The 72,089-nt window shown below is 40.3% G+C and overlaps 2 protein-coding genes and 1 pseudogene across 2 annotated transcripts; all 3 read left to right on the top strand.

Moving 5' to 3' along the window:
* Window positions 1-13,631: 13,631 nt before the first annotated feature.
* Window positions 13,632-22,312, top strand: LOC147373664 (putative inactive serine protease 58; the record flags this gene model as incomplete). The annotated part of the gene is made up of 4 exons (XM_086398057.1): window positions 13,632-13,777; window positions 20,449-20,699; window positions 21,502-21,638; window positions 22,037-22,312. Coding segments are annotated over 4 exons (681 nt in total), but the record flags the coding sequence as incomplete, so codon positions are not given.
* A 19,767-nt stretch (window positions 22,313-42,079) lies between these two features.
* On the top strand, window positions 42,080-47,417 carry LOC147373663 (olfactory receptor 9A1-like; annotated as a pseudogene).
* Window positions 47,418-62,192: 14,775 nt separating this feature from the next.
* LOC147373662 (olfactory receptor 9A4) lies at window positions 62,193-63,374 on the top strand. Its single transcript, XM_086395161.1, has one exon. It carries the CDS (start codon window positions 62,193-62,195, stop codon window positions 63,189-63,191), a length of 999 nt encoding a protein of 332 aa, XP_086251287.1. The 3' UTR covers window positions 63,192-63,374.
* Window positions 63,375-72,089: the final 8,715 nt, after the last annotated feature.

The raw sequence follows: 72,089 nt of genomic DNA, 5'->3' as shown, positions 1-72,089 counted from the left end.
TCACTTCATCAAGAGGTTCTTTAGTTCTTCTTCACTTTCTGCCATAAGTGTCATGTCGTCTGCATATCTGAGGTTATTGATATTTCTCCCAGCAATCTTGATTCTAGCTTATACTTCTTCCAGCCTAGTGTTTCTCATGATGTACTCTGCATATAAGTTAAATAAGCAGGGTGACAATATGGAGCCTTGATGTACTCCTTTTCCTATTTGGAACCAATCTGTTTGTTGTTCCATGTCCAGTTCTAACTGTTGCTTCCTGACCTGCATATAGGTTTCTCAAGAGGCGGGTCAGGTGGTCTGGTATGCCCATCTCTTTCAGAATTTTCCACAGTTTATTGTGATCCACATAGTCAAAGGCTTTGGCATAGTCAATAAAGCAGAAATAGATGTTTTTCTGGAACTCTCTTGCTTTTTTGATGATCCAGCAGATGTTGGCAATTTGGTCTCAGGTTCCTCTGGCTTTTCTAAAAGCAGCTTGAACATCTGGAAGTTCATGGTTCACGTATTGCTGAAGCCTGGCTTGGAGAGTTTTGAGCATTACTTTACTAGCGTGTGAGACGAGCACAATTGTGTGGTAGTGGTGGGGGTGGGATTAGTTAAATAGAGGTTAAACATTTAAGAAAGAGAGAGACTTTACTGTCAGGTTGTTTTTCCTAGTTCTTTTGGAAAGATTCTGGGCCAGGAAGGGAGTTTGTCTGGGGATGTGAGGACTGAGAGCAGAAAAGCAGATTTTCTGGAGAAGCTGGCACGGGGGTCTGCTGCCTGTTGATGAGCCTCACATTGGTATCTGTAGCCAAGAGCTCTGGTCCTGCATACACAACTGCTTCCTGGAAACCACTGTTTGCACCTCCTCTCGGCTCCTGAAATGTAGCCTGTCAAGCTAAACTTCTTATTCCGCTAGCCTTTCAAATTCAGTCTTCTGCCAGTTTTCCTCCTTTTGGGAGACAGCTCTGCCTTTCAGTTTGATTTTTTTTTCTCTTTTTCTGACCACTCGATCCCAAAGTTCATCCTGCTCTCCCAAATCTCTTCAATCCATCCGTGCCTTTCCATTCTCACTGCTGCCACCCTACTCCATGCCATAATCTTGACTCACTTGAACTAATGCGTGTGCCTGCCTACTATCGCTCCACTTAACATTGTTGTACTCAGACATCTTTCCTAAAATGTAGGTGAGAGCATTAGTTTCTTCCTTAAAACTCTTGAGTAGTTCCCTACTGACCGTAGAATGACCCCTAACATGGTTTAGGGAGATCCCTTGACATCACCTCATTTCATCTCTTCTCATCCCCTCTCTGCTACCCCCTCCTGCCTGCCCACCCCACACACTTATTTGTAGGCCTACAAAACTAGTTTCAAGTGTGAATTTTCTTGTTTCAATAAATAACTTTTTTTTATGATACATTAGCTCTTGAATGTTTCCTTTAGTTTGCCAATTTCATTTTTTTCCCAAAAAGATATTGATATCTGATATGGACATTGTTCTTAAAGTTTTTTTGTGAAAGATAACTTTAGAATCCTATGAGTATGTATGTATATGTACAATATTCAACATTTCCTCATGTTTGTAAATTTCTTATCATTAAGTTCTTTATTAGAGTTATTATAGATTCCATACATATATATACATGGAGATATACCTGTCCATGGCCTCATTGCACAGAATATCTAAGGTTTAAAGGGACTCTAAATCTATTATTGTTTCATTCTGTCATCTAATAGATTTTCTATTTAAGTAATATCCTTGTTGTATTTGGGCTTCCCTCATAGCTCAGTTGGTAAAGAATCCACCTACAATGCAGGAGACCCCGGTTCAATTCCTGGGTCAGGAATATCCTCTGGAGAAGGGATAGGCTACCCAATCCAGTATTCTTGGGCTTTCCTTGTGGCTCAGCTGGTAAAGAATCTGCCTGCAATGTGGGAGACCTGGGTTCGATCCCTGGGTTGGGAAGATCCCCTGGAGAAGGGAAAGGCTACCCACTCCAGTATTCTGGCCTGGAGAGTTCCATGGACTGTATAGTCCATGGGGTTGCAAAGAGTTCGACACGACTGAGCGACTTTCACTCACACTTCTTGTATTTGCTGCCAAAAAAAATCCATTTAAACAAAGCAGCCACAGAGAAAGGAGAGAGTGAGTGAACAAGAGTATGCTGTCCCAGAGGGCAGTGTAGTAGGAACAGATTTGGAGATCTGACAGGGGCCTCTAGTACTGGTGTTGGTTGAGAACTTTTCTTCAAATGGTATGTGTGAATACAACATGCACAAGTGAAGCAGTTCTGAGGGGGGGCGGGCTGAGTGTGACATGGATAAAGGAGAAGGGAGTCTGTGTCACAGAGAAGGGTGGAGTCATAGCTCTGCTTCATCAGAGTAGCCCAGAAAGCAGAGGGTCAATGGGACATGTAGAGGGAGGGGTGCTAGTTAAACACTGTGGGGGAGGAACTGGTGAAAAGAACTGAGAAGCTAGGGAAAGAACTTGGGATGAATTTTAATACCACAGAAGTTTCACTCGGTTCTCACTTCCTTAGATAAGGGATAAGGCTCAGACCCCTGAAGCTCATCTTCCCATAGGGCAGATATCAATTAGACTGCGAGGATTTCCATGCCAATTGACTGAGAGAGTTGGCAGGTGTGACTAATGAATCCTTTTTTATACTAAGGATCAAGACTGGAAGAAGCAGCCTCTAAATGACGGGCTTATAGAGTCCCCATCCCAGTTCTCTCATTTGCACTTCATCCTGCTGTCAGAATTCCTAAGTGGGTTATAAGTTCTGTTCCTGCTTTGTGACTATTTCCACTAGAACCTTATCCTCAGGACAAGATTCAGGCATCAACATGAAGTGTATCCTATTAACCTTGCTGATGATAACTGGTGAGTGACTAAGGGTATCTCTGTCTTGTCTGATTGGGCCTCAACTAGGAGATAAGGCTATAGAGCTCCGTTGGGAGGGAGAGCTGATGGACCAGAAACAGGAAAGTTTGGGAAATATGTCATCTACCAGTCATTTTCTGTGCAGGCTATGCAGAAGGTTTTTAGTTTGATGTACCATCACTTGTTGATTTTTGCTTTTGTTGCTTGTATTGTTACTGTCGTATCAAAAGCATTCTTTTCTTCCCTATGTTTCCTTCTAGGAACTTTATGGTATCCCATTTACAATAGCATCAAAAACATAAAATACCTAGGAATAAATTTAACAAAGGAAGTGAAAGATCTGTACAATGAAAACCATAAGACTTTGCAGAAAGAAATTAAAGAAGACATAAACAAAATTGAGATATCTCATGTTCATGGCAGAGAAGGCAATGGCACCCCACTCCAGTACTCTTGCCTGGAAAATCCCATGGATGGAGGAGCCTGGTGGGCTGCAGTCCATGGGGTTGCTACGAGTAGGACATGACTGAGCAACTTCACTTTCACTTTTCACTTTCATGCATTGGAGAAGAAAATGGCAACCCACTCCAGTGTTCTTGCCTGGACAATCCCAGGGACAGAGGAACCTGGTGGGCTGCCATCTATGGGGTCACACAGAGTCGGACATGACTGAAGCGACTTAGCAGCAGCAGCAGCATGTTCATGGATTGAAAGAATTAATGTTGTTAAAATTTCCATACTACCCCAAACCATCTATAGATTCAATGAAACCTCCATCAAAATTCCAATGACATTTTTCACAGAAATAAAAGAGCAGTCCTAAAATTTATATGGAATCACAAAAGACCTCAAATAGCCAAAGTAATCCTGAGAACAAAGCCAGAAGCATCACACTTCAAACTATACCACAAAACTATAGTAATTAGAACATTGTGGTATTGGCAAAAAAATAGAAACATAGAGCAATGAAATAGAATAGAGAGCCTAGAAATAAATGCTTATATATTCAATCAATTGATATTTGACAAAGAAGACAAGAACACTTTATGAAGAAGTGATGGTTTCTTCAATAAATAGTGTTGGGAAAACTGAATAACCACATGCAGAAAACTGAAATGGAAAACCTGTCTTACACCACTCACAAAAATTAACTCAAAATGAATTAAATACTTAAACAAAAGACCCGAATCTTTGAGATTCCTAGAAGAAAACATAGGAAAGAGCTCCTAATTGATTTTCAAATGTTGAACCAGTCCTGCATACATAGCAGAAATCCCACATGGTCTTAGAGCATGTATGTTTTTTATACATTGTTGAATTAGATTTGACTAATGTTTTGTTGAGGATTTTTGATCATGAGAAGGTCTTTTTTTTTTTTTTTGTAGTTTTCTTGTAATGACTTTGTTTTTGGTATCAAGATAATGCTGGCCTCATAGAATAATTTAGGAAATATTCCCTCCGCTTCTATCTTCTGAAAAAGATTGCAGAGAATTGGTGTAATTTCTTACTTCAATGTTTGGTAGAATTCATGAGTCAACTCATCTGGGCCTAATGCTTTCTCTTTTGGAAGGTTATTGTTTAATCGATATCTTTAATAGATATATCTGTCCTTTTCTCCTTTGCTTTTCGCTTCTCTTCTTTTCACAGCTATTTGTAAGGCCTCCCCAGACAGCCATTTTGCTTTTTTGCATTTCTTTTCCATGGGGATGGTCTTGATCCCTGTCTCCTGTACAATGTGGCGAACCTCAGTCCATAGTTCATCAGGCACTCTATCAGATTTAGTCCCTTAAAGCTATTTCTCACTTCCACTGTATAATTGCAAGGGATTTGATTTAGGTCATACCTGAATGGTCTAGTGGTTTTCCCTACTTTCTTCAATTTAAGTCTGAATTTGGCAATAAAGAGTTCATGATCTGAGCCACAGTCAGCTGCCGGTCTTGTTTTTGTGACTGTATAGAGCTTCTCCATCTTTGGCTGCAAAGAATATAATCAATCTGATTTCGGTGTTGACCATCTGGTGATGTCCATGTGTAGAGTTTTCTCTTGTGTTTTTGGAAGAGGGTGTTTGCTATGACAGGTGTGTTCTCTTGGCAAAATTCTATTAGTCTTTGCCCTGCTTCATTTCATATTCCAAGGCCAAATTTGCCTGTTACTCCAGGTGTTTCTTGACTTCCTACTTTTGCATTCCAGTCCACTATAATGTAAAGGACAATAGCAAGAAGAGATAAGAAAGCCTTCCTCAGCAATCAATGAAAAGATATAGAAGAAAACAACAGAATGGGAAGGACTAGAGATCTCTTCAAGAAATTAGAAATACCAAGGGAACATTTCATGCAAAGATGGGCTTGATAAAGGATGAAATGGTATGGACCTAACAGAAGCAGAAGATATTAAGAAGAGGTGGCAAGAATACACAGAAGAACCAAACAAAAAGATCTTCATGACCCAGAAAATCATGACGGTGTGATCACTCACCTAGAGCCAGACATCCTGGAATGTGAAGTCAAGTGGGCCTTAGAAAGCATCACTATGAACAAAGCTAGTGGAGATGATGGAATTCCAGTTGAGCTCTTTCAAATCCTGAAAGATGATGCTGTGAAAGTGCTGCACTCAATATGCCAGCAAATTTGGAAAACTCAGCAGTGCCCACAGGACTGGAAAAGGTCAGTTTTCATTCCAATCCCAAAGAAAGGCAACGCCAAAGAAAGCTCAAACTACTGTACAATTGCACTCATCTCACACGCTAGTAAAGTAATGCTCAAAATTCTCCAAGCCAGGCTTCAGCAATATGTGAACTGTGAACTTCCTGATGTCCAAGCTGGTTTTAGAAAAGGCAGAGGAACCAGAGATCAAATTGCCAACATCCACTGGATCATGGAAAAAGCAAGAGAGTTCCAGAAAAACATCTATTTCTGCTTTATTGACTATGCCAAAGCCTTTGACTATATGGATCACAATAAACTGTGGAAAATTCTGAAAGAGATGAGAATACCAGACCACCTGACCTGCCTCTTGAGAAATCTATATGCAGGTCAGGAAGGAACAGTTAGAACTGGACATGGAACAACAGATTGGTTCCAAATAGGAAAAGGAGTATGTCAAGGCTGTAATTGTCACCCTTATTTAACTTCTATGCAGAGTACATCATGAGAGACGCTGGACTGGAAGAAGCACAAGCTAGAATCAAGATTGCCAGGAGAAATATCAGTAACCTCAGATATGCAGATGACACCACCCTTATGGCAGAAAGTGAAGAGGAACTAAAAAGCCTCTTGATGAAAGTGAAAGAGGAGAGTGAAAAAGTTTGCTTAAAGCTCAACATTCAGAAAACGAAGATCAAGGCATCCGGTCCCATCACTTTATGACAAATAGATGGGGAAACAGTGGAAACAGTGTCAGACTTTATTTTTTTGGGCTCCAAAATCACTGTAGATGGTGACTACAGCCATGAAATTAAACGACGCTTACTCCTTGGAAGGAAAGTTACGGCCAACCTAGATAGCATATTGAAAAGCAGAGACATTACTTTGCCAACAAAGGTCCATCTAGTCAAGGCTATGGTTTTTCCAGTGGTCATGTATGCATGTGAGAGTTGGACTGTGAAGAAGGCTGAGCACCGAAGAAGTGATGCTTTTGAACTGTGGTGTTGGAGAAGATTCTTGAGACTCCCTTGGACTGCAAAGAGATCCAACCAGTCCATTCTGAAGGAGATCAGTCCTGGGTGTTCTTTGGAAGGAATGATGCTAAAACTGAAACTCCAGTACTTTGGCCACCTCATGTGAAGAGTTGACTCATTGGAAAAGACTCTAATGCTGGGAGGGATTGGGGGCAGGAGGAGAAGGGGACGACGGAGCATGAGATGGCTGGATGGCATCACCGACTTGATGGACGTGGGTTTGAGTAAACTCCGGGAGTTGGTGATGGACAGGGAGGCCTGGCGTGCTGCAATTCATGGGGTCGCGGGGAGTCAGACAGGACTGAGCGACTGAACTGAACTGAATAGATATAGACATATTTAGATTGTCTATTTCTTCTTGTGTTTTGGCAGAGTATATCTTAGACAGAATTCATCTAGGTTTTCATGTTTGTAGGCAAAGAGTTGTTTATAGTATTCCTTAATAGTCCTTTTGGACTTCCAGGTGGTACAGTGGTAAAGAATCCACATGATGATGCTGGAGACATGGGAGATGTGGGTTTGATCCCTGGGTCAAGAATCTCCCCTAGAGTAGGAAATGGCAACCCACTCCTGTATTCTCGCTTAGAAAATTCGGTGGACAGAGAAGTGTGGTAGCTACAGTTCATGGGGTTGCAAAGACTCAGACATGACCCAGCATTCTCGCTAACAAGAGATGATCTGGATTCAGGATAGATTGTGGGAGTTAAATAAGAATTAGAGTTATGTGCTGGAATTAGAACATTGCCTATGCAAGTGTTTTGCCACTTTTTGACCATAAGAACTCCTCTTAGTCTTATTAATAAAACATGATGTATTAACATCATATATCTTGAGAGTCCCTTGGACTGCAAGGAGATCAAACCAGTCAATCCCAAAGGAAATCAACCCTGAATATTCATTGGAAGGACCAATGCTGAAGCTGAAGCTCCAATATTTTGGCCACCTGATGCAAAGAGCTGACTCAGTGGAAAAGACCCTGATGCTGGAAAGACTACAGGATAAGATGGTTAGATATTATTACTGACACAACAAACATGAATCTGTGCAAACTCCAGGAGGCAGTGAAGGACAGGGAAACCTGGTGTGCTTCAGTCTATGGGGTTGCAGAGTCAGACACGACTTAGTGACTGAACAACAACATTAACATCATAAAAAGATTCAAAGTATTTTAAGACTAAAAGGTGTTCTTATGCTAAAAAAAGTTGCGAAGCAGGTGGCACTAGTGGTAAAGAATCCACCTGCCAATGCAGGAGATGCAAGAGACGCCGGTCTGATCTCTGGGTTGGGAAGATGCCCTGGAGTAGGAAATGGCAACGCACTGCAGTATTCTTGCCTGGAGAATCCCATGGACAGAGGAGCCTGGTGGGCAACAGTCCATGGGGTTGCAGAGAGTCAGATATTACTGAAACAACTAAGCATGGATTCATGCATGCATGGCAGAAACCAATTAGTATTCAACAGATTTAAAAAATGCATGCATGTATATATTTGGACAGAAGTATACATGTCTGTATACATAATATTAGCCTTTAGTGATGATGCTTGTTTCATATATGAATCCATAAAATCCTTGCATTAATTTCAGAGCCTTCCTGTGGCCCCTTGCATGCAAAGTGAGTTTTACTCTAATCTGTCATTAATTCATTTATATAATACCTATGTATTGAGTTTATACTGTGTGCTGGGCATTATGCTGAATGCTTGGGGATATTGCATAAATCATTGTTCTTTTACTACTTATTAGATGAAAACCCATAGACCAGTAATATAAATTGATATAGCAAGAGAAACCCCAGTTGGAACATAGATTTTTTAAAAAAAGAAATAGTTTTATATTTTCCTGTTTCCTTTCCTGAACTGGAAAAAGCAATATTTGACCTAACTTGTTGAACCCACTAACCAGATGCCACCAAGAACACCACCAAGAGTTTTTTTAAGTGAGGTTTTTTTAACTTTATGCAGTAGGGACAACACACTCCAGAGAACCTCATGTGTCCCAGTACAGGGAACTTGGGAGGAGCATCTTAAATGGTTTGATGGATAATTTGGAAGATGGAGTTAGAGAAATGGAGTCAGTTCAGAATTCGGTGTTGTCAAGAAGGAACATTCTGACTCTAATTAGGGTATCCTAACCCTAGTTGACTAGACTATCCATCTAATCAAGGCTATGGTTTTTCCAGTGGTCACGTATGGACATGAGAGTTGGACTGTGAAGAAAGCTGAGCACCAAAGAATTGATGCTTTTGAACTGTGGTATTGGAGAAGACTCTTGAGAGTCCCTTGGACTGCAAGGAGATCCAACCAGTCCATTCTGAAGGAGATCAGCCCTGGGATTTCTTTGGAAGGAATGATGCTGAAGCTGAAACTCCAGTACTTTGGCCACCTCATGCGAAGAGTTGACTCATTGGAAAAGATTCTGATGCTGGGAGGGATTGGGGGCAGGAGGAGAAGGGGATGACAGAGGATGAGATGGCTGGATGGCATCACTGACTTGATGGCTGTGAGTTTGAGTGAACTCCGGGAGTTGGTGATGGACAGGGAGGCCTGGCGTGCTGCGATTCATGGGGTCGCAAAGAGTCGGACATGACTGAGTGACTGAACTGAACTGAACTGAACCCTAATTGGGTACTTCAAATGTTTTAATTAGTAGGTAAGAGGATTAAATTAGGGTTGGAGCTGTCACTGATAAAGAAGTAGCAATAATGCAAAAAAAGGGTGATATCAGTCAGTATCCAATGTTTAGTTGTTTGGTAGGTAATGGAGAGGCTTTGTCTGTATCTTTTTCTGAGTATTAGTTTGCAATTTATCAGTATAAAAATATTCTTGAAACTGCCATAGTGTAAAATAACACTTATTGAACACACATTATATGCATTATTTGCCAAACATTCTTTCAAGTGATTTACATACATTAATGCATTCAATTTTCACAGCAATCTTAGGAGAGAAGTTCGTTTGTGATTTCAGTGTACAAATAAGGAGATTAAGGTACAGAGATCTACCTAATTTGTACAAGTTCCTACTACTGGTAAGGATAGAGCTAGAATTTGAATCCAGATAATCTGTTTCCAGAGAATAAGTACTGACCTATATTTACATGCCCATCTGTTTAGAATATCTCTCCCTATATTTTCATGCCAGAATTAAAGTTTTAATTTTGGTTAACTAATGAACTTATTGCTGTTGGAGTCACACTGACTGGTCTCTGAGCATCCCTGCAGTGTGCTGGTAGGAAAAGTCAGGGAGCTGCAGGACAGGCTGCGTGACTGTGACTGTGGATTCAACCAAGAAGGCTTAAGCCTTTGGGAGATTGGAAATGAGCTAAGTCATCCTGGGAAACTGCAGACAGGGCGAAGAAAAGCGGGAGATCGTGTGGAGGAGAAGGATGTACATGGGATTTGGAATCAGGTAGACTGAAATTGGGATGCTTGAACAAACCATCATTTACTAGTTGTATGACCTTAAGTATATTTCCTAAGGTTAAGTTCTTACTTTGTAAAATAATATAAAATGTACCCACTTTATCTTGTTTCCTGTGAAAATTAAAAAAAAATTTTAAGTACTTAAAGTGCTTAGTGCGGCTGCATAGGTGGTTCAGTGGTAAATAATCCACTTGCCAGTATAAGAGACCTGGGTTCAATCCCTGGTTTGGGAAGATACCCTGGAGGAGGAAGTGGTAACCCATTCTAGTATTCTTACAGAGAGGCCTTGTGGGCTACAGTCCATGGGATCTCAAAAGAGTCAGACACAACTGAGTGACGAAACAACAATAACAAACTGCTTAGTACAGTGTTTGTACAGTGTGCGATTCTAGTACCATGAAGTGAAAAGTGAAAAACTGGAGTAGGTTGCCATTTCCTTCGCCAGGAGTACTTCCTGAACCAGGAATTGAACCCATGTCCCTAACACTGACAGGTAGATTCTTTACCACTAAACCACCTGGGAAATCCCACTAAGTACTTTGAGTTCAGTTCAGTCACTCAGTGGTGTCCGACTCTTTGCGACCCCATGAACCACAGCACGCCAGGCCTCTCTGTCCATCACCAACTCCTGGAGTCCACCTAAACCCATGTCTATTGAGTCAGTGATGCCATCCAACCATCTCATCCTCTGTTGTCCCCTTCTCCTCCTGTCCTCAATCTTTCCCAGCATCAGGGTCTTTTCAAATGAGTCAGCTCTTCGCATCAGGTGGCCAAAGTATTGGAGTTTCAGCTTCAATATCAGTCCTACCAATGAACACCCAGGACTGATCTGATCTCCTATAGGATGGACTGGTTGGATCTCCTGCAGTCCAAGGGACTCTCAAGAGTCTTCTCCAATACCACAGTTCAAAAGCATCCATTTTTCGGTGCTCAGCTTTCTTTATAGTCCAAGTCTTACATCCATACATGTCCACTGGAAAAACCATAGCCTTGACTAGACGGACCTTTGTTGACAAAGTAATGTCTCTGCTTTTTAATATGCTATCTAGGTTGGTCATAACTTGCTTTCCAAGGAGTAAGTGTCTTTTATTTTCATGGATGCAGTCATCATCTGCAGTGGTTTTGGAGCCCAAAGAAATAAAGTCTGACACTGTTTCCACTATTTCCCCATCTATTTCCCATGAAGTGATGGGACCGGATGCCATGATCTTAGTTTTCTGCATGTTGAGCTTTAAGCCAACTTTTTCACTCTCCTCTTTCACTTTCATCAAGAGGCTCTTTAGTTCTTCACTTTCTGCCATAAGGGTGGTGTCATCTGCATATCTGAGGTTATTGATATTTCTCCCTGCAATCTTGATTCCAGCTTGTGCTTCTTCCAGCCCAGCATTTCTCATGATGTACTCTGCATATAAGTTAAATAAGCAGGGTGACAATATGGAGCCTTGACATACTCCTTTTCCTATTTGGAACCAGTCTGTTGTTCCATGTCCAGTTCTAACTGTTGTTTCTTGACCTACATACATGTTTCTCAAGAGGCAGGTCAGCTGGTCTGGTATTCCCATCTCTTTCAGAATTTTCCACAGTTTATTGTGATCCACACAGTCAAAGGCTTTGGCATAGTCAATAAAGCAGAAATAGATGTTTTTCTGGAACTCTCTTGCTTTTTCGATGATCCAGTGGATGTTGGCAATTTGATCTCTGGTTCCTCTGCCTTTTCTAAAACCAGCTTGGACATCTGGAAGTTCACAGTTCATGTATTGCTGAAGCCTGGCTTGGAGAATTTTGAGTATTATTTTACTAGCATGTGAGATGAGTGCAATTGTACAGTAGTTTGAGCTTTCTTTGGCGTTGCCTTTCTTTGGGATTGGAATGAAAACTGACCTTTTCCAGTCCTGTGGGCACTGCTGAGTTTTCCAAATTTGCTGTCATATTGAGTGCAGCACTTTACAGCATCATCTTTCAGGATTTGAAATAGCTCAACTGGAGTTCCATCACCTCCACTAGCTTTGTTCGTAGTGATGCTTCCTAAGGCCCAATTGACTTCACATTCCAGGATGTCTGGCTCTAGGTGTGTGATCATACTATCATGAGTATCTGGGTCGTGAAGATCTTTTTGGTACAGTTCTGTGTATTCTTGCCACCTCTTCTTAATATCTTCTGCTTCTGTTAGGTCCATACCATTTCTGTCCTTTATTGAGCCCATCTTTGCATGAAATGTTCCTTTGGTATCTCTAATTTTCTTGAAGAGATCTCTAGTCTTTCCCATTCTGTTGTTTTCTTCTATTTCTTTGCATTGATCGCTGAGGAAGGCTTTCTTACCTCTCCTTGCTATTCTTTGGAACTCTGCATTCAAATGGGTATATCTCTCCTTTTCTTCTTTGCTTTTGGCTTCTCTTCATTTCACAGCTATTTGTAAGGCCTCCCCAGACAGCCATTTTGCTTTTATATATTTCTTTTCCTTGGGGATGGTCTTGATTCCTATCTCCTGTACAATGTCATGAACCTCTGTCCCTAGTTCTTCAGGCACTCTGTCCATCAGATCTAGTCCCTTAAATCTATTTCTCACTTCCAGTATATAGTCATAAGGGATTTGATTTAGGTCATACCTGAATGGTCTAGTGGTTTTCTCCACTTTCTTCAATTGAAGTCTGAATTTGGCAATAAGGAGTTCATGATCTGAGCCACAGTCAGCTCCTGGTCTTGTTTTTGCTGACTGTATAGAACTTCTTCATCTTTCGTTGCAAAGAATATAATCAATCTGATTTTGGTGTCAACCATCTGGTGATGTCCATGTGTAGTGTCTTCTCGTGTTGTTGGAAGAGGGTGTTTGCTATGACTAGTAGGTTCTCTTGGCAGAACTCTATTAAGTCTTTGCCCTGCTTCATTCTGTACTCCAAGGCCAAATTTGCCTGTTACTCCAGGTGTTTCTTGACTTCCTACTTTTGCATTCCAGACCCCTATAATGAACAGGACATCTTTTTTGGGTATTAGTTCTAGAAGGTCTTGTAGGTCTTCATAGAACTGTTCAACTTCACCTTCTTCAGCATTACTGGTCAGGGCATACATAGACTTGGATTACGTGATATTAAATGGTTTGCCTTGGAAACGAACAGATCATTCTGTCGTTTTTGAGATTGCATTTTAGATACTTTAAAAATACATTTTTTAAAATTTTCACAGGAAATAAAAAGGTGAAGTGGATGCAGTTTATATTATTTTACAAAGTAAGAACTTAACCTCAGGAAATTTACTTAAAGTCATATAACTAGTAAATGATGGTTGTTTCAAGGATTCTGACTTCAGTCTATCTGAGTCCAATACCCGTATATGTCCTTCTCCTCTGCATTATCTCCCTGCTTCTCTTTAGAAGGAAATGGCAGCTCACTCCAGTGTTCTTGCCTGGGAAATCCCAGGGACAGAGGAGCCTGGTGGGCTACAGTCCATGGGGTCACAAAAGAGTCAGACATCACTGAGCGACTAAGCAGCAATAACAAAGTGCTTGGTACAGTCTTTGTACAGTATGGGACTCAGTACCATAGGGTAGGCTAAGTGATCAATGTGGTAAATATTGATACTATCTGACACTGGTGTCTTAAAATCTCCATAACCATGCCAGTTCCCTTTAACCAGCTGTGTTATATCCCAGTGATTCTTCTCTTTGTGTGTTTCAGGTGTTATTTCAGTTTTTGTTGAAGATACTGCAGACCTAAACAATCTTTTCTATTTATTATATCTGAAATCCAGTTACAAGTCCTGTATGGGGACTCTGATTGCTCCTCAGTGGGTGATAACGGCAGCACACTGCTTCTTACCGTAAGTGGTGGGGAATGTTCTACTCTATTAAGGCTTCCAGGCTGAGGCTCAACACTCCTGTGGAAATTGTATAGAACTTGTGCTAGTCAGGAATTCTTAATGATTTGATGGTAAAGGGGAGCTCAAGTACACAGATAAAATTTAACTACACGTTCTTATGTTTAACATGTCCAGAAAGGAAACAGTTTTATGGTATAGAACAATATTTCATATACACATAAAAATAAACCTGCACATTGTTCTTAACATTTTTAAGATTCATCCAAAACTGTTAGATGTGACTGTATTTCATTTTTCATTGCTGTATAATTTTTCAATGTGAATGTCACACAGTTTGGTTCATTCTTTTCTTGATAGATGTTTCAGTTATTTCTAGCATTCTGCTATTTTGAAGTATTACTGTAAACATACTTGTACCATGTACCTTAGAACTTTTTCTTGTGTATGTATCTGTGAGAGATATTCTGTATCTATATATGTATTGGTATCACAACATATTGATTTGTATCTGTAAGTACACCTCTTGGTATATAAATAGAATATATAACAAGGAGTGGAATTTCTTGGTTGTAGAGCTTGCAAATGTTTATCTTTACACACCCTCCAGCAATTTATGAGTTCTTCCAACATTGGGTATTGTCAAGCTCTTTAATTTTTTTGCTGATTAAGTGTCAATTATCTTAATTGTGTTACTTTGACTAGTAGTGATGATCAACATCCTTCCTCCCCCTCCCCCTCTTCCTTCTCCTGACACTAATGTATCTTTTGGGAAATACTCTTTTTTGTCTTTCGAACATTTTGTGTATTGTAAAAATACTGCTTCATAGGATTTCTATAAGTGCTCTAGATATTAGTCGTTTGTCAGTTATACATGTTGAAAATATCTTCCACTCTGTGGCTTTATCTTCTCTTTATGGTGTATTTTCATGCATAAAAGTTCTTAATGTCAAAAAAAAGGAAATATATAAATAAATAAATATTTATAAATAATAAATAATATATATATATATAAATAAATTAGAAACCCACATGGTACTTTGCAACTAATGTTTAAGACATATATACAAACATATAAAGCATGCAAGCTTTCAATGAAAAAATAAGTGATTCATTAATGTAAAAAGAGTTCTTAACTTCAGTATAATTAAATTTAAAACTTGAATTATCAGTCTTTATTTGTGGTTATTGATCATTGTGCCCAGTTGAAAATATCTTTTATGATCATAAGCAGAAAGATATTCCTTTACATTTACTTCTAAAGATTTTAAAGCTTTGACTTTAATATTTAAATTTTTTGTATAATTTGGAATTGATTTTTGTGAATGATGTGAAGTAGGGATCCAATTTTATTTTTTTTAACGTATTAAGCAAAATATCCAAATATCATTTGTAAGTAGTCCCTTCTTTCTGCACTGATCTACAGTATCTGTTTGTTGTCTATCAAATTTCTATCTGTCCATGGGTCTGTTTCTGGGCTGTCATTGCTGCTCCATTGGTTTATTTAGTATAGGCTGCAGTGCCTTAATAATTATGACTTTATCATAATTTGTGGTGTATGATGTGGTTGGCCAGCCATCTTATTCTTCATCAGGAATGCTTAGGAATTCTTTTACATAAATTTAAAAATCAACTTGTTGCATTCTATGAAAAGTTCTATTGGGATTTACTTGGAAGTGCTTTGACTTTTTATATCAGTTGGATGGTAATATCACTAATTATTAAAGAAATGCAAATCAAAACCGCAATGAGATATTACTCATACCTGTCAGAATGGTCATGATGAAAAAAGGTACAAATAACAAATGTTGGAGAGGATGTGGAGCAAAGAGGACTCATATACACTATTCGTGGGAATGTGAATTGGTGTGCCAGTGTGGAAAACATCATGGAGTTTCTCAAAATACTAAAAATAAAACTGTAACATGATCCAGCAATTCCATTCCTGGGCAAATATCCAGAAAAAATGAAAACAGTAATTAAAAAAGATACCTGCACCCCCAATGTTCATAGAAGCATGATTTACAGTAGCCAAGATATGGAAGCAACCCAAGCGTCCATCAACAGTTGAATGGATAAAGAAATTGTGAGATATATATCTATATATATCTATATATATATGTCCACATATATATATTCAATGAGAAGTTACTGAGGCATAAACAGAAGGAATTCTGCCATTTGCAGCAACATGGATGGACCTAGAGAATATTATGCTTAGTCAGATAAGTCAGAGAAAGACAAATATGATTTGACTTAAATGTGGAATCTAAAAAATAATACATGAGTGTATACACAAAACAGAAACAGACTCCCAGATATAGAAAACAAGCTGGGATTTACCAGAGGGGGAACAGATGGAGGAAGGGGGAAAGTAGGTGTATGGATTAACAGATACAGACTACTGTGTTTGAAATACATATGCAACAAGGATATATTGTATAGAATAGGGAGTTACAGCCATTACCTTTTAATGACTATGAATGGAGAATAATCTGTAAAAATACTGAATCACTATCTTGTACACTTGAAACTAATATAATATTGTAAATCAAATATACTTCAATAAAAAGAAATAAAATAGAATTTCCACTTGATTAAATCTTCCATTTGTAAGTTTAGAATTTTGGGAGTGAATTTTCTAAATTTTCCCAAATTAAAAAAGTGTTTTGATAAGGAAACTCCTTCCACTGTTGGTTGATGGGGATGTGAATTGGTACAGCCATAATAGAAGGCAGCATGGAGGATCCTTAAAAGATTAAAAGTAGAGTTACCATATGACCTAGCAATCCTACTCCTGGGCATATATCCAAAAGACAAAAACTCTAATCCTAAAAGATATATGCACCCCATTGTTCATAGCAGCATTATTTATTGTACAATAATCAAGATATGGAAGCAACCTAAATGTCCAATGAAAGATGAATAGATAAAGATGTGGTATAGCGATATAAAACGGAATATTCAGTTCAGTTCAGTCACTCAGTCATGTCCGACTCTTTGCAACCCCATGAATCGCAGCACTCCAGGCCTCCCTGTCCATCACCAACTCCCGGAGTTCACTCAAACTCATGTCCATCGAGTAGGTGATGCCATCCAGCCATCTCATCCTGTGTCGTTCCCTTCTCCTCCTGCCCCCAATCCCTCCCAGCATCAGTCTTTTCTAATGAGTCAACTCTTCGCATGAGGTGGCCAAAGTATTGGAGTTTCATACTCAGCCATTAAAAAGAATGAAATAATGCCATTTGCAGCAACATGGATGGATCTAGAGATTATCATACTAAGTGAAGTAAGACAAAGACAGAGATCATATGATATTGCTTATTGTGGATTCTAAAAAAATATTACAAATGAACTTATATAAAAAACAGAAATAGATCCACAGACGTAGAAAACAAACTTATGGTTACCAAAGGGGAAATGTAAGGAGGGATAAATGAGGAGTTTTGGATGAACAGATACACACTAGTGTTTTGTGGTCTGAGAATGTGATCTATGTGATACTGATTCTTTGAAAATCATTGAGACTTAGTTTTGGGACTAGTATGGAGTCAATTTTTATAAATGTTTCTTGTGTGCTTGAAAGAAAGTGTACTCTCTAATTTTATGGGTGAAAGTTTTATGTATGTTCAGTATATCTAGTATATCAAACTTTTAAATTATGTAGTTCAAATCTTCTATATCCTTTCTAATTTTTTTTTTTTTTGCTTGAAACCAGGAAATGAGAGGATTGTGTTGAAATTATTCCTCTGTGTTAGTAGACTGGTCAAAATAGTTTTATGAACTTATATTTATTACTTTTTGTTTTTTAAAAATATATTTTAGGCTATTTTATTTGGTATCTATAAATTTAGGTACATTTATAAATTTAGGTACTTGGTACATTACTGGTAAAATCAAACCTGTTATTATATGTCATTTCTTTCTCTCATACAGTTAATATGTTTTATCTTAAAACCTATCTTTGTCAGCTTTTAATACACCAACCCTGGTTTTCTTTTGGTTACTGTTCTCCTGGTATATCATGTTTACATCTTTTCTTTTCCACCTTTCTGTATCCTTTTGATTTAAGCATGTATCTTAATTTATATATAGCAGGACTTAAAAAAAATGTAATACCATAATTTGTCTTTTAATTGGTGAATTTAGGCCATTTGTGGTTATTTTGATTATTGCTATGTTTATATTTGCTCTTTACCTATTTTGAATTTCTACTGTATTTTGTTTGGGTAAAAATACTTTTGCTTTCTTGTTAGATTAGTAATTTAGATAACTTTTAAATTGTCCTTTTTTTTCTATTCTTTCAGTTATTACTTTGTAAATTTTAATGGCTTCCCTGGTGGCTCAGCTGGTAAAGAATCCACTTGCAATGCCGGACACCTGGGTTCGATCCCTGGGTTGGGAAAATCCCTTGGAGAAGGGAACTGCTACCCACTGTAGTATTCTGGCTTGGAGAATTCCATGGACTGTATAGTCCATGGGGTCACAAAGAGCAGGACATGTCTGACTTTCACTTTCACTTTTCAAATTTTAATATGAATATTTAATAAAGTCTTAAGTTAAACAATATCCTGATGTTCATCCTAAACTTTTCAGTTACTTTCCACTCATATTTCTCAGAGGCACCTACGCTTCTGGTACTTTTTCACCATAATTTAGTTTTCTGAAACATTATTTATTTTATTTTTGGTTGTGCTGGGTCTTTGTTGGGGCAAGTGGGCTTTCTCTAGTTGCAGTGAATGGAGGCCACTCTTTGTTGCAGTGCACGGTTTCTCATTGTGGAGCGTGGGCTCTAGAGCACAGTGGTTGTGGTGTACGGGCTCAGTTGTCCCGCGGCATGTGCGATCTTCCCAGACCCGGGACCACACTGGTGTCTCTTGCATGGTCAGACGGATTCTTTACCACTGAGCCATCAGGAAAGCCCTCCTCCATGCCATAGAGTTGTTTTAAGCTGAAATTCACTTATCATAATTTGCCCAAGAATCATCTGTTTACTTATGAATTTTCTTCAATATAAGTAGACTTTTAATTATAAATATATTTTATGATGCTGTTGTTGTTCAGTTGCAAAGTTGTGTCTGACTCTTTGCAATCCCATGGACTGCAGCATGCCAAGCTCCCCTGTCCTTCACTATTTTCTGGAGTTTGCTCAAACTCCATGTCCATTAAGTCAGGATGCTATCTAACCATCTCATCCTCTGCTGTCCCCTTCTCCTTTTGCATTCAGTCTTTCCCAGCATGAGGGTCTTTTCCAGTGACTTGACTCTTTGCGTCAGGTGGCCAAAGTATTGGAGCTTCAGTTTCAGCATCAGCCCTTCCAATGGATATTCAGGATTGATTTCCTTTAGGATTGACTAGTTTGATCTCCTTGCAGTCCAAGGCACTCTCAAGAGTCTTCTCCAGCACCACAGTTTTATCTTATAAACTCCCAACAGAGTGACAAGAATAGATTGAGGCAAATTATACTGCTGTTAGGAGACAAATAAATTTAGCATTTGAGATTGCAGCAGAAAAGTGGTGTTCAGTACCGATATGGTATTTATTTCACTGTTATGGTTGGAGAGACCCCTGAGTGGGAGACTCAGGGGCCTCAGAGAAGTGTCCTGTTCTAAATTTAGAATCTTGAGCCATGTTAGCGAGTGGATTTCAACTGGATCTCAGTGGAACATCCAGTATTTTTGACTCTTATTCTTGTAAAGGACCATCAGAAAACCCTGTAAACAGTGAATTTTTGACTGAGATGAGTAGAGCATAGCATATTTGGATGATCCTCCCTAGCTTTAAAATATTTCAACTCTCTAAGCTGTTAATTATTTCGTTTGTACAATCTCATATTTCTTGTTTACCCCTAACACCCAAAGAAGTCCACTTAAAGAAGCTACTTTCAGAGAAACCTTGACTATCTACTTGTACACTTCTTTCAGCTATTTCTGGGTGTCAGATTTAAGCTTCTCCCTGGAAATATGCTAAAATTGGAGACCAAGCTATTGTATGCTTACGTCCTGGAGGTACCATTCACATTATAGTCTGGGTTAATGGCAACCATAAAGAAGGCTGAGTGCTGAAGAATTGATGCTTTCAAACTGTGGTGTTGGAAAAGACTCTTGAGAGTCCCTTGGACAGCAAGGAGATCAAACCAGTCAATCCTAAAGGAAATCAACCCTGAATATTCATGAAAAGGACTAATGCTGAAGCTGAAGCTCTAATACTTTGGCCACCTGATGCGAAGAGCTGACTCATTAGAAAAGACCCTGATGCTGGGAAAGACTGAGGGCAGGAGAAGGGGGTGACAGAAAATGAGATGGTTGTATGGCATCATCAACTCAATAGACATGAGTTGGAGCAAATTCTGTGGGAGACAGTGAAGGATAGGGAAGCCTGGCATGCTGCGGTGCCTGGGGTTGCAAAGGGTTGGACATGACCGAGTAACTGAACAACAACAATGGCAACCCACTACGTTTTATGGCAGACAACCTACCTGACCACAGTGGCAGCTACGCATAAAGGTTTAGATGGACAAAGATGAGAGGAGCTTAAATGGATTACTATGGAAGGAAAGTGCACATGACTGTGTGTGTGTGAGGGAGATAGAAAGAAAGAGAGAGAGATTAGCCTTGTGATATGTGATATGTGATAGTAGATAGTATCAACATTTTTTTCTCTCCATTTTCCAGAGATCTCCAGGTTATCTTAACTGGTGGAGCCACCACTTTTCAAGAGTTAATTGGGGAGATTCTGCCTTATGAGGAGGTCATCATTCACCCAAACTTCACTTTCACTTCTCCTAAAAATGATCTTATGCTGATAAAGTTGTCTGTACCTCTCACCTTCTTCTCTACCAGCATGTTTCAGTTGCCTGTTTCCAATTCAAGTGACATTGCAGATTGCTTGGTTTACACCTGGGTGGAGGATAAAAGATCTTTTGGTGAGTGATTGTCAAAAAAGAATAGTTAGCTGTATTCTTGGATATGTTCACATCTTCAGGATCTCTGAGGAGTCAGGGGAAGGAATTGGAACTAATTTTTAAGCATCCAGTTGTAACGGGAGAAATAGAGCAATGGTGTCAGCTCTTTAGAATAGAAGGGGTCATCTCCTTTAGGGCTTTGGGAATCTAATCCTAAATCAATGTGTTGCATGTATGTATCACATTGGTACACACAGCAGAGGGCTGAGGCTCAGGGATTTATGTTTGAGTTTTGGTTCTGCCATTTATTATATGATTACTGAAAGATCCTTTAACTTCTCTGAATCTTAATTTGCAAATTGATGAAAATCATATTTTTCCTTTACCTGCCTGTCAGTGATATGGTTATCACTTACAACAATGACAGATGCTACCATTTGTTGAACACTAATTATGTCCCAGGCACTAAGCATCCTATATGTATTATTCAGTCATCATCATATATCATGTAGATCAGTTTTCTTAGGATTTATATCTTATAAATGAGGAAACTGAGACTCAGGGAGGTTAACTAGTTGTCCAAAGTCATAAACTTCATGATGGCAGAGCTTGGATTCAGATATTGTTTGGAGTGTCTTGGTTGGTACCACACCTTGATGCTGATCATCTTTCAAAGATGATAAATAAACAGGAGGACATGTTTAATCCATGTTCTTTCTCTGCAGTCTATTCTAACTGAAAAGAAGCCCTGAAGGAGAGGGAGGCAAAATACCTTATGAAAATGAAAAGAGGAATGAAAGTCTCCTTTATTTATTATGCTTAGGAAATAGAAGAGGTTACCTGCAAAGCTTCATGACTGAACTGAGTACTGATTTGGTCTGCAGAACATTACTGCATAAAAAGTTCTTTGAAGACGTGTTCTGTGTGGGACACTTAAGAAAAAACACAGATGAGTGCCAGGTAACCTTTCTCATTTCATTTGCCCATAAGCTCAGTCTCTGTTCTTTGTCTTTGTGTCTCTGTTACTCCTCATCCTTCATGAGGGTCTGTATTTTGCAGACAGACTGAGAGCTCAGAGAGTAAAGGGCTGAAGAATGATGACTCTGTCTCCTCCATCCTATGTGAGAGATGAGAGAAATAGATTGTTGAGGAGTGTAAGGCTGTCTTCCAGTTATCATTTTGAAATTTCTGTCCAGGGATGAGTGGGAGGTAGCAGTGGTTAATGCAGTGGAAAGCTTTCACACTATTGTATCCCAGGTCCTTTTGCATGGCAGATATAGTGGCCTTTGCTTTTGTTCAAGAGTTGACAAATTTCCAGGTGGGAAGGAAGTTCTGATCCCCTCTGTTCTGTCTGGCAGGTGACCACAGCTGCACCAGCCACATGTGGCAATAAATTACAAGGAATTATGTCTTGGACAACTGGATGTTTTCTGACAGATCATTCTGCTGTCTTCACTAACATCTACAGCCACATTCCATGGATCAGGAGCATTATTTCTACATAAGCTGATTCGCAACTCCATTGACACCCTCCCTACATCCCAGCTGATCCATGGAAACGACTTTCTGTATCTTAGTCCCAATTTTTCCTAGGATCTATGCTTGCATGGAGTGTCAAGAGAAATCACTGATGACTCCTGGGTGTTGACATTTCTCTAGTTTCTTTAACTACTTCTTTGCTTATTCCCAGCTCACGAACAAGTGTTTATAACATTGAAAACAGGATGCTGGTCTCAAGAAGTGTAGTCCTACCAACTCAGATACTTCTGTTAAAATACTGCCTGTTTTATGCTAAGAACACAGAAGACAAGTGGATATGAGGAACAATAACTACTAGGAGTCTGTTTGGGCATGATGCAAACCACATACCTGAGCAGTAATTTGCTGAAATTAGTTAGATGATTTAGTAATTCTTCTAGTGACCAAATGTCTCCTGGGTGAGTGAGTGAGAGACAAAGAGAGTGTATGTGTGTATGGGTGTTATAGTTAATGTTTCCATTACCTACTTAAAAGATCTGTGAAATCAAAATTTTCTGAGGTTTGCTGAGGCCACCCATAGGTCAGTGTAATTTTGGAATATGGGTTTATATGAATTTTGTAATTCATATTACAAATATCAAGGATTTCATAAGTGGTTGGATTGTTTTTTTCCCCAATATATTTTCCTTCCAATACATTTTCCTTTCTTACAGGGAAATGCAATAGTAAAATTCATGAGGATTTTGGCTGAGAGATTTCATTCATGACCCTGAATGCATTCTCTAGGCCATGCATATATTTGTGAGCACATGCTTTTATTCTCAAGCACACCCAAAAGACACTTGTTTGTCGTTCCACAAATATATTCTCCACATATCAAGTTTCATTAATCCATGATAGAGTAAACTGATTTTGATCTAAAATCTGCTAATTTTTATATAAAATACTGAGTGATCAAGAAATTTTAGTATCTGAAATGTAAAACACATTTTTATTTTGTCCAGTGTAGTGAAATATTGGGATTCTTTTGTTCAAACTGCTGATTGATATAAATTGCTTACTTTCACAAAGCTTCTCAAAATCAAAGCCATTATTCCTTTTAAGACTATCATGGTGATCAGAGATAATGTGTTAAGTGCTAAGTATATTGGAATGCATAGGAGGGATTCAGGAATTGGCAACAGTTAGTAATTTTAACAGTTTCCAACTGTTTCATTTTTTGTTGCCTACTTAATTCCTACTCCAAGTTGTTAAGAGATATTCTCTGTCCTTCCAGGATATGCCAGATGGTATATTGTCCTCAGCCATTTGAGCTAGTTGCAACCTGAACTTTTCATTGGCATGATTTTCCTAACAACCTATCTGTACTTCTGTCCTCCTTTTCCTGGCCTCATTCTTACAGTTCTCAATGTCTTTATCCCATTGCAGTTGTTCTAGATTGAATCAGGCCCTCTACTTGCAAGCCTGTCTTATTGATTGGGTCACCAGTACTTCAACCATTGGGCATTTTTGCTTCTTCATATCTTCTGACTTTGGATTTTCCTGGTATGAATTGCCTTCTTTCTATCTCACCTTGCTCTCCAATGTAAAAGGGAAGGGTAAATCATTGCCTGTATCTATCTATTTATCTATCTATGAATGTGCTTCCTTGGTGGCTCAGATGGTAAAGAATCTGCTGCAATGGGGAAGGTCCAGGTTTGATTCCTGGGTCAGAAAGATCCTCTAGAGAAGGAAATGGCAACCCACTTCAGTATTCTTGCCTGGAAAAACCCATGGGCAGAGAAGCCTGGTGGGCTACAGTCGGGGTCACAAAGAGTCAGACACAACTGAGAGACTAACACATGAATGGACAGTTAATCAATCTACTAATTTGTGGAGAGTGTGAATACCTTTCTACTTATCCGGTCAATTTCTTCTAAACTCAATTCTGTATATGGAAGAAAGTGAAAGTGTTAGTCACATTCCTGTCTCACTCTTTGCAAGGCTATGGACTGTAGCCCACCAGGCTCCTCTGTCCTTAGGATTCTCCAGGCAAGAATACTAGAGTGGGTTCAGAAGACTGAACCCAGATCTCCCATATCACAGGCAGATTCTTTACCATCTGAGCCATCAAGGAAGCCCCAATCTTGCATATGGTTGCAAAGCCTTTTCATTTCTGTCCCACATTTAACTTGGTTTATCAGTAACTTCAGGTAGCCTCTACCCTGTTTTCCCTCACGTCCACCTCCCTCTCCTGACATATCCACCAATCACTGTTGTATTCCCTTTCTGGTTCCTTTTTCTCTTTCCATGGATTGGGGTTAATATCCCATACCCTTCTCTTTAGCTCACGTCCATTGCACTGAAATGGACCCCTGATACAAAACAGCAGATTTCAGTGTGGTAAGTGAAGAACACAACAAAAATGGAAACATGAAGGATGGCCTGGTCAGGCGGCTGGGTCTCCTCTGCAGTGTGGAGGAGAACTATCTTGTCTCCAGCCTTCTGATTCAATCATGTCTGATCTTTAGCTCATGAGAGAGATCACCTTTCATGGGTCTATAACTTATAAATTATTTCAAAGATCCTTTCTAAACTCATGTGTAAATGGTGCCTATTAACTTCTATTTATCCCTAATTTATTCTGTTTTTATTTATTTATCTTAGACCCATTCCAGTGTCCTGAAGAGTTCGTTCCAAAATCTGATTATGGGTCTTCATTTCTATTGGTTCCCTTGGTAAACTATTCTACTTGCACCACCTCTGTTATTACCACATACTTGCCTACTTTTGCGTACTTCTGACATCACATCTTTCCTTCTCAGTCATTTCCTTCCTCATTGTATACCTTCTTCTTTGGAAATATGTGAGGGATGATATGCAGTAGATTGTGGTTCCTTTATTAGAATTGACAGACTATGTAAATTTAGAAAATAATTGGGCTTTGGCTCTTAGATTTATTTGATATACAAAACAAAAGAGTTAAACCTGTGGATGCTGTGGTTGCCTTCTCAGCATCCACTTCTACTCTCCTCTATTATTTTCAATTATAATGCACTAGGGATGTGACCTGCTTGTCCCAAGCTTAGCAGTGAAATCCCTGTGTTAAACATCAAACCCTTTATTTATGTTCAATGTTGGGATAACACAGAATGAGCTGTGTTGAGACATTGCTCTGGGCATATGAACATGGCCTATGAATGAGAATCAAAGTTGCTGCTGTCATTTTGCAGTGACCACTGGGGAAACTGCCTAAGGATGAAGCCCACACACAGAAATCAAAAGAAGAGCATTGCCCAGAAGTAGAGCGAAGTCCTAATAAAACTGTGACAGAATGTAGGCCTTTTCTCTAGACATTTTCACTTATCATCTACTAGATTTCTTTCAATGTGTAAGATAGTTTGAGTCAGGCTTTCAGTTGCTACAATTAAAACCATCTCCAGTGATACAGTTTCCAAAACCTCTTCCATCTCTGCATCAAGCTATGCTTAATGCTTGTGCTATCTAGCTATACTTGTGCTATATAGCATTAACTATACTTAATGCTAGAACAAATGCTTTATATATTCATTCTTATTTTCATGGCATGTCTGTGGGGCCATTTTAATGGACACAGATGTATAACTTCTCAGATCCTCTCAACCACCTCTTTCTTTCCAAGGGCACTGCCTGTATCCTGGGTCATACTGCTATCACCTTTTCTGGGCTCATTCCAAGCTGACTGGAGGCCACAAGAAGCTATGCTCATGAATAGCTCTCATGTCCCTGAAAAGTGAAAGCAAAAGTTGCTCAGTCATGTCTGACTCTTTGTGAATTCTCCAGGCGAGAATACTGGAGTGAGTAGCCTTTCCCTTCTCCAGGGGATCTTCCCAACCCAGGAATTAAACATGTGTCTCCTGCATTGCAGGCAGATTCTTTACCAGCTGAGCCACAAGGGAAGCCCAAGAATACTGAAGTGGGTAGCCTATCCCTTCTCCAGCAGATTTTCCCGACCCAGGAATCAAACTGGGGTCTCCTGCGTTGCAGATGGATTCTTTACCAACTGAGCTACCAAGGAAGCCCGTAAGCTGAGCCTATCCAGGCCAACTTGCCATATTACTTTAAAACTTGTCTGAAAAAAACATTTTAAGACCTTGCTTTGGGCTTCCTGGGTGACTGTCAAGGGAAAGATGATGCTATCGTAAATTCTGAATAGTTATATCCTGGGATATGAACCTTGACCTATGAGAAATGAGACGGGGAGCCAAACTGCCAAGGGCTGCTCTGAGCTGTGTTTTTGTCTATCACATCTTGCTTTAGCTTTACTTCATGTGTCTTTTTACCTCACTTCCACTTTCTTCTCACCCTTCCTTCCCTAGTGTTCAAATTGTGTTAGTTCTTTAATCCTTGCCTCTGCTGCTGAAAGGACCATCTTTATTCTAAAAAGGTAACACCTGAGGTATTAGCTTGTTCAAGATCACTCAGTAGCAGCTCCTGGATTTGCATCTCAGAGAAGGCAATGGCACCCCACTCCAGTACTCTTGCCTGGAAAACCCATGGATGGAGAAGCCTGGTAGGCTGCAGTCCATGGGGTCGCTAAGAGTCAGACATGACTGAGCGACTTCACTTTCACTTTTCACTTTCATGCATTGGAGAAGGAAATGGCAACCCACTCCAGTGTTCTTGCCTGGAGAATCCCAGGGACAGGGGAGCCTGGTGGGCTGCCATCCATGGGGTCACACAGAGTCGGACACGACTGAAGTGACTTAGCAGCAGTAGCAGCAGCTCATAGGAAGCCAGATTTCCATAAATGTTTCTAAAGATTTACTTTGCATGCATTGTTGCATGCTAAGTCGTTTCAGTTGTGTCTGACTCTGTGCGACCCCATGGACAGCAGCCCACCAGGCTACTCTGTCCACGGGATTCTCCAGGCAAGAATACTGGAGTGGGTTGCCATTTCCTTCTCTGATTTAATTGCTAAGTCACATCTAACTCTTTGGAACCCCATGGACTGTAGCCCACCAGGCCCCTCTGTCCATGGGATTTCTCAGGCAATAATACCGGAGTGGATTGCCATTTCCTTCTCCTAATATTTACTTTACAGTTTGTAATTTGCTTTTCACAGAACAGTAACAAACAGTTTAAGGACCACTGGTCATTGGACCACACTTCACATAGTGCTGTTCATACTAGCACTACAGAAGCCTCAGAGTCTCCAGTTGTGTTCTTTTGGCCTCTTTACCCCCGGCATCCTTCCTGCCACACTTGCTGGGAGTGGACTTGACTGGTTGGGAAGATATCAAAGGGACTTTAGTCCATTCATTTATGCATTAAGTAATTCACACTTCATTGCATACCTTCTTTATTTGGAGATGGAATTCATGCTTTGGGGCCCTGGAACATCTTCCAAGAGTTTGTAATGGCATTGTGTTTGACGCAGGGGGAAGATCAGAATTTGTTGCCTAGGCTTTTAGTTTATCTATAGATATCTATTGGGCTTCCCTTGTAGTGTAGTCAGTAAAGAATCTGCCTGCAATGCAGGGGACCTGGGTTCGATTCCTGAGTTGGGATGATTGCCTGGAGAAGGAAATGGCAACCCAGTCCAGTATTCTTGCCTGTGAAATCTCATGGACAGAAGAGCCCGGCAGGCTACGGTCCAGGGTGTCACAAGAGTCGGACACAATTTAGCAACTGAACTACTACCATAAATATCTATCATATTCACAAATATTTTAGCTTATATTTCACTTAGGCTGTATCCTATCTTCCTGAATTGAGGCCCAAAGCTCTGCCACTTAAAATATTTCTAAGTTTATTAGACATGAGAAGAGGTTCATTTGTAAGGAGAATAGTAGATGGTAGGAGTTGATATGAAACTGTATAATCAGATAAGTCTAATTTCAAAAACCAGCCTAACTATTAATAAGCTATGTGTCTGGGGGAAAATTATTTAAACCCTCTGATCCTTAGTCTTGTCAGTACAAAAGGAGAGATAATAATAACTAGTCACTCTAAGGGCTCAGTCTATAGAGTTGGGCTGCTGGCATTTGCATCCTGGCTTTATTGTTTATACCTAATGAGAATCTTGAGTGTGTTACATAGCTTCTATTTCATTCTCCTTACCTATGTGTAATACACTAAGTCCTCACTTTTTACAAACTTAAAGGGGAAACAGTGACAGATTTTATTTTCTTGGGCTCCAATATCACTGCAGATGCAGCCATTAAAAAATGCTTGTTCCTTGGAAGAAAAAGTATGACCAACCTAGACAGCATATTAAAAAGCAGAGACCTTACTTTGCCAACAAAGGTCCATCTAGTCAAAGCTATGGTTTTTCCAGTAATCATGTATGGATGTGAGAGTTGGACCATAAAGAAAGCTGAGCACTGAAGAATTGATGCTTTTGAACTGTGGTGTTGGAGAAGACTCTTGCAAGTTCGTTGGATTGCAAGGAGATCAAACCAGTTAATCCTAACCTAAAAGAAATCAGTCCTGAATATTCATTGGAAGGACTGATGTTGAAGCTGAAGCTCCAATACTTTGGCACCTGATGTGAAGAGCTGACTCATTTGAAAAGACCCTGATGCTGGGAAAGATTGAAGGCAGGAGGAGAAGGGGACGACAGGGGATGAGATAGTTGGATGGCATCACCAACTTAATGGACATGAGTTTGAGTAAACTCTGGGAGTTGGTGATGGACAGGGAAGCCTGGCATGCTGCAGTCCATGGGGGTCACAAATAGTAGGACATGACTGAGTGACTGAAGTGAACTGAAAGTCTCAGTACAAGGAATTGTTCTTTGTCTCAAAGCAACAGATCTGCTTTTGCCTCTTGGACACAGAGTCACATGGAGCGATCATTCATTGGCTGGTAAAAAGTTCTAGACTGAATCTGAAGCCCACTGCTGGCAAGTGACCTGGGGGGGGGGTGGTGGTGTACTATGTATGCCACCTATGTCTGGTTTCATCTTTCTTTCTTGTCATATAGGGTGCCCACCTATGCTATGTATTTTCTTATAAGCAGCTTTATATTCCTTTTGGAAAGAGGATACATATGAATTAAACATGAAAGTGAAAGTGTTAGTCACTCAGTTGTGTACAACTCTTTGTGACCCCATGGACTGTAGCCCACCAGGTTCCTCTGCCTATGGGATTTCCCAGACAAGAATACTGGAGTGGGCTGCCATTTCCTTCTCCAGGGGATCTTCCCAGCCCAGGGATTGAACCCGGGTCTTCTACATTGCAGGCAGATTTTTTACCTCCAGGGAAGAAAATGTTAAGTGCTTCTTTTATACCCAAGAAATGAGTTTCCTTGGTCTTTGCCTAGTACTGTGCTTTACTGAGAATATCAAATGTTTGTAGCTTGGTCTGTGCCCTGTGCTGATGGATGTCAGTGAATGGAGCTAGCTATAAGCAGAACTGCCTGTGATGAATCCTCCTTTCCCTTTGCTGTCCATTTAAATAAGAGGTAAGATCCAGCTTGGTTTTGAGGAGGACTGGCCCAGAATGTTGAGTACACTACAATTGTGAGTGCAAAGTACAATGTAACTTGAGGATCATAAGCAGACTCAATACAGAACATACTACTAGTTATCTTTAGGCTTAAGAGAGGAATTTTTATGTGATGAATTAGTGGAGTGAGATCTGTAAATTTCTGTAATTCTGATTCTTTGGTCTCTCCTAAAGTAAATACATCATTGGCTTTAAGAATCCCATAAGGTAAAAATTCTACATACCAGAAGTCTTAAAATTGTACCAGGCTTCTGTGAGAGAAGAATAAGAAAACTTGTTTGAGTGGTTGTGTTTTTTAAATTGAGATATAGTTGATGTACAGTATCATTTAAGTTTTATAATTGTTAAAGATTATATTGCATTTATAGCAATTATAAAATATTGGCTCTATTCCCTGCACTGCACAATATATTCTTGCAGCTTATTTATTTTACACATGGTAGTTTGTACCTCCTAATCCTCTACCCCTATTGTGTTTCTTCCCTCTTCCCTCTCCTCACTGGTAACCACTAGTGTTCTCTATATATGAGTGTATTTCTATTTTGCTGTATTCACTAGTTTTTGTTTTATTTTTTAGATTATGCATATAATCTAAGTGGTAACATAGGATATTTATCATTTTCTGTCTGACTTATTTCACTTAGCATGATGCCCTCCAGATCCATCCATGTTGCTGCAAATTGCAAACTTCATTCTTTTTTAATGGCTGAATAATATTCCACTGTATACATGTACCACATCTTCTTCATCCATTTATCTGTTGATGGACTCTTAGGTTGCTTCTGCTGCTTCTAAGTCACTTCAGTTGTGTCCGACTCTATGCGACCCCTTAGACGGCAGCCCACCAGGCTCCCCCGTCCCTGGGATTCTCCAGGCAAGAACAGTGGAGTGGGTTGCCATTTCCTTCTCCAATGCATGAAAGTGAAAAGTGAAAGTGAAGTCAATCAGTAGTGTCCAACTCTTCGGGACCCCATGGATTGTAGCCTACCAGGCTCTTCTGTCCATGGGATTTTCCAGGCAAGAGTACTGGAGTGGGGTGCCATTGCCTTCTCCATAGAATAGCCAAGATGTAGGTTGCTTCTACATCTTGGCTATTGTAAAGAATGCTGCTAAGAATATTGGGGTGTATGTATCTTTTCAAATTAGTGTTTTCATTTTCTTTCAATATGTATCTAAGAGTTGAATAGCTAGTTCATATGATAGTTCTATTTTTAGTTTTTTGAGAAATTTCCATACTGTTTTCCACAATGGCTGTGCCAATTTCTATTCCCACAAACAATATACAGAGGATTCAGTTCAGTCCAGCCATTCAGTCGTGTCTGACTCTTTGTGACCCCATGGACTGCAGCACGCCAGGCCTCCCTGTCCATCACCAACTCATAGAGCTTCCTAAAATTCATGTCCATAGAGTCAATGATGCCATCCAACCATCTCATCCTCTGTCATTCCTTTCTCCTCCTGCCGTCAATCTTGCCCAGCATCAGGTTCTTTTCCAGTAAGTCAGATCTTTGCATCAGGTAGCCAAAGTATTGGAGTTTCAGTTTTAGCATCAGTCCTTCCAATGAATATTCAGGATTGATTTCCTTTAGGATTGACTGGTTTGATCTCCTTGTGGTCCAAGGGACCCTCAAGAGACTTCTTCAACACCACAGTTCAAAAGCATCAGTTCTTCAGTACTCAGCTTTCTTTATGGTCCAACTCTACATCCATACATGATTACTGGAAAAACCATAGCTTTGACTAGATGGACTTTTGTCAGCAAAGTGATGTCTCTGCTTTTTAATATGCTGCCTAGGTTGGTCATAGCTTTTCTTCCAAGGAGCAAGCATGTTTTAATTTCATAGCTGCAGCCACCATCCGCAGTGATTTTGGAGCCCAGTAAGATAAAGGCTGTCACTGTTTCCATTGTTTCTTCATCTATTTGTCATGAAGTGATGGGACCAGATGTCATGATCTTAGTGTTTTGAATGTTGAGTGTTAAGCCAGCTTTTTCACTCTCCTCTTTCACAAGAGGCTCTTTAGTTCCTCTTTGCTTTCTGCCATAAGGGTGTTGTCTTCTGTATATCTGAGGTTATTGATATTTCTCCCAGCAATCTTGATTCCAGGTTGTGCTTCATCCAGCCCAGTATTTCTCATGAAATGCTCTGCATGTAAGTTAAATAAGCAGGGTGACAATACACAGCCTTGATGTACTCCTTTCCCAATTTGGAACCAATCTGTTGTTCCATGTCCAGTTCTAACTGTTGCTTCTTGACCTGCATACAGATTTCTTAGAAGACAGGTAAGGTGGTCTGGTATTCCCATCTCTTTCAGAATTTCCCACAGTTTTCTTTGATCCACACTGTCAAAAGCTTTTGGCATAGTCAATAACACAGAGGATTACTTGTCTATCAAAATAGAAGAAGTAATGCAAAAATCAAGGAAGAGAGGGAAAGGTATGTACAGTTAAATGCAGAGTTTCAAAGAATAGCTAGGAGAGACAAGAAGGACTTCTTCAATGAAGAGTGTTTTATAAGAAAACAAAAAAAGGAGAAAAACTAGAGATCTCTTCAGGAAGTTTGGAAACATCAAGGGAGCATTCCGCACCATAAAAGATAAAAATGGTAGAGATCTAGTAGACACCGAAGAGATCAAGAAGAGATGGAAAGAATATACAGAAGAACTGTATAAAAATGATCTTAATGAACTGGATTACTACAATGGTGTGGTTAGTTACCCAGAGCCAGACATTTTGGCATGGAAGCCACATGGGCCTTAAGAAGCACTGCTGTTAATAAAGCTATTGAACGCAATGAAATTCCAGCAGAACTATTTAAATCCCTAAAGGAGGATGCTTTCAAGGTGTTGCATTCATTATGTCAGCAAATCTGAAAGACCCAGCAGTGGCCACAGGACTGGAAAAGGTCAATCCTTATCCCAATCCCCAGTAAGGGCAGTACTAAAGAATGTGCTAACCATCAGACAATTGCACTCATCTTCCATGCTAGTAAGGTCATGCTTAAAATCTTGCATGCTAAGCTTCAGCATTATGTGAACCAAGAACTTCCAGATGTCCAAGCTGGGTTTATAAAAGGAAGAGGAACTAGAGATCAAATTGCCAACATTCACTGAATAATAGAGAAAGCAAGGGAATTTCAGAAAAGCATCTCTGTTTCATTGACTATGCTCAAGCCTTTGACTGTGTGGATCATGACAAACTGTGAAAAACTTAGAGAGATGGGAATAGCAGACCATCTTCCCTGTACCCTGAGAAACCTGTATGTGGGTCAAGAAGCAACAGTTAGAACCCTGTATGGAACAACTGATTGGTTCAAGATCGAGAAAGGAGTATGACAGGGCTGTCTGCTCTCACCCTGTTTGTTTAATCTATACACTGAGCACATCATGAGAAATGCTGGGCTGGGTGAATTACAAGCCAGAATCAAGATAGGTGGGAGAAACATCAACAGCTCAGATATGTGGATGATAACCATCCTAATGACAGAAAGTGAAGAGGAACTAAAGAGCCTCTTGATGAGGGTGAAGGAGGAGAGTGAAAGAGCTGGCTTAAGACTAAATATTAAGAAAACTAAGATCTTGGCATTTGATCTTTTCAGTTTTGTTCAAAATTTAAAATTTGTTCAAAGTTGATGCTTTTGAACTGTGATGTTGGAGAAGACTCTTGAGAGTGCCTTGGACTGCAATGAGATCAAACCAGTCAATCCTAAAGGAAATCAGTCCTGAATATTCATTGGAAGGACTGATGCTGAAACTGAAACTTCTTAGATCTCTAAGACACACATCACCTCTTTTTGAAAATCATAATATATGCATGCATACATCAAATAACATTTGGAGTTTTAGTTGACAAAACTTTTCTAGAAATGAGAGCCTGAGGAATTCCTTATTTATTCACATATACATTTATTTCTCTTTTAAACAAAATCTTACTGAATACGTACAATGTGCTAGATACTGCACCAGAGTCTGTGAAGACTATAAAAGTGAACCCTGTACCTGAACTAAGAACTTTGAACTAAAAGCTGCATAATTTGGATAAGACACATCCACAAATAACTATGGTAGAGTGCTGAATCTCCTAAGTTCTAGGGGAGAGTTACTACAGAGTGCTTGGGAAATTCCAAGGAGGAAGAGATCACATGCAGATGGAAGAACAGGTTATTGGAAAGGTAATCATTTGTACTAGTCCTTAGGATATGAGTGTAATATTGATAGACAATGATAGGAAGAGAAGGCCTTTCAAGCATTAGAATCAGCATGAACAGAAGTTTGAATTCAGGAAGATATGGACAACATTTGGTAAGTCACCATTTGGCAAATAGTAAGAATGGGATAGTACAGGGTATGTGAACATAGATTAGCTGAATAGAACTAGAATGGTAGATTGTTAGATAAAGTGTAATAGATTATTATTAGGATAGTTACATTTATTCTGTCTCACTAGTTTCTAGAAAGAGAGGTTATTCCTAAACACTCCTGACCCTTTACCCTACACCTTCCCTTACTCTTCCTAATGGAAAGTGGGAGGATCTTTCTGCTCAATGAATTCAGAGGCAGAGACCAAATTCAGCTCCTTGTTAGTCTTCTATGGCTTCTCTGACAGCCAGCGATGTATAAGAAGCCCAGCAACTCCATGTGGTGAGTTTTGCAGGGGCAGAGCCTGCAAAAAAGGGGAGAGAGGTGGATCAGAGGGAACCTACAGGTTTTCCTCCCTGCCTGAGTTTCATGCATCCCACTTATCTAAGCCTTGCATATCAGCCAACTTTTATCAGTGATAGGCTGCTGTATATTTATTTATGTTTACATGTTTATCTCCATCAATGTCTGTTCCTTTTATGTGTGTTCTTGGAGATGCTATGTCACAAGACATAACCCCAAATATCAATCTCCTAGTATAGAGAAGAATGAGTCTTAAAGCTCACCACGGCATAGTAGATGGAAATACTGTTACTCTACCCTCTCCTTCTGTGAGCATCTCTCAAAGGAGCTGATCATCAGAGAAAGCAGTTTTTTTTTTTTTTTTTTTTTTCTGTTCTGCCTTAGTCTTCCCAACAAATCATTTTTGTCAGGCTTATAGATTAGAAATGGTATCTCATTGTAATTTTAATGTGAATTTCTCTTACAGTGAAGGGAGTTGAACATCTTGTTTGTAAGGGCCATTTGTGTATCTTTCTCTGTTTATTTCTATATTTTTACTTTTTAATTTTGGGTCTTTTCATCCATTTTCTTGACTTTAAAAGCTTTTAATATATATATTCAGGAGACTAGTTTTTTATCTGTGGTAAAATTCATCAATATTTTCTCCAAATTTGTCTTCTGTGTTTGACTTTGATTAAGGTCATTTTGGCAGGCAAATGTTAAAAACTTAAAAAAAATTATGGAGTGAAATGTGTCTATCATTTCTTTTATGCCTGGATACTGTATCACAGTGAGAAAATCTTTCTATACTTGAAAATTATAACGGAAAATTTTCTTTCTGTTTTGGTTTTCAAGTCTTACATTTAGCTCTCCTATTTGGGGTTTACTCTAGAACAAGAAGAGACTATGGAATTCTCCAGTCCAAAATACTGGAGTGGGTAGCCTTTCCCTTCTCCAGGGGATCTTTCCAACCCAGGAATCAAACCCGGATCTGCATTTGCAATCCCATGGACTATACAGTCAATGGTTTTTCCAGTAGTCACGTACGGATGTAAGAGTTGGACTATAAAGAAAGCTGAGTGCTGAAGAATTGATACTTTTGAACTGTGGTGTTGGAGAAGACTCTTTTAAAGTCCCTTGGACTGCAAGGAGATCCAATCAGTCCATTCTAAAGGGAATCAGTTCTGAATATTCATTGGAAGGACTGATGCTAAAACTGAAACTCCAATACTTTGGCCACCTGATGTGAAGAACTGACTCATTTGAAAAGACCCTGATGCTGGGAAATATTGAAGGTGAGAGAAGGGGACGTCAGAGGATGAGATGGTTGGATGCCATCACCGACTCTGTGATGTTGGTAGGCTCCGTGAGTTGGTGATGGACAGGGAGGCCTGGCGTGCTGCAGTCCATGGGGTCTCAAAGAGTTGGACATGACAGAGCGACTGAACTGAACTAGAATAAGAGTGACAAATAAAATTCACTTGACATCTATTATGTGTTAAAATGAAGCAATTTCTACAAGGATATCTTTGAATTTTATAATATCAGAATTTGTAGGTTCTAAAAGATCATGTAGGACAATTCATTATTCATAGGATAAAAGTCATTCAGTTGTGTCCAACTCTTTGCAACCCCATGGATTGCAACCCCATGGAATTCTTCAGGTCTGAAAACTGGAGTGGGTAGCCTTTCCCTTCTCCAGGGGATCTTCCCAACCCAGGGATTGAACCCAGGTCTCCCACATTGCAGGCGGATTCTTTACCAGCTGAGCCACAAAGGAAGCCCATTCATAGGATATCCTCCACAAAACAGAATTTATCTTAATAATGAATACTAATCTAGGAATCAGGAGACTCTGGTCAGTAAATTTGTTTTGCTAGTAAATTACATGTGATCTTGAGTTAAGTTATTTGACCTCGTATTCACTATATTAAATATTTGCTACCTTGAACTTCAAAGATTTTCTCTATTTATTACTTATTGGTCAAAATTAAAGTACTTTAGGAGCCAGCACAGGAGTTCCCACCCATGACTAAGGTCATGTGGAGAGGATCTGACATGCAAAGGCGAATCAGAACTCAAGAGGCCCCGTGGACCTGCCCGAGCATCTACCCCCAAACCAAAATCTGTCTGTTTTACTATTTCACGACTTTCACCAACTCTTCTGACATTAATGGGGGTCTATCCCCAACCACCTTTTTCTGAAGAAAATCAACTTAGAGCTCTAGTTAATAATTCTCCTGGGCATAATAGGAGTGTTTCAATTCAAACCCCTCTGATGATTTTCTAGCTTGCCTGACAGGTTTGTTCACACTCCTGCAGCTACACATGTGATTGTTCATAGCCTCCCAACCACGAGAGGCATGGGAAGCTTAAGATATTCTAACAATGCAGAACTTCTCAGAGAGTTAAAATTGTTAGAATAGAACTAGTAGAGGATTTATTTGTTGAGCTAATGCTTGCTGCCAAGTTTCCATATCCCTTACCTACTGTGTCCCTGGGAGTGTATTGATTAATATAGTTGGTATATAGAAATGTAAGTAGTAGCTTTAATGTTTGTAACCTTGGACCCTTGAGTTAATTCTTTTCTTGTTATAGCCCACCACACTTTTGCCCTATAGGAATGCAACTTTATCTAAAGCTTTCGGAGGGTGGCGCCTGACGTTAGAATAATCACCTTTAGAGAAAAATAAATTTTCTGAAGAAAGGGTCATAAAATGTTAACAGGCCTCCTGGCCAGATGATGTAAATCACCTAAAGCTTTTGCGTATGATAAGTTTACAGAAAGAAAGCCTGGCTTCGATAAGGATCAAGGACTGCTAATCTTGCATGACTCTACCCCCCACCCCCCCATTATCCTCTATGCACAACTTAAGGTATAAAAACTACTTTGGAAAATAAAGTGTGGGCCATGCTCATCAAGCTTGGTCTCCCCATGTCATTCTATCTCTTTCCTTTTCCTTTTCAGGCTGATTCCCTGGAGCGCAGGGGCCCTCTGAGTTCATTTTCCTGCCTGGGCTTCTAAGACCCACTCGAGAAGGTGCCTAAGGTGGGGCACCTTCAGCAATTCGAGAGGGCGCCTGCAGCCTACGTGAACAGAGGAAGTCCCGTGCTGGGGCTTTATTGGCTTTCTGTGTAAACCAAGGAACATCAGCCTCTTTTCTCTCCTCTATTTTCTTAACTGCAAAATTCTTTCTTTATCTCTTTCTCTATTTCTCTCAGTCACTGACGCCGTCCTCCTGAGGGAATCCCTGGATCCAACCGGGGCTGGACCCCGGCAATAGTATTCTTACAATTTATTATGATAGTAATGAATAACTCATTTGGGCAAGAATTAAAGTAGATTGAATATATGTATACTGAACAGAAGTCATATATTTTTGCACTGAACTACTAAAGGATAGTCACCAGACAGTTTAAAACAAATGTAAAGCTCTCTCTGTACAAATAGCAAAGTTTATTGAACAAAAACTGAAAGAGAAAAAAGAAAGCAGTAAAGATCACTTATAGTATAAAAAATAGTACAAGAGAAAACATTTAACAGAAACAAAAGAATATAATCTTGGAGTGGGACTTTGTAAACAAAACACAAAACTTGAAAGAAAAGATTGAAAAATAATACTGTGTAATTAAAAAAAATTCATACCAAAGCATAATCAAAATTAGAAGGCAAACAGGAAGCTAAGAAAGATATTTAAAATATATATTAGAATAAAAGAGGATAGTTATTTTATTGTATACAAAAACTTATTAAAACTCATAAGAGAAAATCCACTAGACCAATAGGAAAATAGCAAGTATGTGAAGAGGCAATTTTCAGAGAAACATATGCACATGGCTTTAAAAACTGAAAATATGCTTAACTTCACTTTGTTGTTGTTGTTTATTTGCTAAGTTATGTCTGACTCTTTGTGACCCCATGGACCACAGCCTGCCAGGCTCCTCTGTCCACGCAGTTTCCCAGGCAAGAATACTGGAATGGATTGCCATTTCCCTCTCCAGGGGATCTTCCCGACCCAGGGATTGAACTCGATTCTCCTGCATTGGCAGGCAGATTCTTTACCACTGAACCACAAGGGAAGCCCTAACTTCACTTACAGTTAAAGAAAAGCAAAAATATATTATCATTCCCTTAATACATGACAGGGACTGTGAATATAGCAGGGAGAAAAAATAGAATGATCTCTTTCCTGATCTCTCCCTCTGGTACAGAGGGAAGGCCCAACAGTCATCATTTACAAAATGGGTCACAGAAGGCCTTCCTAAGTGACCTTTGAGTAGAGTCTGCAGAATGTAAAAGTTAACTATGAAATCTGGATGGGAAGGGGAAAAACATCTAAGATAAAGGAAATAGAATGTTCAAAGGCTGTGAGACAGGAGAAGGAAGCAAAACTTGGTCAGTGAGCCAAGTGAATATCAGGGTACCTCGAGGGGAGAAAACAAAAGAAGTGGGAGTATGAGATGGGGAAGAAGTGGACTGGGACCATATTACTATATAACACTGAAGGGTTTGCTAGGTGTTGGAGAGTTGCCCTCAGAGCATTGAAACATATTGGAAGAGTTTTAAGCAGGGGAGTAAAATGTTGCAATATGGTTTTCAAAAATATTACTGACCACCTCACACCTACTGGGATGGCTATTATTTAAAAAAAAATCAACCCCCACCCCACCCACAAAATACAATAAAAAGCCCAAATAGGAAATAAGTGTTGACAAGGACGTGGAGAAACTGAAACCATTGTATACTAATTTTTTTTTTTGATGGCGATAATACATGATATTTTATTCACTTTAAAATGCTTCAGTTGATTTTGAAGATTTCATTTGGGAAATAAATATTTAAGAAAATAACCTATTTAAGCAAAGGGCTGAAAAAAGATGGCAGGAAAGAATTTGCAGAGAATCTGTTTTGTGTCTGGATTCAATTTTTACTTATTCAGATTTTTCATCAGTTCTTTTTTAAAAAAATTAGTTTTTAGGGATGTGCAATTTATTGAAGGAAAAAAAGCACTGAGCATCTGCTGTGCTGTGTCCTGAATCATCACAAATGAAAATGATGGATAGAGCCTGACTTGTGCAGTATTGATGGGAACGTAAAATGGTATGTATGAGTAAGTGAAGTTGCTCAGTTGTGTCCAACTCTTTGCGACCCCATGGACTGTAGCCTGCCAGGCTCCTCCACCCATGAGATTTTCCAGGCAAGAGTACTGGAGTGGGTTGCCATGTCCTTCACCAGGGGATCTTCCCAACCCAGGGATTGAACCTGAGTCTCCCGCATTGCAGGCAGAAGCTTTACCATCTGAGCCACCACAAAGCCTATAAAATGGTACAGCCTATAGAAAACCGTGTGGTGGTTCCTCAAGAAATTAAAAATAGAATTATCATATAATCCAGCAATTCCGCTTATGGGTATATACTTAGAAGAATTGAGAACAGAGAGATATTTGTACTCCCATACTCATAGCAGCATTATTCACAATAGCCAGAAGGTAGAAACAACCCAAGTGCCCACTGACAGATGAATGGCCAAATGTGGTTTAGATATACAATGGAGTATTATTCAGCCTTTAAAATGAAAGATTTTTGACATATGCTACAACATGGATGAAACTTAAAGACATTATACTAAATTGAAGTCAGTCAATGAAAGACAAATGCTGTATGATTCCACTTATATGAGAGTCATCAGATTCATAGAGAAAGAAGAAAAATGGTGGTTGCCAGGGGCTGGAGTGAGAGGGTGGTCTCATAGGTGCAGAGTTTCAGTTCTGCGAGGTGAAAAGAGTTTTGGTGATTGATTGCTCAACAGTGCAAAAGTGCTTAACAGTACTGAACTGTGCACTTAAAAGTGGTTAAGATGGTAGATTCATGTCATGTATGTTTTACCACATTTAAACAAAAAAGATCTTGAACTTGCTTCTTGCAGAATGAAGTGGAGGAAGTTGAGAACTGATGTAACTGTGTGAAGAGTTTCTGTTTAATTTTCACCGCCTGAATGATTATAGAAGATAGTGCTTACCAGTTTCAGGGATCTTAGTTTTCCCTGGCCCATGATAGTTTTTCCTTTTCATCCTAGATAGTCTCCTTTCTGTAATTTGGAGGGAAACAAGGAGCCATGAACTTACTAAGTCATGAAAGAATCAGTTATGGAATTCAGAACAGTAGGCTCTTTTTACTGATGATCTGATATTGTTGCAGGAAGGCAGACCCCTTCCAGGGCCTGAAACTGGGCTCTTGTCTAACACTCGGAAATGAATTGTCCGAGGAGACACATGTGCTGACAAAGCAAGAGATTTTATTGGGAAAGGGCACCTGGGTGGAGAGCAGTAGGGTAAGGGAACCCAGGAGAACTGCTCTGCTGCGTGGCTCGCAGTCTCCAGTTTTATGGTGATGGGATTAGTTTCCGGGTGGTCTTTGGCCAATCATTCTAATTTAGTCTTTCCTGGTGGCGCATGCATCACTCAGCTAAGATGGATGCTAACAAGAGGGATTCCTGGAAGTGGATGGACACACAGTGTCTCCTTTAGACCTTTCCCGACTCTTCCGGTTGGTGGTGGCTTATTAGTTCCGTATTCCTTATCAGGATCTCCTGTCATAAAACAACTCATGCAAATGGTTACTATGGTGCCTGGCCAGGGTGGGTGGTTTCAATCAGTGTGCTTCCCTTAACAATATGGCCTTGAATTTAGTCTAATTTAAGGAATCTAGGATGTAGGACTGATATAAGGAAGTTGGTTCTGAAAAAGGAGTTCTGAAAGGTTTCTTGTCTATGATCTTTGGATATCTTTATTTGCCAGCAACCTTCCTTTCACATTTCCACATCTGTCATCACATGACCCAACACTGCTGCTCTAAGGCTAACAGGCAGATAATAGCACAGAGGCTCCCTGGGTGGCTGTCAGCATTGTTCCCATGGGCCAAGGACCTCTGGGATATGTCCTTCTTCCAAGATTCTATCCAATTATTGATTTCTATGATCTGCACAGAGTTAAGAGTGAAATGGAATCTTGCCTGGAGGCTTTGCAGACAGACCCAATATAATCTCTTTTCAAGAGATTATAAATTGTTAAAATTCAGGGGAAGGCAATCTGATAAAAGATAGAAAATTTTTACATAATTATTTACAGTTATATCTTTTAAAAAGTATGGGGCTTGCCAGGTGGTTCAGTGGTAAAGAATCTGCCTGGCAAACAGGAGATGTGGATTCGATCCCGGGGTAGGGAAGATCCCCTGGAGAAGGAAATGACTATCCACTCCAGTATTCTGGCCTGGAGAATTCCATTGACTGTGTAGTCCATGGGGTCTCAAAGAGTTAGACATGACTGAGTGACTTTCACAGTAGAGTAGACTTTCACAGTAGACTTAGATGTGCTACAATGTATTACATGGAAAAAAACAAGTTTCAGGACAGTATGTGTGATGGAATACTACTTAAAAAAGCACATGGTTATATAGATGGGACATCTTTAGAGAGACATTTAATTTTTAACTATCTTTTTATACAGTTTTAATTTTCAACATGAGCTTCTTTAGTTTTTAATATATCAGTAGATATTTATCCCAAAGCAAAGCTAAACATATTTATCACTTTTATAACTCTCCACCTCTGCATTTTGACACTTTACCCTTTACCTCTCACTGCTACCAGCTCAGGGAGGTGACCCCATAGATTTGAAGGGAAGCATATGGCTGAAAAGTCAGTTGGAATGCATGCATATTGGATAGGCTGGAATGGCCATGAGGTTGGATGGGTGGCAGATTCTCTATTTCTCTCTTACTTAGGTTCCCATTACAATGGCCAAAGGATATTGGGGGATGGGTAGTGCCAAGATCATCTGGGGAATAGGGTCTCATGAAGACTTCAAGATGAAGAGAACATTTTTGACAGAAGCCCGTTTGCCATTTTTTCCCATCTCTCTTAAATACTCCTCATGTCAAGGTCTCTTTTTCTTACTGTGGTAAATAAATATAGCATACCATTTACTATTTAAATAATTTAAAGTGTAAAACTGGGACTTCTTGGGTGGCACCAGTGGTAAAGAACGCACCTGCTAATGCAGGAGACATAAGAGATGCAGGTGCGATCCCTGGATTGGGAAAATCCCCTGGAGGAGGAGACGGCAACCCACTCCAGTATTCTTGCCTGGAGAATTCCATGGACAGAGGAGCCTGGAGGGCTACAGTTCATAGGGTCTCAAAGAGTCGGACACGACTGAAACGACCAAACACACACAACTGTAAAACCAGTACGGTTAATTACATTAATTATTTTCACAATGTTGTGCAGTCATTGCCAATATTTCCAAACTGTTTCATCACACCAAACAGAAACTACTCATTAAGCAAGAATTCTCTATTCTCCTCTGCCTGAAGCCCCTGAGAATCTCTAACCTATTCTAACCTCTAACTTGTCTCTAACCTCCGCTAACCTCTAACCTGTTTCAGAATTTGCCTATTATTGTTATTATACAGTATTTGTCCTTTTGTTTGATTGATTTAACATAATGTTTTCAAGTACATCCATGTTATCACAACTCCTTTATATGGCCAAATAAAATTATATTTTATGTGTATGCTACATTTTATTTATCCATTCATCTGCTGAGGGCCACTTGAATTTTTTCCCACCTTTTGGTTATTATGAATAATGCTCCAATGAGCACTGTCATACAAATGTCCGTTTGTGTCCCTGTTTTCAATTCTTTGGGGTATATGCCTATAAGTGGAATTTCTGGGTTATATGGTAATCCTATGTTTAACTTTTTAAGGAACTGCTAGATTGTTTTCCACAGCAGCTGGACCACTTACATTCCCATCAGCATTGTATGAAGATTCCAATTTCTCCATGTCCTTATTGTTTTCCCTTTGTTTTAATTGTAGAAGGTGTGAAATGGTTTCTCTCTGTGGTTTTGATTTACATTTTCCTAATGACTAGTGATGTTGAACATTTTTGTTGTTCCTATTAGTGATTTATGTATCTTCTTTGAGGAAATGATTATTTAAACCATTGTGCATTTTGGGGGCATTGATTTGTTTTTGTTGCTGTTGTTGAGTTGTAGGAATTATTTCTATATTCTGGATAGTAAACTCTTATATATATATGATTTGAAAATACTTTATCCTATTATGTAAGTTGTCTTTTCATTTTCTTGATTCTCTCCTTTGATGAAAAAACATTTTCAATTTTAGTAAATTCTAAAATTCATTAAAATGAATTCTTCAAATGATGAATTTGATGCATCTGTTTTTTTGTTTGTTTCCCATGCTTTTGATATCTAAGAAGCCATTGACAAATTCAAGACCATCAAGATTTACCTCTATGTTTTATTCTGAGATTTTTATGGTTTACCTTTTATATTTAGGTCATAGATCCATTTTGAGTTAATTTTTATAAATGGCATGAAATAGGGGTCCAACTTGTTTCTGTTACCTGTGGAAATCCAGTTGTCCCAGGACCACTTGCTATAGAAATTATTCTTTCCACATTATTTTTGTCACCCTTGTTGAAAATCAGTTGGCCATATGGGTTTATTTCTGAATTCTCAATTCTATTCTGTTTGTCACGCATCTTTTCTTATGCCTGCACCATGCTGTTTTGATTAATATAGTTTTGTATTCAGTTCAGTTCAGTTCAGTCACTCAGTCATGTACGACTCTTTACGACCCCATGAACCATAGCTTGGTGATGCCATCCAACCATCTCATCCTCTGTCGTCCCCTTCTCTTGCCCTCAGTCTTTCCCAGCATCAGAGTCTTTTCAAATGAGTCAGCTCTTTGTATCAGGTGGCCAAAGTACTGGAGTGTCAGCTTCAACATCAGTCCCTCCAGTAAACACCCAGGACTGATCTCCTTTAGGATGGACTGGTTGGATCTCCTTTCAGTCCAAGGGACTCTCAAGAGTCTTCTCCAACTCCACAGTTCAAAAGCATCAATTCTTTGGCGCTCAGCTTTCTTTATAGTCCAACTCTCACATCCATACACGTCCACTGGAAAAACCATAGCCTTGACTAGATGGACCCCGTTCTCTTTTAGGGGTTCCCCTCTGTGAAGGAAAGAGTAGGAGAGGATCAGGATGGGAAGTTGTGGTCCTGGCTGGTGTCTAGATAAAGGACACGTCGAGCCTGAAGAGTGCGCCAGGGCAGCAGCAGTGTGGAAGGACTCATCTCCAAATTCCCCTGCATTGCAGAGGGCTGAGTCAGCTCTTCCTTGACGTGATGCTGGACACAGGCACAGCTCCTTGCTGTGGTTAGGAGCCTCCTCTTGTCTTTGTGTTCATTTAGTCCCGGCTAAACAAAAAAGCTGAAGCTCCACTACTTTAGCTACATGATGTGAGTAGCCGACTCATTGGAAAAGGCCCTGATGCTGGGAAAGATTGAAAGCAGGAGGAAAAGAGGGTGGCAGAGGATGTGATGGTTGGATGGCATCCTTGACTCAATGGACATGAGTTTGAGCAAGCTCCAGGTGAAGATGAAGGACAGGAAAAGCCTGGCATGCTGCAGTCCATGGGGTTGCAGAGTCAGACATGACTTAGTGACTGAACAACAACAAAACAGAAATTGTGGAAGGCAGACAATTAGGTTCTCCCAACAAATCTACCCTTGTTACTCAATTGCCTTTTATAAGAGATTTCCAGAGAGAGGGCTGCATGTTGACAGGGCAGTGTTTCAGTGAAGACAGCAGGGCAGGTTTGCTTCAAAATTGGCCAAAGCCAAGACTAGATATGCTTTGTTCATAGATTCTTTCCTTAATTGATTGATTCATTGACTTGTTCATTCAAAAGTATTCACTGAGTATCAGAAACCATAAGTAAGCATGACAAAATTTCTGCTTTCATGTTGCTTACATTATAAAACAGGAGACAGGAAATAAGCCAAAAGTAAACATCATTTTAGGTGATAGGAACTAAGGAGATAAACAGATCCTTGTGAGGTGGTAGAAAGTAAAGGATGGTATGTGTTCTCTTAGGATGATGAAGAAAGGCTCCCTGAGCTTTGGCACTTGAGCAAAGGCCTGAAGGAAATGAGGGAGGAGCCCAGAAATCCTAAGGGGCTCAGATCCTTGGGTCCATTTCATGTTACTGACAGCTCAGTCTTTACTCTTTTATAAGATTTTGGAGGAAAAAACTGGTTGTAGAAGGAAGAATGTCTCTGGGGAGACTTTCTGAACTTTCTGTTAGATCAAGTCCAAGACCACTTATATGTATAGCCTGGGCTGGACCCAGAGTTCACATTTGGCAGCCTTGACTCCCTGCTGGATCTAAGGTTTTGAAGGGAGGGGATGTTGAAATCAGACCTTTAGCCTCTTGTCTCCCCATTCCAGCACAAGGAAGATGCAGGACAGGTGGAAGCCGAGGATGTAAGTCCACGTGTGCCCTCCTCTGGACCCTCCTCCTGTGAATCTGGTGATTATTGGTCTTAGAGCCTGGGAGAGAGAGACTCCTGACTGACTAACGCCAGTGCTGGCCAGTCTGCCTTCTATGAGAAAACACGTCCACTGAAGAGAAAAGCGAAGCTGATATTCACTCCCAAAAACAGAGTGGAAGAAAGTGGTAATTCAGCTAGGCAACTAGTTGGCCCATAGATTAAGGGAGACTCTGTCCTTGCCCTCACTATCTCACAGAAAATCCTCAAATTGATCCCCACTCCCATGCCCACCAGTGACACCAATGATGAAAGACATAAAGAAAAAGCTTTAAAATGAATGTAGTGCCAATGGACCCTATTTCAAGAAAAACCAACAGATAGCCAGCCCTGGGTAGAATTGAGGTGGCTGTGGGGGTACTTTTCTACAGGGTGTGGTACTGAAGCAGGCTCATAGGACACAATGCATTTGGTGGAGCAGGTAGTTCCATCCCAGATGGAAGGGAGAGCGTGGTAAAAAGGACTGCACTGTTGGGGGGTGGGGTGGCCTGGGAGGCTGTTGGGAGCAAAGGGGAAGTCATGGTGCCCTGTGGATGGACAGATGCAGTCATGCAGGCTGGGCAGAGGAGCCTTGCCTATGGTACAGTGTGGGTGACTGGGCTCATCTTCTTGGCCAGGTTCATTGTTCTTCATACATCATGTATATTCTTAGAAATAATTAGTACTGACCATGTAGAAGAACACTAGGGCATGAACCCTTCCTAGTCATGTTGTAGAGCTTATCAACCAGGGGGGAATATTTTCTCTACTTAGAACTGTTTCTGCTTTTCTGAGATCAGTCACAGTGTTCTCTCTCTCTTTTGCTGTCTAGATATCAGAAGGAACAAGCACTCAAAACTAAGTGGTGGGGAATTATACCAGTGCTACTTAATTTTATCTCTTAGACTTCCCCGGCTCCCAGGAATTACACAATTACACCATATGTTATTTGCTACCTTCATCCTCTTCTACTCAGTGACAGTGATGGGAAACCTGGTCATCGTCTTGAGGGTCTATATTGATAAATGTCTGCAGACCCCCATGTATTACTTCCTGGATCACCTCTGTCTTAGAGATGCTGACCACATCTGCAGCTGTCTCCTTGATGCTCTGGGGTCTGCTCCTTCTTGGGATGCAGGCAATATCTTTGACTACCTGTTGTGCACAACTGTATTTGTACCTGTCTTTGGGAACGTCAGAGTTCATACTAATGGGAACAATGGCTACAGACTGCTATGTGGCATCTGTAACCCTCTGCGGTACAACATCATTATGAATACAGATACAGATATACCTGTCTCTGGGCGGTAATTGTGTCCTGGGTGTTTGGGTTCCTGTTTCAAATCTGGCCAGTCTTTGCCACGTTTCATCTTACTTTCTGCAAATCAAATGTGCTAGACCATTTTTACTGTGACCGAGGGCAACTGCTCAAACTATCCTGTGACAACAGTCTTTTCACAGAGTTTATTCTGTTTTTAATGGCTGTTTTCATTATTGGTGCTTTTACCCCCACAATTATCTCCTACACCTACATCATCTCCATCCTCAAGATCCCCTCTGTTTCTGGGCGGCAGAAAGCCTTCTCTACATGTGCCTCCCACTTCACCCTTGTTGTCATCCGCTGTGGCAGCTGCTTGTTCCTCTTTGTGAAACCCAAGCAAACGCAGGCCGCTGAGTACAACAGGGTAGCATCACTGATGGTTTTAGTGGTGACCTCTTTAACAGATTCATTGAGGTCTTCTGAGACACCATGAAATGATACTGTCATCTCCTTAAGGACTATCTCTGTCCTAAGGACCATCATGTACTCATCATCACAGGCCTGAGTAACCTAGAAGCACTGATTGAGATCAGAAACCAGAGCCTTTTCATCATCAAATAGTTTGTGACCTGTGAGGGAATTTTAAGGCACTGACAGTGCTCAATGTTATAGCTGGATGGTTCCTACGTAGGAGTCACTTTAACATTTTAAAAGGATATATACATTTATACACATTACTGTGGTTGAAATGAGTTTCACAAAATAAATTTTACAAGTATAAATATACACAATATATGTGATTTTTTTAGAACACTTATATTTGGGTGGGATAGACAAGGAAAGTGTAATTCATTCTCTTGACAGCTGACTTAAATGTTTGATTATAGGTTCTGGGTCACCTTCCCCTATATTATTCCATTCTTTCCTGAGTTTTTCACTGCTTTAATTATTATTTTTTAAAAATTTATTTATTTTTAATTGGAGGATAATTGCTTTACAATATTGTGTTGGTTTCTGCCATACATCAACATGAATCAACCATAGGTGTACATGTGTCCCCTCCCTCTTGAACCTCCCTCCCATCTCCCACCGCATCCCACACCTCTAGATAGTCACAGAGCACCGGGTTTGAGCTCCCTGTGTCATGCAGCAAATTCCCACTGCTTATCTGTTTCACATATGGTAATGTATATATTTCAGTGCTACTCTCTCAATTTTCGCCCCTCCTTGTCCTTCCCCAACTGTGTCCACAAGTCTTTTCTCTATGTCTGCATCTTCATTGCTGCCCTGCAAATAGGCTCATCAGTGCCATCCTTCTAGATTCCATATATATGTGTTAATATGCGACATTTGTTTTTCTCTTTCTGACTTACTTCACTGTATAATAGGCTCTAGGTTAATCCACCTCATTAGAACTGACTCATGCATTCCTTTTCATGGTTGAATAATATTCCATTGCATGTATGTACCACACTTCTTTATCCAATCATCTGTCGATGGACATCTAGGTTGCTTCCATGTCCTAACTATTATAAATAGTGCTTCAGTGAACATTGGGGTACATGTGGTTTTTTCAATGATGGTTTCCTCAGGTTTTATGCCCAGTGGTGGATTGGTGGGTCATATGATTGTTGGAGGGAATGTAAATTGATACAGCTACTATGCAGAACAATATGGAGATTGCTTAAAAAATAACAAATAAAACTATCATATGACCCAACAACCACTGCTTAAATTATTTCTCTGCATGATGCCACATCCAATTTCAGGATTTAACCTTTTCTGAGATTCCTGACCCAAGGTCCAACAGAGACAGTACACCTGTGTAGATCGTCTCAGCTGGCAGTTGTGAGAAGAACTCACTCACAACCCTGATCTTTTACCAACCTCATGGCCAAATGGATGTGTTAATGCAGACAAGTCTATTTTCAGTGGGCTTTATCAGGGTGTGGAGGGAAGTTCTTGGAAAGAGACATTCTCTTATCTAGCATCACTCACATCATCATGGCAGCCCTAAATTTGGAAGGGAAATGGCTGGGTTGTGGCAGCTGAAAGTGACAAGGGAAACCCACCATGCTGTGTCCCTTGGTTGAGGGAGGACACAGAGGGGACAGGGAAAGAGAAGACAAGTGGCATCTGATTGCTTCTCCCTGCCTTTCTCACAATGTTCAATCCTGACCTGTGCATTTCATCTCTTCTCTCTTACCTATGCCAGTCCCTCTTGTCCACTTTCTTTTCTGATTCGTTCTCATGTTTGATTTGATGGGGTTGCCAGATTCATTTCTGTGTTCTTTTTCTTCTCCCATCCCCACCCTCAACTTTACCAGGCTATCTTTTGGCTCTACTCGGAGCTTCCCACTCTGTACGTTCCTATTCTAATACTGTCCTATTTCAGTCCCTCTTGCTGTCACATCACTATCGCTGATGCTTATTTCTGCTCTTCTTGTACGGCCAAGCAGGGGTCAAAGAACTGTGCACATGAGACTGTGTCACCAACTTTACAAATGTATGACCTGACCTCCCTGAAGAGGGAGAGGCAAAAGGGAGTAACTTTGAAAAACAGCGTTATTAGCTGGAATTTGGAAGACTGCGTTAAAAAAAGGAAGAGTGCCAATGATAGTACTCTTTCTAGTAAGTTTGTTTCTTCAGAGGGTGTGAGTTAATAATTCTGAACTAGCTGTACGTGTGTACAGCAGTTGAGAAAGTGATAAAGGTCTCACTGTGGTGGGGCAAGTTACAGACAAGCAAGGGGAGAAGGCTGGAATAAGGCATATGGTACTGGACTAGAGTTGGAGGCATCAGTATGCACTCAGATTTAGATGAATATATGGACACAGGTGGATAGAATAGTATGCAATATGCCTAAATAAAGAATTGATGCTTCTTTTTCAAAACTTTTGGCTATTCCATTACCATTTTCTTTCTGTATAAATCTTAGAATCAGTTTGTAGATATCTACTACAAAGCTTCAGTTCAGTTGCTCAGTTGTGTCCGACTCTTTGCGACCCCATGGACTGCAGCATGCCAGGCTTCCCTGTCCATCACCAACTCCTGGAGCTTGCTCAAACTCATGTCCATCATGTCGGTGATGCTGTCCAGCCATCTCATCCTCTGTCATCCCCTTCTCCTCCCAGCTTCAAACTTTCCCAGCATCACAGTCTTTTCCAATGAGTTGGTTCTTTGTATCAGTTGGCCAAAGTACTGGAGTTTCAGCTTCATCATCAGTCCTTCCAATGAATAGTCAGGCCTGATTTCCTTTAGGATGGACTGGTTGGATCTCCTTGCAGTCCAAGGGACTCTCAAGAGTCTTCTCCAACACCACAGTTCAAAAGCATCAATTCTTTGGTGCTCAGCTTTCTTTGTGGTCCAACTCTCACATCCATACATGACTACTGGAAAAATCATAGCTTTGTCAGGATGGACCTTTGTCGGCAAAGTGATGCCTCTGCTTTTTAATATGCTGTCTAGGTTGGTCATCAGAGAAGACAATGGCACCCCACTCCAGCACTCTTGCCTGAAAAATCCCATGGATGGAGGAGTCTGGTGGGCTGCAGTCCATGGGGTCGCTGAGTCGGACACGACTGGGCGACTTCCCTTTCACTTTTCACTTTTGTGCATTGGAGAAGGAAATGGCAACCCACTCCAGTGTTCTTGCCTGGAGAATCCCAGGGACGGGGGAGCCTGGTGGGCTGCCGTCTATGGGGTTGCACAGAGTCGGACACAACTGAAGCGACTTAACAGCAGCAGCAGGTTGGTCATAGCTTTCCTTCCAAGGAGCAAGCATCTTTTAATTTCACAGCTGCAGTCACCATCTGTAGTGATTTGGGGCCCCCCCAAAATAAAGTCTCTCACTGATTCCATTGTTTCCCTATCTATTTGCCATGTAGTGATGGGACTGGATGCCATGATCTTCGTTTTCTGAATGTTGAATTTTAAGCTAACTTTCTCACTCTCCTCTTTCACTACAAACCTTGCCGGGATGTTAACTGTGGCTATGATGAATCTACAGTTAAATAGTTAAAGCCCCAAGATACAGGACTCTCAGTTTATGTATGATGATGATAGGCCCACATGGAGGTCCTTGGATACTACAGGGTCTATCCTTCATCTCTTTCGTAACTGTTGTCTATATCTCATTTCAAATGTAAGCATAGTTGTCTTCCCTCTGTGACATTAGGCTTGCTCCTGAGTCATCCATCCCTTTGTACCAGTGGTTTTTCTTTCATTTCGTGTGTCTACTATCACAATGATATTGTACAAAACTGTCTAGTAGGTTTTAAACGTCTTAGAAGGCATTTATCTTTATCACGTCACCCTTGTGTATTAGAGTCCTCATCTGTTTTACCTGCAGCCACCTCTCCTCCAATCCAAAGAGCCAATATTGTTTTTACACTCTATGCCTGACGCCATCTGTCCCACTCAGGTACATCGCCAGCAGTTAGCAATGGTCAGCTGCTTGTAATAGACTCTGAATGAGAGGAGTCAACCCAGCCCCACCTGGGTTTTTTTCCCTTTTACTTGCCATACCTGGACAGTTACTTTTATATACTGAAGTTTATATAATTTGCTATTAATAACTTGAGAGTTCAAAATAAAAGGAAATAGCAGCATTTTTTTCAATCATAGCAACATTGTTCACAATTGTTAAAAGTGGAAATAACCCAGAAGTTATCATATGAATATACACCCTAAATGTGAAATCTGCATACAACAGAATACTATTCAGACATAAAAAGCAATGAAATTCTGATACATGTTGCAACATGGGTGAATCTTGAAAACATGCTTAGTGAAACAAGCCAGACACAGTGGATAAATACGTATGATATTCCACTTAAATGAGTTACCTGGAATAGCCAAATTCATAGTGATTGAAAGTAGAAAAATAAGTAGTAGGGACATGGGGAAGGGAATAATAAGAGAAACTCAAGTAAGATGGTAGGTGTTGCAAGAGGGCATCAGAGGGCAGACACACTGAAACCATACTCACAGAAAACTAGTTAACCTAATCACACTAGGACCACAGCATTGTCTAACTCAATGAAACTAAGCTATGCCTGTGGGGCAACCCAAGATGGGCGGGTCACGGTGGAGAGATCTGACAGAATGTGGTCCACTGGAGAAGGGAATGGCAAAGCACTTCAGTATTCTTGCCTTGAGAACCCCATGAACAATATGAAAAGGCAAAATGATAGGATACTGAAAGAGGAACTCCCCAGGTCAGTAGGTGCCCTATATGCTACTGGAGATCAGTGGAGAAATAACTCCAGAAAGAATGAAGGGATGGAGGCAAGCAAAAAGAATACCCAGCTGTGGATGTGACTGGTGATACAAGCAAGGTCCGATGCTGTAAAGAGCAATATTGCATAGGAAACTGAAATGTCAGGTCCATGTATCAAGGCACATTGGAAGTGGTCAAACAAGAGATGGCAAGAGTGAATGTCGACATTCTAGGAATCAGCGAACTAAAATGGACTGGAATGGGTGAATTTAACTCAGATGACCATTATATCTACTACTGTGGGCAGGAATCCCTCAGAAGAAATGGAGTAGCCATCATGGTCAACAAAAGAGTCTGAAATGCAGTACTTGGATGCAATCTCAAAAAGGACAGTATGATCTCTGTTCATTTCCAAGGCAAACCATTCAATATCACAGTAATCCAAGTCTATACCCCAACCAGTAATGCAGAAGAAGCCGAAGTGGAACGGTTCTACGAAGACCTAAAAGACCTTTTAGAACTAACACCCAAAAAAGATGTCCTTTTCATTATAGGGGACTGGAATGCAAAAGTAGGAAGTCAAGAAACACCTGGAGTAACAGGCAAATTTGGCCTTGGAATATGGAATGAAGCAGGGCAAAGACTAATAGAATTTTTCGAAGAAAATGCACTGGTCATAACAAACACCCTCTTCCAACAACACAAGAGAAGACACTATACATGGACATCACCAGACGGTCAACACCGAAATCAGATTGATTATATTCTTTGCAGCCAAAAATGGAGAAGCTCTATACAGTCAGCAAAAACAAGACCAGGAGCTGACTGTGGCTCAGATCATGAACTCCTTATTGCCAAATTCAGACTTCAATTGAAGAAAGTAGGGAAAACCACTAGACCATTCAGGTATGACCTAAATCAAATCCCTTATGATTATACAATGAAAGTGAGAACTAGATTTAAGGGCCTAGATCTGATAGATAGAGTGCCTGATGAACTATGGAATGAGGTTCACGACCTTGTCCAGGCAACAGGCATCAAGACCATCCCCATGGAAAAGAAATGCAAAAAAGCAAAATGGCTGTCTGGGGAGGCCTTAAAAAATAGCTGTAAAAAGAAGAGAAGCAAAAAGCAAAGGAGAAAAGGAAAGATATAAGCATCTGAATGCAGAGTTCCAAAGAATAGCAAGAAGAGATAAGAAAGCCTTCTTCAGCGATCAATGCAAAGAAATAGAGGAAAACAACAGAATGGGAAAGACTAGGGATCTCTTCAAGAAAATTAGAGATACCAAGGGAACATTTCATGCAAAGATGGGCTCGATAAAGGACAGAAATGGGATGGACCTAACAGAAGCAGAAGATATTAAGAAGAGATGGCAAGAATCCACAGAAGAACTGTACAAAAAAGATCTTCATGACCCAGATAATCACAATGGTGTGATCACTGACCTAGAGCCAGACATCCTGGAATGTGAAGCCAAATGGGCCTTAGGAAGCATCACTAAGAACAAAGCTAGTGGAGGTGATGGAATTGCAGTTGAGCTATTTCAAATCCTGAAAGATGATGCTGTGAAAGTGCTGCACTCAATATGCCAGCAAATTTGGAACACTCAGCAGTGGCCACAGGACTGGAAAAGGTCAGTTTTCATTCCAATCCCAAAGAAAGGCAATGCCAAAGAATGCTCAAACTACTGCACAATTGCACTCATCTCACACGCTAGTAAAGTAATGCTCAAAATTCTCCAAGCCAGGCTTCAGCAATATGTGAACAGTGAACTTCCTGATGTTCAAGCTGGTTTTAGAAAAGGCAGGCGAACCAGAGATCAAATTGCCAACATCTGCTGGATCATGGAAAAAGCAAGAGAGTTCCAGAAAAACATCTATTTCTGCTTTATCGACTATGTCAAAGCCTTTGACTGTGTGGATCACAATAAACTGTAGAAAATTCTGAAAGAGATGGGAATACCAGACCACCTGATCTGCCCCTTGAGAAATTTGTATGCAGGTCAGGAAGCAACAGTTAGAACTGGACATGGAACGACAGACTGGTTGCAAATAGGAAAAGGAGTTCGTCAAGGCTGTATATTGTCACCCTGCTTATTTAACTTATATGCAGAGTACATCATGAGAAATGCTGGACTGGAAGAAACACAAGCTGGAATAAAGATTGCCGGGAGAAATATCAATAACCTCAGATATGCAGATGACACCACCCTTATGGCAGAAAGTGAAGAGGAACTCAAAAGCCTCTTGATGAAAGTGAAAGTGGAGAGTGAAAAAGTTGGCTTAAAGCTCAACATTCAGAAAACTAAGATCATGGCATCCTGTCCCATCACTTCATGGGAAATAGATGGGGAAAGAGTGGAAACAGTGTCAGACTTTATTTTTTGGGGGCTCCAAAATAACTACAGATGGTGACTTCAGCCATGTAATTAAAAGACGCTTACTCCTTGGAAGGAAAGTTATGACCAACCTAGATAGCATATTGAAAAGCAGAGACATTACTTTGCCAACAAAGGTTCGTCTAGTCAAGGCTATGGTTTTTCCTGTGGTCATGTATGGATGTGAGAGTTGGACTGTGAAGAAGGCTGAGCGCTGAAGAATTGATGCTTTTCAACTGTGGTGTTGGAGAAGACTCTTGAGAGTCCCTTGGACTGGAAGGAGATCCAACCAGTCCATTCTGAAGGAGATCAGCCCTGGGATTTCTTTGGAAGGAATGATGCTAAAGCTGAACCTCCAGTACTTTGGCCACCTCATGCGAAGGGTTGACTCATTGGAAAAGACTCTGATGCTGGGAGGGATTCGGGGCAGGAGGAGAAGGGGACGACAGAGGATGAGATGGCTGGATGGCATCACTGACTCGATGGATGTGAGTTTCAGTGAACTCCCAGAGTTCATGATGGGCAGGGAGGCCTGGCGTGCTGCTATTCATGGGGTCGCAAAGAGTCGGACACGACTGAGCGACTGAACTGAACTAAGTAATGGGCACAGAATTCCAGTTTGGGATGATGGAAATATTCCAGAGCTGGTCAGTGGTGGTGATTGTGCAACAGTATGAGAGTACTTGTGCTATTGGATTGTACACTTAAAATGGTAAATTTTATGTTATATATTTTTATGAAAAAGAAAAGGCATCAAATAATGCTAAATGATTTATACGGTCAATCATCAGATTGTTGTCTTTTTCTTTCCTAATCCTTAGTTCTGCTTTTCTGAGGCGGCCATATTTAACTTTACTGCTCTGTATTTATAACAATATACTTACACAGGTTCTTCTAAATTATTCAATAGTTTTTCCTTTATCTAATAATTGCCTTACTTAAAATTTTACTTAAACAGTCACCTTCTTTTTTCTTTTTGTAAGTTTCAGAAATCTTAAACCTCTTTCAAAACCTTTTTGCTACATAGGCCTTTTCTTGTTCATTTGCTTCCAGGTTTTAATGGAACAGTATTGCTTGCATTCTTCTAAGAGAGAACTCAGGTTAGGTAAGTTTTCTGGGTATTTTTACTCCAGCTTCATAATTCATTGCACTTTGGCCAGATAAAAACACCTGGGGGTTCCTCACTTGCCAGTGCACCCAATGCTCTGCATCTCCACGCTGTGTCCCCCAGCACTCAGTGTACCTCACCCGTCCCAACCTTGTGGCTGACTCCTTGTACACAGTCCCAGTAGCTGCTTGATTGAATTTTGGTGGGAAGCCAGTGAGCACTCACAGCAAGCTAATGTTTATGGATAGGAAAACTGTTACTAAGATGTCAGTTCTTCTGAATTTGACCTTTTAGATCTGACCCAATCCCAGTCAAATTCCCAGTAATTTCTTTTGTGCATATTGCTAAATCAGTACTAGTGTTTATATGAGAAGGTGAAACACTGAGTGTAGCCGATGCAATCCTGAAGAGCAGAGTCGAAGTGCTCATACCATCAGTACTGGAGTTACCAAGAGTGTGTGTTAACAGCGAAGTAATAGAGAAGTATGTCCAGGGAACAGAATAGAAAGCTAAAAATTAGGCCAACACATATGTTATCAACTGGCCTTTCATGAAGAAGAAAGACAATTCAATGGAGAAAGGATAGTCTTTTCAAAAAATGGTGCTGGAACAACTGGACTTTCACATGTGAACAAAACATATCTGGATACATACCTTACATTTTTCACAAATATAAACTGACATTGGTTCATAGACCTAAATGTAAATTGAAAAACCTATACAACATCAGAATACAACCTAGGAGAAAATTAGGTACCTTTTGGCTCGATGCATAATTTTTAGATACAACATCAAAAGCATGATCTATGAAGGAAAAAAAAAATGGAAAAGTTGGGCTGCATTAAAAACTGTGCTTGGGAAAGAAATGACTGATACTGATCTCATTTTTCTTTTTTTTTTTTAAACTCCAGATAGTTAACTCAGTTTTTCATGGACACTGAGAAAGTATCCCACATATTTAACTCAATTCTGGCACTATTTATCTATAGACGGTGTCATATTCCACAGGTTAAGGGTCAGTGCCTGTGCTTGTGACCAACTGGCTATAGATTAGAGGCTCCCCTGACCCTTTTCGACATTTCATTAGTTCTGCTCACAGAACTCAGGGAACTATTTAATTTATTAGATTGCTAGTTTATTATAAAAGGAGATAACTCAGGGACAGCCAGATGTAGGAGATGCACAGGGCAAGGTATGTGAGAAAGGGTACAGAGCTTCCATATTCTCTGAGCTTCTGACTCTCCCTGAATTGACACATTTTCACCAACTTAGAAGCTCTCTGAACCTCTTCATTTTGGGATTTCATGGGGGCTTTGATAAAACAGTTGATTGAATCATTGGCCTTTGGTGATTGATTCAATATCCAGTTCCTTTTCACATCCTGAAAATAAAGCATGGGCCTGAAAATTCAAATCCTCTACTTATGGCTGGTTCTTTGACAACTAGACCTCCATATTAGGGGATTTCTGGAAGTCACCTCATTAACATAAACTTAGTTATGGTTGAAAGATCCTTGATATGAATTACAATACACTCATTTCAGGTTTATGGCTCTGAAGGGATTTCAGGCTTTCAGGAACTGAGGTCAAAAGACCAAATATAGTAACAAAGGATGGCTTTTATTGCATATGAAATTTCAAGGATTTTGGGAGCTCTGTGCTAGAAAAAGAGGACAAAAACCAAATATATATTTCTTAATATAAATTACATGTCACAGAAAGACTGTTAATAGAACGGAAAGAAAAGCCACAGTTTGGGAGAAAATATTTGCAATACAGCTATGAAATATAGCACATGTATCCAAAATATTGGGGGATTCCCTGGTAGCTCAGCTGGTAAAGATTCTGCCTGCAATGCAGAAGACCCCAGTTCGATTCCTGGGTCAGGAAGATCCACTGGAGAAGGGATAGGCTACCCACTCCAGTATTCTTGGACTTCCCTTGTGGCTCAGTTGGTAAAAAATCCACCTGCAATGTAGGAGACCTGGGTTTGATCCCTGGGTTGGGGAGATCTCCCGGAGAAGGGAACAGCTACCCACTCCAGTATTCTGGCCTGGAGAATTTCATGGACTATACAGTCTATACATTCCATGGGATTGCAAAGAGTCAAGACTGAGTGACTTTCACTTCACTTCACATCCAGAATATACAAAGAGCTCTTAAAACTCAACAATAAGAAAACGTAAGATAAAAATAAAATGGCCAAAGTATCTGAACAAACACCTCCATAAGAACATATGCAGATGACAATATGCACATGAAGAGATGCTCAGTATCATAGATCACCTGCAAACTGCAGATTAAAACAGCAATGAAATCACACTACACACCTAATAAACAATATGCACATGAACAGATGCTCAATATCATATATCATCTAGAAATTATAGATTAAAACAACAGTGAAGTCACACTACACACCTACTAGAATGACCCTAATCTGGGACACTATATGTCACCAAATGCTGGTGAGGATGTGGAGCAACAGGAACCTTCATTGCTGATGGTGGGAATGTAAAATGATGTAGCCACTTTGGAGGACAACTTGAGAGTTTCTTTCAAAACTAAATACAGAGTGTCACCAACTTACAATGGCTTGACTTACAATTTTTTGACTTTAGGATGGTGCAAAGAGATATACATTCAACAGAAACCATATCTTGACTTTTGAATCTTGTTCTTTCCCTTGGCTAGTGATACATGGTATGTGATAGCCTTTTGTAATGCTAGGAAGCAGCAGCAAGCTACAACTCCCACCTAGCCACTTGATCACAAGGATGAACAACTGATACAACCATTCTGTTTTTTGCTTTTAGTATGGTATGTAATGAATGACATGAGATATTTAATACTTACTATAAAATGTGTTAGATGATTTTGCCCAACTGTAGACTAAAATAAGTGTGATAACAAAGTTACATTTGACTAGGCTAAGCTATGATGTTGAGTAGGTTAGGTGTACTAAGTGCATTTTTACTTGTGATATTTTCAATTTGTGATGAGCTTCTCTAGATGTAACCCATTGTCCAAGAAGTCCAGGAATATCTATATACTCTTACCATACAATCCAAAAATTGAGCTCCAAATTTGCTCATTTGGATATTTACCCGAATGAACTGAAAACTTATGTCCAGACAAAAACCTGCACAGGTATGTTTACTGTAACTATATTCATAATCCCCCTAAATTGGAAGCAGCCAAGATGCCTATTATGGGTTGAATTGCATCCCTCAAAATTCATTTGCTGAACTGCTAACTCCCAGTATCACAGAATGTGAACTTAATTAGAAATAGATCATTGCCAATGTCATTAGTTAAGATGAGGTTATACTGGAGTAGGATGAGTTCCATCCTACACAATTATGTAATTGTAATATGGAAAGGTTTAATGCACACACACACACACACACACACAGATATTATACAGCTGAATATCCAACCCTGTATTTTCATTGGAAGAACTTATGCTGAAGCTGAAGCTCCAATACTTTGGCCACCTGATGTGATGAGCCAACTCATTGTAAAAGACCCTGATGCTGGGAAAGACCAAGGGCAGGAGGAGAAGGGAGTGACTGAGGATGAGATGGTTGGATGGCATCACCAACTCAATGGACATGAATTTGAGCAAATTCAGGGAGATGGTGAAGGACAGGGAAGCCTAGTGTGCTACAGTCCATGGTTGCAAAGAGTTGGACACAGCTTAGTGACTGAACAACAACAAATGTTATATATGTATCCAGAAAGAGGTAGTAGGATAGTTTATTTATTAAATCACCATTTACTCAATAAAAATATATAGAGATATTCATGTATATACACAGAGAACTTCTATATTAATACAATAGAAATCTATAATAATATTTAGCTCTAGGAGATGGATCAGTAGAATCAAACAAATGGGGAGAGGGACATTTAAATTTTAGCCTGGGTCCTTCCATGTGAAATTTTAATTTTGATCTGTGGTAATTTTATGAAAAATGACAGTTGGTTTTGAAAGGGTAAAAAATATATATTTAAAATGTGATTTTTCTACTTTACTAAGCATCCCAAGCATCTTCACTTCTATGTTTTTAAAAATCTTTTTTATCAGTCCTCATTATTGTTTATAAACCACTCTTATCCCTCAATTCAAGCTGATGAGGGAGGTTACCCAATCACATTTGGAGACCTAGAGGGAAATGTATGGCTGAACAACCCCACTTGGAACACATGCAGGTTAGAGAGATGGGAATGGGCTGTGGGATTAACAGGTGTGGGGTGGAGTAGTGGCAGATCCTCTCAGTTTATCTCTGACCAGGATGCATAACTATGGCCAGAGGGTATGTGGAACACAGAGGGCAGAGATCATCTGGGAAAGATGGGCTTCCTGCAACCCTGGATATGAACAGAGAATTTGGACAGACGTCCATCTGGTGGCCTCTTAGGTTTTTGACAAGTGTCTTGAATCCTGGTGGGTTCTCAGCTTCGGGGTGGCTTAGGCTCTACAGGGCTCCATGTAGTCAGGGAGAAGCACATAGCAGCTGAGTTGGCTGACTGTTGACAGCTGGGATTGTGTGGTGGTGTGTAAGGGCCCGGGAAGGAGGCAGCCTGGTTGTTGAGAAGTTCCTCACTGGGAACTTTCAAGTGTGCCCACTGCACAAAACTTAAACTTCCATGGTCTCCAACTTGATTAGCCTCGGGAGGGAAGAGTGAAAGTTTCTTCAGCTTTTCCTTGACTACCTCCCTAGTGTGTATCTGCCTGTGAAAATTGTTCCTCAGTGAATAGCCATCCCTGGGGACAGTCTAGGGAGAGGAGGAAAGAGGCAGAGAGAATGAGAGACAGGGAGACAGCTGGATCCTTCTCAGCACCATTATTTCTGGACTTCTTCAAGTTTCTGTGTGTGGCCAGTTGTTCCTCATTGTGAGTGGAGATAGCAGAATCAGACTGTCTGCCAAATATTGCTTTCTACTAGCTTTACAGGAGCTGGGCCGAGTTGATGCCTAAAGGGTGGTAGAAGTTACATTCTGTCTCCTTCTCTGGAGGTGAGTGTCTTCCAAGCGATTTCCCTCTGTGAAAAGAATCACCATGGGAAGTCCTGAGCTGGGCTGCCTCCTGGAACAAGGACATTTAGAGGCTGATGAGTGAACTGAGAAAGCTGCAGAGGAGACGAGCTGTGCATCAGACCATCCCTCCATAGCAAGGAGCAGGTTGAGGGGTGTAGGCCACAGCCGCCTGCCTGAGAGAGCTAAGACCCTCACTTGCCATTTGTAAGGCATCTGCAGCAAGAGAGACTGCAGGCTAACTGGACAATGGTTTAGAGAAGAATGAATGAGGGAAAGCTAGTCAGATTGGACATTATTTATTGTATGGTTCTTTATCTACTAATTGATATATTCAGTTAATGATATTTACAGAGCACACACATTGTCAGACTCTATTCTTGTCACTTGTGGTGATATAAGAATACTAAAGAATGTGCCTTCAAGGTACTTAATTCTAATTAAGGGATTTTTATTGGGATGGGGTTTTGATTTTGATGGGATTTTGATGATAAATGAATAAACAAGTAAAAGCATGGTAGATATCAGATATTGATTAGAGCCTAGTGAAAGCCATCTGGTCACAGAGGAATTGTAATCTCAGAGCTAGAAATCATCAACTGGAAACTGGCCAGATTTTTCTTGCATAGAGGAGACATATTCAGTGAAGGCAGAGATGAAGATCATTTTTATCATAAAAGTAAAGAGGAAGACATGGATAATTCATTTTAGGGAGCCAGCTTCCCCAAATCAGAGGAGGACTTTGTTTCAAAAATAGCTTTTATCTCATGACAATGTTCTGGATTGATCCAAATTCCCAACAGCACCCCCAAAATGATAAGTATAAGAGCCAACAAATTTAGAATGAATATAATTGAAATGGACCCTGTTTTTAGCAGATACAGAGGAAAGAAGTAACTATGTCTGGCTGTGATTAACTAGGAATTCTGTCTCATAGGCTCCTCTGGTGGCTTAGGTGGTAAAAAATCTACCTGTAATGCAGGAGACCCAGGTTAGATCCCTGGGTCGGGAAGATCCCCTGGAGAAGGGAATGGCTACCCACTCCAGTATCATTGCCTGGAGAATTCCATGGACAGAGGAGCCTGACAGGCTGTTGTCCATCGGGTTGCAGAGAGTCTGACACAACTGATTAACATTTTTTTGTCTTATAACTGTTTATGTACAGCAGTTTTTGCAGGACATGGACAAAACAGGCACAGAAGACAGTTCAGGGCATTCAGAATGGAAGGGGTCATTGTATAAATGAGCATGGTGTGTTCCAGAAGGTAAATAGGGTAGCAGATGAGAGCAAAGCTGTGAACTGAGAGGCATGGGTGCCTACTGGGGAGGGTGGGTTTTCATGCCTAGGGTGGTATTGGTGACCATTGCTCATCTTTTTGGACCTATGCTATTATCTTAATATATTACACATTCCTTCATAAAGTATCTACCATTAACTTTGTGTAGAAAATAGTCATGTTGTAGAGCCTAAGATGGTTTCTCAAGCTGAAAATGGTTTTCATGTTTCTGAGGTTAGAAGTATGTTATCTCTCCCTTGCTCTCTAGACTTCACAAGGAACAAAAGTCCGAGCTACATGTTGGGGAATCACTCCAGTGCCACTGAATTCTATCTCCTTGGCTTCTCAGGATCTAGAGAACTACGCCATATCCTCTTTGCTACCTTCTTCTTCTTCTATTTAGTGACATTAATGGGTAACACAGTCATCATTGTGATTGTCTGTCTTGATAAGCATCTGCAGTCTCCCATGTATTTCTTCCTTGGTCATCTCTCGGCCTTGGAGCTCCTGGTGACCACCATTATCGTCCCCATGATGCTCTGGGGGTTGCTGCTCCCTGGGATGCAGACAATATCTCTGGCTGCATGTGTCACCCAGCTCTTCCTGTACCTTGCTCTGGGGACCACAGAGTTTACGCTGCTGGGAGCGATGGCTGTGAACCGTTACATGGCTGTCTGTAACCCCTTGAGGTACAACGTCATAATGAATAGCCGCACCTGCAACTTTGTGGTAATTGTGTCATGGTTGTTTGGGTTCCTTTTTGAAATTTGGTCAGTTTATGCCACATTTCAGCTTTCCTATTGCAAATCAAATGTGGTGGACAATTTTTTCTGCGACCGAGGGCAATTGCTCAAACTATCCTGTGATAATACTCTTTTCATGGAATTCATCCTCTTCTTAATGGCTATTTTTGTTCTTTTTGGTTCTTTGATCCCTACAATTGTCTCCTATACCTACATCATCTCCACCATCCTCAAGATCCCCTCAGCCTCTGGCCGCAGGAAAGCCTTCTCTACATGTGCCTCCCACTTCACATGTGTCGTGATTGGTTACAGCAGCTGCTTGTTCCTCTACGTGAAACCCAAGCAAACTCAGGCCACAGATTACAACAGGGTTGTTTCCTTGGTGGTTTACGTAGTCACTCCTTTCCTCAATCCTTTCATCTTCACTCTCCAGAATGACAAAGTCGTAGAAGCACTTCGGTACAGAGTGAAACAATGCTGTCATCTATTCAGGAACTAGTCTTGCCCTAAAGCTTTTTATATGGCAGAATACATTCTGAATTCTAGAATGGTCTGAAAAGCACTTTGAACTGGAGCCTAATCATCATCAAATAATCTGTGTGCAACAGAACTCTTTTATATTATGGCCATGGTGTTTATCATTATAGGTTGTTATTTAAAAATTCACTTTATTGTGTGTGTGTGTATATATATATATATATATGTTTCACTTATGGTGCATTTCACAATAAAATGTTTTAAAATTAAATGTAATAATAATATATGTGATATTTAGGTTTCTGAAGAGGGGAGTATCAGAAATATATTCTCTGGCTCCAGAATTGAATAACTACTTGATTCCAGGTTCTTCTTCTTTTTTTTTAAATTTTATTTTATTTTATTTTTAAACTTTACAGTATTGTATTGGTTCTGCCATATATCGAAATGAATCCACCACAGGCATACATGTGTTCCCCATCCTGAACCCTCCTCCCTCCCCATACCATCCCTCTGGGTTGTCCCAGTGCACCAGCCCCAAGCATCCAGTATCATGCATCGAACCTGGACTGGCAATTCATTTCATACATGATATTATACATGTTTCAATGCCATTCTCCCAAATCTTCCCACCCTCTCCCTCTCCAACAGAGTCCATAAGACTGTTCTATACATCAGTGTCTCTTTTGCTGTCTCATACACAGGGTTATTGTTACCATCTTTCTAAATTCCGTATATATGCGTTAGTATACTGTATTGGTGTTTTTCTTTCTGGCTTACTTCACTCTGTATAATAGGCTCCAGTTTCATCCACCTCATTAGAACTGATTCAAATGTATTCTTTTTAATGGCTGAGTAATACTCCATTGTGTATATGTACCACAGCTTTCTTATCCATTCATCTGCTGATGGACATCTAGGTTGCTTCCATGTCCTGGCTATTATAAACAGTGCTGTGATGAACGTTGGGGTACACGTGTCTCTTTCCCTTCTGGTTTCCTCAGTGTGTATGCCCAGCAGTGGGATTGCTGGATCATAAGGCAGTTCTATTTCCAGTTTTTTAAGGAATCTCCACACTGTTCTCCATAGTGGCTGTACTAGTTTGCATTCCCACCAACAGTGTAAGAGGGTTCCCTTTTCTCCACACTCTCTCCAGCATTTATTGCTTGTAGACTTTTGGATCGCAGCCATTCTGACTGGCATGAAATGGTACATCATAGTGGTTTTGATTTGCATTTCTCTGATAATGAGTGATGTTGAGCATCTTTTCATGTGTTTGTTAGCCATCTGTATGTCTTCTTTGGAGAAATGTCTATTTAGTTCTTTGGCCCATTTTTTGATTGGGCCATTTATTTTTCTGGAGTTGAGCTGTAGGAGTTGCTTGTATATTTTTGAGATTAGTTGTTTGTCAGTTGCTTCATTTGCTATTATTTTCTCCCATTCTGAAGGCTGCCTTTTCACCTTGCTAATAGTTTCCTTTGATGTGCAGAAGCTTTTAAGTTTAATTAGGTCCCATTTGTTTATTTTTGCTTTTATTTCCAATATTCTGGGAGGTGGGTCATAGAGGATCCTGCTGTGATGTATGTCAAGAGTGTTTTGCCTATGTTCTCCTCTAGGAGTTTTATAGTTTCTGGTCTTACATTTAGATCTTTAATCCATTTTGAGTTTATTTTTGTGTATGGTGTTAGAAAGTGGTCTAGTTTCATTCTTTTACAAGTGGTTGACCAGATTTCCCAGCACCACTTGTTAAAGAGATTGTCTTTAATCCATTGTATATTCTTGCCTCCTTTGTCAAAGACAAGGTGTCCATATGTGTGTAGATTTATCTCTGGGCTTTCTATTTTGTTCCATTGATCTATATTTCTGTCTTTGTGCCAGTACCATACTGTCTTGATGACTGTGGCTTTGTAGTAGAGCCTGAAGTCAGGCAGGTTGATTCCTCCAGTTCCATTCTTCTTTATCAAGATAGCTTTGGCTATTCAAGGTTTTTTGTATTTCCATACAAACTGTGAAATTATTTGTTCTAGCTCTGTGAAGAATACCGTTGGTAGCTTGATAGGGATTGCATTGAATCTATAGATTGCTTTGGGTAGTATACTCATTTTCACTATATTGATTCTTCCAATCCATGAACATGGTATATTTCTCCATCTATTAGTGTCCTGTTTGATTTCTTTCACCAGTGTTTTATAGTTTTCTATATATAGGTCTTTAGTTTCTTTAGGTAGATATATTCCTAAGTATTTTATTCTTTTCATTGCAATGGTGAATGGAATTGTTTCCTTAATTTCTCTTTCTGTTTTCTCATTATTAGTGTATAGGAATGCAAGGGATTTCTGTGTGTTGATTTTATATCCTGCAACTTTACTATAATCATTGATTAGTTCTAGTAATTTGATTCCAGGTTCTTGAATCATCGTCTCATAAATTGTCCTTAGCTTTATATCCTCTGACTGTGGGAAGCTCCCTATTCCTGCTCTGGCTCCAGCATATTCTCCTGTTTTCCTATCCCAAAGTCCTGTGGCCTTAATACTTCTCTGCACATTTTCTTGGCTGGCTGTGAACTCAGTGCACAGTCTGATACCTGTACACTTTCAGGGGTGGCCATTGTTTAGGTGCAGACATGCCTCTCTAATCTGTGGACTTTCTCAGGGTGTGGGAGGAAGGGCTGAGCAAGGAGTTCTCCCACCTGCTGGCCCCCAGGTTGTGCTGCCCGCCAGGAGTTGGGTGGGTCAGCAGAGCTGCTGTGCCCAAGGTGGAATGGAGGGGAGAGCTGGCCTTGCTGGGTGGCTGGGCTGAGGGGAGTGCAGGAGTGGAGGAAGAGGCAGCCTTTGTCCCCTCCCTGTATTTCTTACATTCTGCCATCCTTTCAAGGTCCCTGCTTCCTGTCCCTTCATTTGTTCATCCTCTTCTGGCCACTTTCCCTCCTGATTCCTCTCTATAGTTCTCTTTCTGTGGTTCCAGGTCTTTGATTCATCTCTGGGTCCTTCTTTTCCTTTCCCCATACACACCCCAAATTTACCACACTAGTATCCAGCTTTCCACAGAGATGTCTCATGCCTCCCTTATAGCATTGGCAACCTCACCACTCCCCTAATCCGTACCTCCTGCTGCTGCTGCTGGTAAGTCGCTTCTGTGCAACCCCAGAGCTGACAGCCCACCAGGCTCCCCCGTCCCTGGGATTCTCCAGGTAAGAACACTGGAGTGGGTTGCCATTTCCTTCTCCAATGCATGAAAGTGAAAAGTGAAAGTGAAGTTGCTCAGTCGTGTCCGACTCCTAGCGACCCCATGGACTGCAGCCTACCAGGCTCCTCTGTCCATGGGATTTTCCAGGCAAGAGTACTAGAGTGGGGTGCCATTGCCTTCTCCGCAGCATCCCCTACCCTAGTCCTAATCCATCTCCCCATTTCTTATGTCATTAGTTCAATGTTATCAGCGTCTTTGTTACAGTGTCTTTGTAATAACAACATATTGATGGCAGTGAGATATCTATAGGTGACTGGTTAAATAAATTCTGTTTCATCTGTATAATAAAATATTTTTTTGTTCAGTCGCTCAGTTGTGTCCAACTCTTTGTGACCTCATAGGCTGCAGCACACCAGGTTTCACTATCTGCTGGAGCTTGCAAAACTCCTGTCCATTGTGTCCATGATGCCATCCAACTATGGCATCCTCCATCGGCCCCTTCTTCTCCCACCTTCAATCTTTCCCAGAATCAGGGTCTTTTCCAGTGAGTCAGCTCTTCACATAAGATGACCAAAGTATTGAAGTTTCAGCTTCAACATCAGTCCTTCCAATGAATATTCAGGACTGATTTCCTTTAGGATTGATTGGTTTGATCTCCTTGCTGTCCAAGGGATTCTCAAGAGTCTTCTCCAGTACCACAATTTGAAAGCATCAATTCTTCAGTCAGCCTTCTTTATGGTCCAGTTCTCACATCTGTACATGACTACTGGAAAAGCCATAGCTTTGACTATATGAACCTTTGTCAGTAAAGTGATGTCTCTGCTTTTTAGTATGCTGTCTAGATTTCTCATGCTTTCCTTCCAAGGATCAAGTGTCTTTTAGTTTCATGGCTGCAGCCACCATCTGCAGTGATTTTGGAGCCCAAGATTATTTTATATTAATGTATAAAACATGTGAGACAGAATTTTTCCTATGCGATGCTGGTGATGCTGAGATAAACAGCTTACTCTACACCAATTTCCCAGCATTTGGAAGTCAAGAACTTCATCACTTCAGAAGATTAAGAAAAAAAGATGTTTTTGCACTTGATTTCTGACAGGGGAAGGGACATGATTAACTGGTTGAAATAATTGCATCAGAGTGTCTCAAGAGAAATTCTGAGTTATTTTGTGCTGGAGGTATTAATAGAAGCTGAGTTAAGGTATATGCCATCTAAGAAGGAGATAATTGCTTTAATTCCTTACAAAGTTTTCAAAGTGAGAAAATAATTAATTAGTCCCTGTGAGTCAGTGCAGAGAAACTTTTCAACTGGAGAAAAATATTTCTCCTGGTTTAGAATGCCACCCAACACTTACAGATGCTCAAAGATGGAGAAATCTCCCCCTCCTGACTAGTAGCTTTTGGAGAAGACCCTAAATTAGGGGTTAAAGAGCTCCGTGTTATCTACAGGTTAACATTCATAAACTATGTTCCTACCATAAACTTATGTGTGTGCACACAGGCAAGTGCACATGCACATGCCTGAGTTTAAGCTACCTCTCCACCTCCTGTGCAAAACCAGCAGCCTGAGGTCAGAGGGCAACCATCCACTCTGATATTTGGATTAGAAATGTGCGGGATGCTGCTTCTCCAGTTACAGTGTCAGCAGTTCCTTGTAGTATTTAGGGTCAACTTATAATATATTTCTCTTCATACTTTTCCAGTTTCGACCCTTTCCACATTCAATCTCAACCAAGAAACCAGGTATTTTCTAAGCTCTTCATGCATGCCTCCTCTCTGCATGACCCCCTAATTCCAAGACAGAGCTCAGAGGAGGCACCTCTCCTAAATCTGCCCCTTTTCAGCCATTCCAGTCCTCCAAACCAAAGCACAGCTCTAGTTTGTTCTCTTCCTCTGTTCCAGATAGGAGCGTATTCACTCTATGTGAGTGCCCTAATGACTCCTTTGTTCCCTAACAAGTCTAGGGCCAGAAGATAGAGAGTGAAGCACCAGGGAGGGTCAAGATTCATGAAAAAGAAACAGCTGACCCCTCACCCGGGATGCTACAGTTCAGTTCTAGGGAGGAGAATAATAATTCTTTCTATTTAATGTGATCAGCTAACCATTTCCACTTATTCTCCCAATCACACTAAAAGGCATTGTAGGAATCAAAAATTGTTAATTAGCAAGGACAAAGAGAATGGGGAAAAAGTTACAATGGATAATATTTCACAATTTTTTAATATGGAAAGCAAAAATAAGTGTTTCCAAGGTAAAAAGACTGAGGTACAAACTAAATTCTGCAAAGGGGAAAGTAAGAAGAAACAGGTCAGTTCACCCAACAGAACTGGTCAGTCAGCACATGGAGGCCTCAGCTACCAAGGACTGTGAGGGTGAGAGCTTAGAAACAGGAATACTGCTTAAAAGTTTGTATAAATAGCAACCAGGCACTGCAAGTGCCTTGCATTTTCTGTGTAGGCAAGGAAATACCTGTCCCACAAGTAGAGTGACCCCTCATCCCACATTATCAAGGACTGTCCCATTTTAAAAACTGAAGGTCCTGTATCCCAGAAACTCCTCAGTCAACTGTGAAGCCAGGATGGTTGGTCACATTATCTATATTCAGCTGACCTGCCACAGCAGTTGGAGGAACCAAGAGAACAAAAAACAGAAGAAAAAAAATTCGAGGAAAACGAAGATCAGTTAGGGAACAAAAACAATTTTAAAAATCCTATAATATATATCCTTTTAAAATTAGAACATGTTTTATTCTGAAGAAGAGGATGCTGTGTGAAAAAAAAATCAAAAAATAAAGGAAAATGACCCTAGAATATAATATTAGGACTAGTAAAAAGAAATTCATAAATAGATTGAGAAGAAAATAAAAGTGCCCAAAACATATCAAAAATAGACTAAAATTTGGAAAATTAGAAAGGTAAGCAGTTTAAAAGATTAATTCAGGAGTCCCATATCTGAATATAAAAGTTCTACAAAGATAGAACAAGGGAAGCACAAATGAGTCAATTGCAAAAGAAAGTGTAAGAAAATCTCCCCCTTCTGAAGAATTTGTCTCTGCAGTTTGAGGAAGTCTCTAAATGCAGAGCACTGTGAGCGTATGAATGAGAACCTGCACAAAGGCACCTAGCATCCAAAGGTGAGCAGCTGGAACACTGCAGGGTCAAGCGTCCGTGGCATAGATACAGTGACTGATAAGGTTTTGTATAGAATTTTGAAGATTCAAGTGGGAAGATACTTAAAAGCCAGTGCATGTAACTCAGGATTTCCTTTGTGGCTCAGATGGTAAAGAATCTGCCTACAATGCAGGAGACCTGGGTTCAATCCCTGGGTTGGGAAGATACCCTGAAGAAGGGAATGGCTACCCACTCCAGTATTCTTGCCTGGAGAATTCCATGGACAGAGGAGTCTGGCGGGCTACAGTCCATGGGTCACAAAGAGTCAGACACGACTGAGCGACTAAAAATTTCATGTTTTTCACGTTCCATGTGACTCAAAAGGGTAGAAGTTGGACAAATGTAGATGTTACATTAGGTTAGTTTAAGGCTTGACATAAAGTTAAAGAGTTCAATAATTAGAGCTCCCTTCCACAGATCAGCCCTGGGATTTCTTTGGAAGGAATGGTGCTAAAGCTGAAACTCTAGTACTTTGGCCACCTCATGTGACGAGTTGACTCATTGGAAAAGACTCTGATGCTGGGAGGGATTGGGGGCAAGAAGAGAAGGGGACGACAGCGGATGAGATGGGTGGATGGCATCACTGACTTGATGGACGTGAGTCTCAGTGAACTCCGGGAGTTGGTGATGGACAGGGAGGCCTGGTGTGCTGCGATTCATGGGGTCACAAAGAGTCGGACACGACTCAGCGACTGATCTGATCTGATCCACAGACATGTGTTCATCCCTTGAAATGGTAAAGCTGTGTTTCAATTTTCACCTATTAATAATGTTACAGGGAAGATTCTTTCAATAGGGAATCTCCCCGTTGCCTTCTTGTTTGTAAGTTTTGAGTTTGTCACATCACTCTTACATTTGGGAAAGTCATCCCTACATGCGTCTCCAATGTACATCCCAGGACAAATAGACAGAAAGTAAGGATAAGAAGCCCTAACATACTCACTAAGGAAGAATTTAAGAATATATATGTAGATATTGGCAAGAATGAACATCAACATTCTAGGAATCAGCAAACTAAGATGGACTGGAATGGGCGAATTTAACTCAGATGACCATTATATCTACTACTGTGGGCAGGAATCCCTTAGAAGAAATGGAGTAGCCATCACAGTCAACAAAAGAGTCCAAAATGCAGTACTTGGATGCAATCTCAAAAACGACAGAATGATCTCTGTTCATTTCCAAGGCAAACCATTCAATATCACAGTAATCTGAGTCTACGCCCTGACCACTAACGCTAAAGAAGCTGAAGTTGGACAGTTCTATGAAGACCTATAAGACCTTCTAGAACTAACACCCCAAAAAGATGTCCTTTTCATTATAGGGGACTGGAATGCAAAAGTAGAAAGTCAAGAAACACCTGGAGTAACAGGCAAATTTGGCCTTGGAGTACAGAATGAAGCAGGGCAAAGGCTAATAGAGTTCTGCCAAGAGAATGCACTGGTCATAGCAAACACCCTCTTCCAACAACACAAGAGAAAACTCTACACATGGACATTACCAGATGGTCAACACCAAAATCAAGTTGATTATATTCTTTGCAGCCAAAGATGGAGAAGCTCTATACAGTCAGCAAAAACAAGGCTGGGAGCTGACTGTTGCTCAGATCACAAACTCCTTATTGCCAAATTCAGACTTAAATAGAAGAAAGTGGAGAAAACCACTAGACCATTCAGGTATGACCTAAATCAAATCCCTCATGACTATACAGTGGAAGTGAGAGATAGATTTAAGGAACTAGATCTGATAGACAGAGTGCCTGATGAACTATGGATGGAGGTTCGTAACATTGTACAGGAGACAGGAATCAAGACCATCCCCATGGAAAAGAAATGCAAAAAAGCAAAATGGCTGTCTGAGGAGGCCTTACAAATAACTGTGGAAAGAAGAGAAGTGAAAAGAAAAGGAGAAAAGGAAAGATACATCCATTTGAATGCAGAGTTCCAAAGAATAGCAAGGAGAGATAAGAAAGCCTTCCTCAGCAATCAATGCAAAGAAATAGAGGAAAGCAATAGAATGGGAAAGACTAGAGATCTCTTCAAGAAAATTAGAGATACCAAAGGAATGTTTCATGCAAAGATGGGCTCTATAAAGGACAGAAACAGTAGGGACCTAACAGAAGCAGAATATATTAAGAAGAGGTGGCAGGAATACACAGAAGAACTGTACAAAAAAGATCTTCACGACCCAGATAATCACGATGGTGTGATCACTGACCTAGAGCCAGACATCCTGGAATGTGAAGTCAAGTGGGCCTTAGGAAGCATCACTAAGAACAAAGCTAGTGGAGGTGATGGAATTGCAGTTGAGCTATTTCAAATCCTGAAAGATGATGCTGTGAAAGTGCTGTACTCAATATGCCAGCAAATTTGGAAAACTCAGCAGTGCCCACAGGACTGGAAAAGGTCAGTTTTCATTCCAATCCCAAGAAAGGCAATGCCAAAGAATGCTCTAACTACCACACAATTGCACTCATCTCATATGCTAGTAGAGTAATGCTCAAAATTCTCCAAGCCAAGCTTCAACAATATGTGAATCGTGAACTTCCAGATGCCCAAGCTGGT

The sequence above is a fragment of the Bos grunniens genome, chromosome 4 (assembly GCF_055505025.1).
Source record: "Bos grunniens cultivar Pamir isolate PY7600 chromosome 4, Bosgru_T2T1.0, whole genome shotgun sequence".
NCBI lineage: Eukaryota > Metazoa > Chordata > Mammalia > Artiodactyla > Bovidae > Bos > Bos grunniens.
This window is presented reverse-complemented; position numbering and strand designations above follow the sequence as displayed.

What these genes read in the sequence shown, in the direction of transcription:
- LOC147373662 (XM_086395161.1), top strand. Translation starts at nt 62,193, where the DNA reads ATGTTATCTCTCCCTTGCTCTCTAGACTTCACAAGGAACAAAAGTCCG.